This window comes from Maylandia zebra, linkage group LG18 (genome assembly GCF_041146795.1).
Source record: "Maylandia zebra isolate NMK-2024a linkage group LG18, Mzebra_GT3a, whole genome shotgun sequence".
NCBI classification, from domain to species: Eukaryota; Metazoa; Chordata; class Actinopteri; order Cichliformes; family Cichlidae; genus Maylandia; species Maylandia zebra.
This window is the reverse complement of record NC_135184.1, coordinates 25,677,929-25,745,663: the sequence shown is the minus strand read 5'-3', so window position 1 is coordinate 25,745,663 and position 67,735 is coordinate 25,677,929. Positions and strand designations below refer to the sequence as shown.

The 67,735-nt window shown below is 40.9% G+C and overlaps 8 protein-coding genes across 12 annotated transcripts; 3 read left to right on the top strand and 5 right to left on the bottom strand.

The window, feature by feature from the left end:
• The first annotated feature begins 4,906 nt into the window (after positions 1–4,906).
• Positions 4,907–14,932, top strand: sgip1b (SH3GL interacting endocytic adaptor 1b). Its single transcript, XM_076876504.1, has 18 exons — positions 4,907–4,956; positions 5,655–5,698; positions 6,476–6,494; positions 6,880–6,943; positions 7,079–7,149; positions 7,241–7,315; positions 7,404–7,472; positions 7,555–8,301; positions 8,962–9,083; positions 9,201–9,351; positions 9,501–9,557; positions 9,846–9,957; positions 10,185–10,340; positions 10,468–10,600; positions 10,693–10,895; positions 11,201–11,265; positions 11,392–11,556; positions 11,668–14,932. Exons 3-18 carry the CDS (start codon positions 6,476–6,478, stop codon positions 11,688–11,690), a joined length of 2,232 nt encoding a protein of 743 aa, XP_076732619.1. The 5' UTR covers positions 4,907–4,956; positions 5,655–5,698; the 3' UTR covers positions 11,691–14,932.
• A 1,064-nt stretch (positions 14,933–15,996) lies between these two features.
• Positions 15,997–17,433, top strand: dynlt5 (dynein light chain Tctex-type family member 5). Its single transcript, XM_004567133.2, has 5 exons — positions 15,997–16,101; positions 16,236–16,384; positions 16,562–16,653; positions 16,965–17,089; positions 17,165–17,433. Exons 2-5 carry the CDS (start codon positions 16,290–16,292, stop codon positions 17,366–17,368), a joined length of 516 nt encoding a protein of 171 aa, XP_004567190.1. The 5' UTR covers positions 15,997–16,101; positions 16,236–16,289; the 3' UTR covers positions 17,369–17,433.
• A 42-nt stretch (positions 17,434–17,475) lies between these two features.
• Positions 17,476–18,001, bottom strand: LOC101477705 (relaxin-3). Its single transcript, XM_004567134.4, has 2 exons — positions 17,821–18,001; positions 17,476–17,728 (listed from the first exon to the last, which is right to left on the bottom strand). The coding sequence occupies exons 1-2, from the start codon at positions 17,999–18,001 to the stop codon at positions 17,592–17,594; spliced, it is 318 nt and encodes a 105-aa protein (XP_004567191.3). The 3' UTR covers positions 17,476–17,591.
• Positions 18,002–20,453: 2,452 nt separating this feature from the next.
• Positions 20,454–32,364, top strand: mier1b (mesoderm induction early response 1b, transcriptional regulator). Of its 3 annotated transcripts, none has more exons than XM_076876376.1 (13): positions 20,454–20,542; positions 21,368–21,392; positions 22,841–22,989; positions 24,519–24,701; positions 25,563–25,692; positions 25,798–25,865; positions 26,203–26,275; positions 26,399–26,550; positions 26,660–26,741; positions 26,873–26,967; positions 27,348–27,394; positions 27,928–28,055; positions 30,602–32,364. In XM_076876376.1, the coding sequence occupies exons 1-13, from the start codon at positions 20,534–20,536 to the stop codon at positions 30,895–30,897; spliced, it is 1,437 nt and encodes a 478-aa protein (XP_076732491.1). In that variant the 5' UTR covers positions 20,454–20,533; the 3' UTR covers positions 30,898–32,364. The 3 variants fall into 3 exon arrangements, with proteins under 3 accessions (XP_076732491.1, XP_004567188.1, XP_012779001.1); XM_004567131.4 differs by having other exon boundaries at positions 27,267–27,394; XM_012923547.5 differs by lacking the exon at positions 20,454–20,542 and adding an exon at positions 21,147–21,242 and having other exon boundaries at positions 27,267–27,394.
• Positions 32,365–32,438: 74 nt separating this feature from the next.
• LOC101476293 (nucleotide sugar transporter SLC35D2) lies at positions 32,439–36,249 on the bottom strand. Its single transcript, XM_004567128.6, has 13 exons — positions 36,001–36,249; positions 35,568–35,601; positions 35,404–35,490; positions 35,256–35,323; positions 35,099–35,170; positions 34,948–35,016; positions 34,742–34,844; positions 34,564–34,656; positions 34,393–34,460; positions 34,227–34,305; positions 34,061–34,143; positions 32,951–33,003; positions 32,439–32,773 (listed from the first exon to the last, which is right to left on the bottom strand). The coding sequence occupies exons 1-13, from the start codon at positions 36,192–36,194 to the stop codon at positions 32,763–32,765; spliced, it is 1,014 nt and encodes a 337-aa protein (XP_004567185.4). The 5' UTR covers positions 36,195–36,249; the 3' UTR covers positions 32,439–32,762.
• Positions 36,250–37,296: 1,047 nt separating this feature from the next.
• serbp1b (SERPINE1 mRNA binding protein 1b) lies at positions 37,297–45,677 on the bottom strand. 2 transcript variants are annotated; one of them, XM_023155229.3, is made up of 9 exons: positions 45,300–45,677; positions 44,385–44,565; positions 44,063–44,203; positions 43,349–43,420; positions 42,983–43,057; positions 42,562–42,739; positions 41,146–41,211; positions 40,744–40,929; positions 37,297–39,070 (listed from the first exon to the last, which is right to left on the bottom strand). In XM_023155229.3, exons 1-9 carry the CDS (start codon positions 45,553–45,555, stop codon positions 39,011–39,013), a joined length of 1,215 nt encoding a protein of 404 aa, XP_023010997.3. In that variant the 5' UTR covers positions 45,556–45,677; the 3' UTR covers positions 37,297–39,010. The 2 variants fall into 2 exon arrangements, with proteins under 2 accessions (XP_023010997.3, XP_004567184.3); XM_004567127.5 differs by having other exon boundaries at positions 40,744–40,932; positions 45,300–45,675.
• A 2,605-nt stretch (positions 45,678–48,282) lies between these two features.
• On the bottom strand, positions 48,283–53,762 carry LOC101475712 (3-keto-steroid reductase/17-beta-hydroxysteroid dehydrogenase 7). The gene is made up of 9 exons (XM_004567126.6): positions 53,553–53,762; positions 50,877–51,080; positions 50,664–50,756; positions 50,442–50,556; positions 49,482–49,676; positions 49,270–49,374; positions 49,118–49,174; positions 48,925–49,023; positions 48,283–48,781 (listed from the first exon to the last, which is right to left on the bottom strand). Exons 1-9 carry the CDS (start codon positions 53,585–53,587, stop codon positions 48,647–48,649), a joined length of 1,038 nt encoding a protein of 345 aa, XP_004567183.3. The 5' UTR covers positions 53,588–53,762; the 3' UTR covers positions 48,283–48,646.
• Positions 53,763–53,916: 154 nt separating this feature from the next.
• Positions 53,917–63,806, bottom strand: LOC101475412 (discoidin domain-containing receptor 2). Of its 2 annotated transcripts, none has more exons than XM_076876883.1 (17): positions 63,613–63,806; positions 62,756–62,859; positions 61,483–61,585; positions 59,671–59,908; positions 59,172–59,319; positions 58,937–59,039; positions 58,629–58,836; positions 57,917–58,157; positions 57,735–57,800; positions 57,182–57,318; positions 56,505–56,715; positions 56,193–56,416; positions 55,810–55,937; positions 55,504–55,719; positions 55,179–55,413; positions 54,768–54,917; positions 53,917–54,613 (listed from the first exon to the last, which is right to left on the bottom strand). In XM_076876883.1, the coding sequence occupies exons 1-17, from the start codon at positions 63,675–63,677 to the stop codon at positions 54,479–54,481; spliced, it is 2,712 nt and encodes a 903-aa protein (XP_076732998.1). In that variant the 5' UTR covers positions 63,678–63,806; the 3' UTR covers positions 53,917–54,478. The 2 variants fall into 2 exon arrangements, with proteins under 2 accessions (XP_076732998.1, XP_012778987.3); XM_012923533.3 differs by having other exon boundaries at positions 62,756–62,848.
• Between the last annotated feature and the right edge of the window lie 3,929 nt (positions 63,807–67,735).

Here is a 67,735-nt window from a genome sequence, read left to right as displayed (position 1 = left end):
AACCTCCTCTGTGTCACTGGTAACAGCGGCATGCTAGTTGAGCTACACGCAACTGACAACCAAGATAGCTGACTAGCTGTTTGTTTTAGGGATTTACACAAATTATGGATGCCATTCTTCTGTTTATCGAGGTTTGCGTTTATACAAACTGTGTCATAGTCTGAAAGAACTTGACAGTGAATCCAAGGCATCGTTCTTGACAATACTTTGTCTAAAAACATTAGTCAGTTTCCACTGTGAACATTTCTCCTACAGCTTTAGTCTTATCTTCTTTCCTAGATGCAGTTTCCTTTGTTGTAAATAGCTGTGTGTAGATGTCAGTGAGTAGCTTTCTTCTTGAGCTTCCAGCTGTATCATCTGCTAATTAACTGTGTAAAATGTAGAACAACAGTATATAGTAGAGAAGAGACTACAAGCTGCAGAACAGACACTGCAAGGATACCTGAGGTTAAATTTGGTCATATTAAGAAAATGATATAGCTGTAAAAAGGCTGAAAGTCTTGTAGCACATTACCAATAAATGCAAATCCATTTGTATTTCACGTGCAGAGTAAAAAACCCCCAAAATAACTTGAATTTTAATCCTCGATTTTGAAAGTGGAATAATGGCACTATAGGGAAGTTACATAGTTAAATTATCAGCAGTAATGTGAAGAACATGTTATTTGTGAGTAAGTAGGGTGACGTGTGAATCCATCACTTTGGTCCTTGGAAATGTTTTGCAGAATTGTGTCTAAAGATTGTGTGTCTGTGAGTTGGCATGAAGGAGACCCTAACTCAACTATATTTACAGCTAGTATCATTAATTAGTATGATGCCTCTGTTTAATGAGGCTCTCCTCAGGCAAACTCTGTAAATGGGTTACAAAAACAACACAGTCCTGCTGTGACGCACAGTGTGATCTGCATCGCTTTGCAGTCAGTCTGACCAGACCTCTTGTACTCGCTCGGCGTGTGATACGTAGTCGTTCAACAGGTTTGTTACTCATCAGTGTTGGGACTGATCTTTACCAACAATGTCACATGCAGGTTAGGACTGGAGAGAAGAATCGTGGTACAGACCTGTGATTGACTAACAAAGAGACAGGATGCAGGAATAATATTTGCCAGTCGAGCCACTAATACGTCACATCACAGACCCTGTCAGAAGAACGTGAATGCTACTGATTAACATTTATAATATTTGTTAGGATTTAAGTATGAGTGAAGGTAATCACCACATCAGTGACTCTGTATTAATTTAATTTTGAAATGAGTTTCTCCTGTTTTGTGTTTATCTTAACGACACAATATCTGTGACATGAATTAAAAAAGTAAGGCACAAAAAAAAAATTAAAAGCGGTAAGTCTGTTTAGAAAATGTGATCCAGTTTAAAGCACAGCATGCAGATTACACAAAGGGATGATGAGCAGAGCAACACACAAACGGTATCAGCTGCTTCTGAGTGGCACAAAATGTTCATCCTCCCAACTGTTCATCACACGTGTCCCTGTCGCTCTGGATTTGACTATCAACTGCGCTCACTTCTTCTAAAACACAGTTATGCAAACCTGTCGGTTGCTTATTGGGGGGGAAAAGAAAATGCGTGCACACGCACTCAAACTCACACTCAAACACACAGACTTTTTTTTTTTTTTTTTAAAGAAAACTGCTCTTTGTCAGAATTTGTTTAAGGTGTCTTTCAAAGATTTTTAAGTGGAGTGCATTTAACTTTACACTTATTCAGACTTTTTATTTAAGTGAAAAGTTACATGTTATAGTGTAATAGTACGCAAGTCAAAATACATTAAAATACCTAAAGTCACTCATCTTGGTTAACTGCACTTTCTGGAATATAAGTACGTTGAATTATTGAGCCAGAATAAGTGATTCATTACTGTGACTATCACAGTAAGCGCTCTAGACCAGTGATGTTGGACTGGAGCACTTTTGACCCATTAATTCACTCATTAAACAAAAGAGTACTTTATCTTTAATTATACCAGCAAACAGCCTTCATAGATAACACCCAGAGAATTTTTGTTTAGCATGTTAGCTAATTCTCTCCGCTTTGTATTGCTAATTAGAGAATGTTAGTATGCTAACATTTTATGCTTTAATTTGCTAACATGTTAATAGATGTGATGAACTCCAAACATCAGAATGCTAACACTGTAAATGCACGTTAAGCTAAAGTTATTATTAGTCGGGCCTAGGTAGCCTCACGGACCTGTTAGCATGCTAGCATGGCTATAGACTTGATGTAATTTTTAAATCAATACACTCCTGCAGCATGGAGCATCATTAAACAACCTCCAGTTATTTTTATTGTCAGTTGATAATAAGTGCTCCAAATTACATTTGCATACAGCATGTTCTGTGTCCTAATCATTTCAAAAACCTTTGAAAAATCACTATAAGGTGAAACAGAAAAAACGTTTTTCTTTGTGTTTATCGTTCTGATTGCATCGCTGCATGTTGCCAGCCGACAGTGCTGCAGGACTTTTGGCATTCAGTTTGGCTGATGGGACGCTGTACTAGATCCCTGGCTGCTCTGCTCTGAATCGTGCTAATGAAGTGAACACATTGATCAACGGTTGTTCATTTTTTCTTAACAGCCTACATAGTCAGGAAGGGGACACTGCTTCGTTTTATGTGGAGGCTCTCTCCAGATTGCCTGGGGTTTGTTCCAAATCAATACGTTAATTTTTATCTTACTGTAACTTCTCTGTATCCACTAGCCCGTACTCATCCCCAGGCTCTTATACACCCAGCCCATTACTCTTCTTTGTTATTTGCTTTCAAGTGCATTTTAATGTCTAGATAGTTAATTTTATATTTGGCTATAACAACTTAAAATGAGTTCTTAATGATAATGTTCACGCGCTCCTTTCCTGTGTGTGTTTCTATGCTAGGACTGAAAAACCGAACCAGGAAAGCCCTGGGCTTACGAAAGAAAGACAAGGACAAAGAAACAACGTGAGTTTCCTCAGACACTCACTGGTAACAGGAGAAAATCCCTAAAACACTTTGAGAACTCATTGGTTTGAGAATGTGAATGCATAGAGATGTAAAACAACCCAAACTACTGCTATGACACTAATAAAGTTCTTGTTGGATTTATAAAATTATAGGAAATTTTGTGCTATAGGTCTATGCGGTACCTGCAAAAGATACCAAAAATAATCTGAGTACCACAACATGGGTATTTTACATTAAATAATTTAAAACAAGACCCACTTTTTTAAAACCACATACAAATGAAGAAAAATCTACTGGTATACTGGTACCTAATTTTTCCATCTGCTTGTTTTGTCAAACAGGAGCTCACCTGACAAAGAAGGAAGTGGAAGTGGAAAGAAAGGAAGCGTACGTACATACACAATGAAAGTGTTTCCTTTAATTTACCTGGGTTTTTTTGGCCCTCTAAGTGTTTGTGACTGTTTAACAGAGGAAACTATACCTAGGAGATTATAACAGCACAACAGGAAACTACAGCACAGTGACTTTAACAAGATTTAAACGGATTAGTTGGAGGTCTCTTCCTGTTAAAAGGTAGTTTTTCTGCACCGCTGTTTCCAAGTGCTGCTTTTTGGGGATAAAAATTTCATTTGGGTTCTTTCTTTACCTGGACATATAAACACTTTGGGAAGACTGTTAACTGGTGCTATGAATAAAATTACATTTAACTGAACTGGGCCTGCAGCAATAATTTATTCTGATTATGGTACATTAAAAAAAATCTAAAAGTATATTAAAAAAATATAATTTTGATATTAAAAGAATTTTAGTTTAACGTCATAAGCTTTTATCGTTTTGCCTTCTTTATGATCTCCGTTTTGATAGAAAAAGGCCAACGGGGCTCCCAATGGTTTCTATGGGGAGATTGATTGGGACAGATATGTAAGTATCCACAGCCTACACCTGCACATTTTCTCTCTTTGTCTCTCTTTTTGCATGGACTCTGCAGCTCTGGCATTGGAAATACTTGCAGTGCTGTGCTGTGCAATCAGTGTCATGTGACGCTAGGTTTAAAATTACAGAGTAAAGGGTACAAATGTGTGTGAGTTATGGCGGTGCATAATCTGTGAGTCAGCAGGAGCTTCATCTACCAAGTGGAACGTCTCCAGCAAGACATCTGTGAAATCTAATCTGCATTTCTATGCGCTGCTGAAGAGTTTGAGAGTGGCTAGAAACAACCGTCACCATTTCCCTCTCGCTGTCTCTCTTTTGCAGGCCTCTCCTGATGTAGATGAGGAGGGCTTCAGCCTCCGGCCTGGTGACGAGGGTGATGATATCCTTTTAGTCGGAAGGAGAAGTAGCACTCTTAGGAGTCTTCGCCAGCAAAAACTATTGATCTGTTTGGCTTTGTGACTCATTGGTTGAGTGCTTTTCAGCATTAAATAGGCCAAATCCCTGCGTATGTGCACCCCTGCTGCAAGGCAGCCGGACACAGCCACATTAGGTCGAACCGGCTTTACAATTGTCGCTAAACCACAGTTCTCATTAACCACTGACGCTCAGTTCTGCTCCCACAGGTGTCAGCAGTGGGAGTATATGTTTGAACTGGATTCATAGATAGTTGACACTGTGGAGACCTTCCCTGAGCAGGAAGATTTAGTGGAGGTGGAGAAGGAGTGTCAGTTACAGCAGTTGTAATACTGGTAACTGGGACACAGAATGGATATCTCACTCCTGTCCTGCACCGTTGTCCTTGCTTTAAATGCTACAGAAGGTTGAACTATCTGCATTTTTGTACAGCATGTTGTACTTCCTCCTCTTTGCCCTTTACAAGTGTTCACCAGCCTCCAAAGAAAAGCACTTTTTCTCGTCCAGCGACTCAGAGGATGACGAGGACAGCAAAAAAAAGTTCAAAATTAAGATCAAGCCGCTGGTATCAGACAGTGCCAAGTGTGTGCTTCCATCCATGGACGAGCTAAAAGCGTCAGTGGGAGGCCTGGCGCTGTCCCCGTCTCTGGTGAGTGCTGCTGATCTGCAGTCCTGTTCTGCTGCACAGTTGTGAAGAGCACAATAGTCACGCTCAATGCAGTTCATATACTTTACCAGCTGCTAATTTCTCTCAAATCTGTTTGACTCTCTGCCTGCGCTTGTCTTTTCTTCTCACTTATTTGCTGCCCTCTTGTAGAGGAGAAGTCCGGTAAGCCTGTCACACATTTTCACATCTGTATCAGCACCCTGACAGATGGCATGAGATGTGGTGAAAACGCTTGATAACGTGTTCCCTCCTGTCGTAGTGATCTCGTAGACTGTCTTCGCTGGCTTTCGTTTTTTTTTCCTGGATGCACTTTCTTTCCCAACCTCACTGCCTCACAAAAATCACAACTTTCTTTTTCTTCTTGCTTCTGTTCCTTCAGTTTTTTCCTGCTCAGCGACAGCTTTATTTAAACCTTTGTGGCAAAGCGTGTGCGTTACATAATGCAAAGCAAACCTAACACACATACAGTTCCAAACCCGTTGATCTAGAGACCCTGCTGTCTTCGGTGTGAGGCTGTGTGCGTGCTGATTCTAGGTGATGCTCGTATTGTCCGCATAATCTCCAGGGAGTTACGGCTCATGCTGCATTATTGAGGCTTTGCGGTTAAAGTAAAGAGATGCGGTGTGTGTAGTTGTAGTTAGTGTCCATTTGACTGATTTGTCACTCACTCTCTGACCCAGGTCTGTTCTCTCTTCCTTTTTGCTGGTCTCAGAGACACAGTCCGGTAAGTTTTCCCTCTGCTGGCTGTTTTACCACTGATAGCCCCAAATGCAGCTTTCTGATCTCCGCTGCCTTACTCTGTACAATGCAGAAAATAAAGAGAAACATTTTTACCTCAGGCTGTAGTGCTGTTCATCCGTTGTTTAGTTAGCGAGTTGCCTTGTCCACCAGAGATACAGACGGGAGAAATTTCCGCCTTCTCATGAATACGTGACACTTGACTTTTGCCTCTCAAAGCTCCAAAAAATGTACCACAGCTCTGCAGAAGGGGTACGCCATTAATGTTTACACCTTGTCATGCTGTCATGTCAGCATGAGCCTCCCATCACGGGTAGATGCATACTTCCCTCTGCTGACTGACACAGTTAGCATGTGTGCTTCATTCACGAAAAGACTCACAAGAAAGTATGTATATTTTTCTGATGATCATTTCTGGAAGGAGGCATTTCTGCTTTTCAGATGCTTTTTATTTTTCGAATGGAGTTGGTAGTTATGATTTGGCAGCACTAGACAAAGCACAGACTTCTCAAGCTGATGTCTCCAATTCTGTTCAAGTCACACCAAAACTATCAAGACTGATGAAGAGCACTTAAGCCAGAGGAGTAATACACAAATTAGATTTCCTATAATCGTACTGTGTTTTGATATAATAAGAAAGAAGAACATCTTAAAGGACTGAAGATCATGTGTATTTGTATACGGTGTATAATATGATCTGTAGCCTTACTTTTTCTTTTGTTTGGATTTCTTTTTTTTTTCTTTTCTTTTTTTGCACGGGCAGATGAAAAGGAACTTGTCCTGTAAGTACACATCTCTAAAAATCACTTTTTAAAATTCCTCCCGTATTCCTGTACTTGTGCTCATAACCACATTGCTACTGCACGCATATTAAAGAGGATATATTATGCTCGTACCCAGCTATTTGAGGAGCTTTGCATGACTCAGGGTTCAAAATAATCGTTATTTAACTTATTCTAAGCCTCTGTGTAGTCATTTTTTAAATTCTATGTCTGAAACAAGCCTTTTAAGCATCTCTTCCTTTAAACCAACTTTCTTCTGATTGGCTGCCACTTGTGAACAAAAGGTTTAAACAGTTGGTGGATGGGACTTCTCCACTCCTAACCAGAACAACATAACAGTAGTCTCAGCAGAGCAGGAGCTGAGCGTTTGTTATTTTTCTTATAGGTGAGGAGATCGCTAGACCCAGACGCTCAACCCCGATACCGAGTCCTGCCCCAGAGACGCAAAGGTCTGTCATCCTTTTAGCAATGTTGGCAAATTAAACGCTTCTTTCATTAAGATGGTATGCTATTGCTCTGCTTCAGATGTCCCTTGAGCAGCTATGTGTGCTATTTTTTTACTTGTTGCATGTGTTTTTTTGCAGTGACAGGCTGTCACAGAACACTCCTGCCTTCTTTGAGCTGCCTTTAGAGAGAAAATATGCCAGATATGACGGTCAGTCCTCCATTGATCAGACATAACTTTACCCAAATGAATAAACTCCCTTTACAAAGGTGACACTGTTCCCCCCTTTATCCAATGACAGTGGTACCTTCGGATGCGTGGGGAGATTCTAGACCCCGATCAGAATCACAGCTGAGCAGAAGTTTTCCAACAGGGGGTGAGCAAACATGAGTGAACTTTATCTCTGTTGTAATTCGTGTTTCTAAAGAAGTTGTGCTGACCTTGAATTGTTGCACCTGTCGCAGCTCCGCCTCCACTCCCTCCAAAAAACATTCCATCGAGAAGTCACTACGGCTATCCTTCAGAATCTGCTGGTAAATTTATTTTCAAACATCAGTCAAGAATATAGTTAGATCAGTCAGCTGTGATCTCACTTCTCCAATATACTCTTTGCAGCCGATCTACCCAATGGGAGGGCGGCTCGCAGTTCGGCACCAATCTACCTGAATGTCCTCTCCCCAGCCTCTTACCGAGGCTCCCCTGCCCCCGACCTAGACGATGTCTTTGGACCCATGAGTGAGGACACCATGTCTCCCAGATGGGTTACTTTCACTGATGACAGGCCCCCACCGCCCGATGAACCGGCTCCACCTCCGCCACCCGACTCTCCTCCGCCAGACACACCTTCATCCACCCCTTCCACCCCCTGCCTCTCGCCTGGACCACCTCCAAACGAACCCCCACCTTCACCTCCGCCGTTTTCCCCTGGGTCTCCTCCTCGTTTCACTCCGCCAGACTCGCCTCCCTCCATTCTACTCGGACCTCCTCCGCCAGATGAACCAGCCCCTCCTCTGCCCCCAGAATTCTCCCCCTCTAATTCCCCTCCTGGGTGCCCTGAAGAGGATGCTATTGATGAGGAGATGCTGCAGTTTGCAGAGTACTCTTCCTCCCCTGCCCCCATCAGCCCTGTGCCTCCTCTGCCAGCGGAGCGTAGATCCCCTCGTGCTGGAGTCACGTCTCCACTGGTCCTTGGGGGTTTAGGGGGTAAGAGGACTCCAGAAGGTGTAAACCTGAGAGAAGATGTACCAGACTTTGTGGGTTCCCCCAGAGAGCTGACGCCAAGCTTCAGGGGCACGCCACCTCCTCTTCCTCCAACTACCTACAGGTCTATCATGTCTTCCCCGGGACCCTACTCAGGCAGCAGTGAGTACTCTTGTGTTGCTGCAAACACGCACAGTGGCCTCTTCGAGATTCATTTACACCAAGCACGATTAATGTTTTTTATTTAAATTCTGCAGTGTCCTTTAATTTTGTTTGCTTTGAAAAAATTGAGAATGACGAGGCCACCAGCACAGCCACAAAAATAAAAATCACAGAGATGAGCAGGTCAAACTTTAGTGACATCTAGTGTTGTGATTCTGAAATGACAGCGTTTTGTTTGTAGTGCATAACAGGTCTTATCTTTCCAGAAATATAAGGAAATATAATGTTGATATTTTAAAGGGGGACTGCTGAAAATGCTTAAATGGTCTTGTTTAACATATACCATCATTCAATATACCATCATTCAATTGGTGAATACCGAGAACAAGCATCCCACATCAGACCAGTATGAAAATTACAGGATGCTTTCTATCAGCACAGAGATCACAGGACGTCTTCCTACAGATTTTTTTTTCACGTGAATCAGAAGAACACCTACAAAAATCTCAACAGCAATTTTATTTCATGCCAGAACCAACCAGAGTCTCGCACAACAGTTTCTCTCCAAACACAGCTGATAGAAGGGAAGTGCGGCAATAAAAATCTCCGTCACTGTGAACTGAAGGCTGTGCTAACCACAGACACTGGTATGTGCCACAGGCCCCTCATCTCCAGCTCGTCCTACCACACCTCAGTCTCGAGGCAGCCCAGTCCCTCCGCCTCCTCCTCCTCGTCCGTCCTCCCGACCAAAGCTGCCCCCGGGGAAACCGATCACAGACCTGGTATGTGGGAAAAGCCCTTTCTTTTCTTTTACCCTCTCTCTCCCCCCCTCATTTATCTTTTGTTCCTGAGACTGTGTTTTTTCATTCTGAACAAAATAACTTGTGTTACATCTCCAGACCCGGCCATTCAGTCCGCCAGTTTCAAGCAGCCCCCCGCCTTTTGCCCCCCTGGCCCGGGCAGAGAGCTCTTCATCAATCTCCTCCATTACCTCACAGAGTGCAGCGTCCACCCCAACTTTAGGAAGGGACCTCAACTTGTCCACCACAGGTATGCTACCAGCAAGATGGCTGTCATGCTCGTCTCTGCAGCTTAGCTGCGCATCTCAGTCCACATGTTGTCTGTCACTCATCGTGTCCTTGCCTCACAGTCTTGTCCCTCTCCATGATTCTCTCTTCCTGATGTCTCTGCTCACTCAGAGGCCTCGCAGCCTCTGGTATGGTTTGACCACGGCAGGTTTTATTTAGCTTTTGAAGGTGAGTTGAGCTATAGTGCTGCTTTAGTGACACCAGTGCATGCACTGTACGCACCTGCCCCGTTTCTTTACTGGCTGTGTCCACAAGAGTGCTGCCACCCATCCCCATCTCCTGCTCACTTACTTAGAATCCAGATCCATGATCGAGGCTTTGGTTTTGCTTTAATTGTTTTTGAATTATTCTGTCCTCTGTGTGTGAAACCTACTTTCAGGCAAGTAAGATATAACCCAACTACGGTTTTATAAGGAGATGTTATAGCAGTGTCACTTGTGTTTATGTGTGTTTTAGGGTGCTCCAGAGGTCCCAGTCCACTCACCATGGGACCCCAAGACACTCTGCCAGTGGCAGCTGCCTTCACAGAAACCATCAATGCCTACTTTAAAGGCGCTGACCCCAGCAAGTAGGCTTACATTAAAAATGCACTGACATCATGTCAGCATGGATTTATGCTAAAACTGAAACACTGCACTGCTAATAATTGCAGACAGGGGAATGTTTCTAAGGCAGACTGGGCTAGGTTGTTTTAAGCCTAATTAGGTACACAGTTCTTTGTATTCAGGGTTTTTATACTGAGAGGGATCTGTGAGCTTTATATTTTGTTTAGTTTGAGTCCTCTCTCTGCCTCAGATGTGTTGTGAAGATCACAGGGGAGATGGTGCTGTCCTTCCCCGCTGGCATAACCAGGCACTTTGCGAGCCACCCAGCTCAACCTATCCTCACTTTTAGCATCAGCAACTACAACCGACTGGAGCAGGTCCTCCCTAATCCACAGCTGCTGTGCTGGTAAGATGAAGATTACAGACAAACATATACTGGAGCGGACAGTTGCCCATTTTTACAGTCCAAACAAAAGAGATTCATAGTGTTACTTCATGCTGGCTGAATCAAAGATGTTCCTCTCATCCCTTAGTGATTCCACTACAGACAGTGTAGACAGAAAGGAGTTCTGGGTAAATATGCCAAACTTGATTAGCCATCTAAAGAAAGTGGCTGAACAGAAGCCTCAGGCGACATACTACAATGTGGATATGATCAAGTATCAGGTATATAATATCCGTTAATATTCACGGATGTGTTTTTATATTTTTTCTATCTATCCAGTTATCTCACTGTCTTCTTTGTCTTTGCCATTTAGGTCTCAGCAGACGGGATCCAGTCCACTCCTTTGAACCTGGCAGTGAGCTGGCGTGGCGATGGCACCAACATAGACCTTAGAATAGACTACAAATACAACACGGAGGCTCTGGCTGCCCCGGTGCCGCTTCACGACATCAACTTCCTGGTTCCTGTTGATGGAGGCATTGCCAAACTACAGGCCATGATCCCACCTGCCACCTGGTGAGGATTCCTGGTGACAAGGACTCTTAGTATGTGGTCGTATTGAGAGGCTAAGGCCGAGATAGTATTGTAAACTGAGCAAACTGACGTGTATGTTAGTGCATCAACCGTCTACCTTTTACCATCTATTTGTAGAAACTAGGCTATATTATTTTCATACTCTGTATTTATATAAGTGTGTATAAATATTGGCACAGTTGCCTGTGTATTATTGATATGCACTGTATTCATCGTATTATTATATCTGCTCTTTAGAGTACATGTGAGAGAGTAACATGTAACATGGAATTTCTTTCCTCATATAGGAATCCGGAGCAGCAGACAATACAGTGGAAAATCCCAAGCCTGTCTCACAGGTCTGAGAATGGAGGCAAGTATTCATTTTTGCCATGTTCATACTATTTAACATTTTTAATTTCTACTTCATCTTCTTCTTCTTTGGATTTTAAAAGTAAAATCTTTTGGTCCCGTTACACAAATATCACATGTCTGGCAGGAGTAGGGGCTCTCCTGGGCCGGTTCCAGATGATCGAGGGTCCCTGTAAACCCTCCCAGCTGACAGTCCAGTTCACAAGCGAAGGAAGCACTCTGTCAGGCTGTGACATCCAGCTGGTCGGGACTGGCTACCGGCTATCATTGGTCAAGAAGAGATTTGCTGCAGGTCAGTTTAAGCATCAGAAACAGTGGCTGACTGTCTTCAGTCTGTGGTTTGTTAATATAAATGCACACGGACACTTCCCAACTATCTGACATGTCTTATTGTGTTTCACAGGGAAATATTTGGCAGATAATTAGCGGACCTGTTTGCGAACAGAACCAAGAAAATCAATGGCTTTTGACTGTGAAGACTATGGATCATCCCATGTTTAGTGCATTTGAAAATTTATCTTTAGGAGCCATTAGATTTAATGGCTGGAGTTCATTAGAGTAACAGATAACAACACAGAGGTGAAATGTGACATTCTCGGTCAACTGACTGCTGCTGAGTTTATGCAAGTAAATACAAGTCATTAGTTTTGTGCACTTGGAACACTTATGAGCTTATATAGAGTAACGTTTAGGGAAACCCCAAGTCTATGTTCTTGTTAACTTAAAAATAATTGTGGATTTCATACAGTGATCCAGCTTTATTTGTTCTATTTTCCTCTTGTTTCACGGGTTATCACTTCGAATGCACTCTTAAAGATGATGTGAATAATTTGTATGACAAAACAATCTTAAACGAGGTGGAAAAGATGGAAAACGTTTTAACATAGGTTTGCTTTGCAGATGTATTCCAATTAGTTATAGTCACATGGTACTGTCTGATTTGCACTGCCACCTTTAAATCAGATGTTTTTTGTTTATTTTCAACATGTGTGACTGTCGTGATTGTTGTCCAAGCAGAATGTATTCCTCTGTGTGGACAGCTTTGACACCGTCATATCCCTTTTATCTGTCTTATGATTAAAGGTGACAGTTTAAAATGACCTGCAGCACTGGAAGAACATCAGCACTATGAATCCTAAGGTGCTCTTGACATGGAATTATGTTTGCGCCTCAGTCCTGGGAACTTTAGGGAACAATTTGATCATGGGTCATGATCATTTCCTTCTAGCACATAAATTCGATTTTGTAGGGAAACTTGTCACAATAATAATTAGAGCAAATAAAACTGTTTGCTCTATGATTTGTATGCTTGATCCATTTAATCATCATAAGCCCACGGTAACCAAGATCCAAACTTAATGCTATTTTGCTTCCTTAGACTGAATGAACCATTTAGACTTGGTTAGCAAAGTTACATTTTGATTTATAGTCATCGTGAGTGTTTTGGATTATTGGAGCTATATTTGTGGCCATATTTGTATGACAGGGTTGCGGGCTAAGTTCGCTGTAGGTTCACTCAAGTAATATAGAGCAGAGACTTCTAGGACATGATGTGCAACACGGCAGGAGATTTGGCAGATGGCTCAGAGAATGATCAAAAAGACACCCACATGCACGACGGGTCCAGTTCCTATTAACTGAGGTGGTGCCTTGCAGAAAACGAGTGGCATAGTTGGTCCACTGAGGACACCACTGTCATTGGAAATGAAAAGTTTTTTTTACTAAACTGTAAATGTTAAAGGTGGAAATCACCAGACGGTTGGGTGAAAGTCACATATCTGTTGATGTCTTCACAGACAAATTCACATTTGAGCCGATGTGAGTTTACTAACTAACGTTATCTCAGGATGATGGTGGTTGAGCTGAGCGCTTTTGTTCGTAGTATTCAGAGTATTTTCATTCATTTCGTAAAATATCGATATTTGGTGTTTACGTATTGATAAAATACTGCAATAATATGCAGTGTCGGTTTTTTTCCCCACCTCCTAGTTTATGGGGATTGACTCATTTTTGGAGGCAGCCTCGAGTGGACGTTAAAGGAACTGCAGTTTTGGTCATTTCAAAGTCAAACATCAGGCCTCAGTTTGTTGAGTGCAAAAGAGTTTCTTTACAAACCACACTTGATGTGCTGGAAAGACTGTGCTCAGGGCTGAAGCGCATACATAACGCCATACTTTCACACACACAGCCTTTAAACACTACTACTGGAAGCATTTTTACCATTAACGAGTCGTGTTGGCAGAGAGTTAGAGCAGTGTGACCTGGTGCACAACAAACGCATCGAATTACCACTAAAGGGCAAGTGCAATGTTGAGATACATCAAAGGTCTCACATTACAGGACACAGGTGGAGTTTGTGGTGGTGTTTTGTGGGTAGAATTGCATTATACTGAGCTGACGCTTATGTGTGAAGCTGCTACTTTCACTGGGACAGCTTGGGTAATTTATCCAGAAATTATATTAGGAAGTCTAGAGATGCAAGAGTGCCATACACTGAGGAAAAGGACCTTTAAGTTTCCAGAGAAATCTAAAGGGACCAGGGCTATGGATTGTAGGAGTTGCCTTTGATGCTGCTTATAAACTCTGACAATAATCTTTGATGGAGGACATCACAGAGCAATGAAAAGAAGTGTCTATCAAAAAGACAGCACTATTTATTTCCCTGCTTTATTTTCTCCCTTTTCCCACCATGTCGAATAAATGTTTTATCATTTTCTAATAGCAATATTTAAAAGACTTAAGTGTAAAAAGTGTACATAAAAAGCTATGTTTCAAATATTTCTCTGAGCATATGGACGTGTCTGTGATCGTCTCTTGGTTTCTTGATGTCAGCGCTCATAATGCATTTGGTTCTGCGTAACGACACACAACACTCTCTTCATCTAACGTAGGTTTCTTGTAACAAAAAAACAAAGAGAAAAAAAAGAAAGAAAAGGTGTTGATGAATAACTCCAAACAGTGGCGCATGAAATCTGCACCTGTCCATCGCCGGTCTTATCAATGCAATACCACTTTATCCATTTCAGTGAGGTCATGATGTGTGTGTTGTTGTATCAGTGTGCTTTGAGAAGAGACTCCTTTGCCTTCACTTGCGCCTCCATTCTCTATTTTGCTGGTGATGCACCTTCAGAAACTCATTGTCAATCAAATCTGGCATGCGTTCAATGACGTACCCATCCCATGCATCCGATATAGGTGTTTGACATCCTCCTGTGTTTGACTTGCACACAAAAGCACACCTTCAATTTTCTTCATGAAACAAATTGTTGCTTCATGTCACATGTGTGTGTTTCACTTTTTTACAGAGCGTTTCCATGTGTTGACTCACACTTTGGACTCGGGCGAAATTCAGTTCCTTAGAAAAAGAAACATGGCTTTTTTTTGGTTGAGTAAGAACGACTTTTGTTTTTCTTCTGTTGAATATGCTTATATTTTTCTTTGCCTTATTTTTGAGTGTACACTAATATTCCAAAACCAGAGGTTTTCTGTAAGTTTATTTTTTCTACAACTTTTTTGGCTGTATGTATTCTTTCACTGCATTAGGATCAGAATATGCAAACATTTCATGTAAATTTCCCATCCAAAGATTTTGAGAGAAAATATATGAAAAAAAAAGTCATTATAATGTAATACCTGTTTTACTTGGTAATAAAGAAGAGGAAATAAGAGTCATTTATCTCCTTCTCATTTGTTCAAAGATGTAAAAATATAACACCTACAGGCACATAACCCGTAACATTAAATGTACAACCTGGCGCTTCAGCGACACTGTAAATTATTGTCTGTCATAACTTAATAGTGAGGTCAAATAGGCTGAAAACCATCATCATCAGTCATCATGTTATATAAATAAACACTCCCAAGCAACTACAAAAACAGTCCTTAGTGGGATTATGGGAATTTTTTTACCCCGTCATGGTCTTATTCCTGCACATGACGACAGTTTATGAAGCAGGATGAAGGATGAAAAAGAGAATGAGCTGCTTAGTTAGTTAAAAATAAACTGTATTATAAGAATATACATAGATATAGATAAAAAGCTTAATTTACTCATATCCAGTTATTTACAAATCATTATCTTTTAATTTAATAGTTATCTTAATTTGATTTAATTATCTTTTAATATTTCTTTCATCTATTCCATATTCTTTTTAAAAATGTATTTAATACACTCTTATCCTATCTTAGAAGAGTGTTTTCCCCCACATATGTTTCTTTTAAGGATGCATTCAAGGATATAATTTTTCCACAGCAGCTATTTGCCGTAAAACACAGGTGTTGCTAATCACATAAATTAAGGATCTGTGCATAAACTGGCCAGAGCATGAATATTATATATTTTTTTATTGTGTTATATGATATTATTAGATTATTTGTAGCTCCTGTGTTTATCTTTTTCATGTCAGTATAACGTTTGTGAAAAAGGTATATTGTTGCCACCTCTGTAACTGTTATTATAATTATTGGCCTCCTTTAATAAAATGTGGGGTATCAAGCAAGAAATATTCAGAAATGGTACTTTTTACTGACATGAGCCTAAAGTGCTTTACAGGAAATAGTTTACCACAACACAACGTTAAAAAGGGAAGAAGATGGGAGATGAAAAGGGTACACAACTTTGCCTTTAACGTAAGGTAAGGTGAGCCTTAAAATTATATCTACTGTAAAATGTAATTAACTCAGCCTCTCGTTTCCAAGCTTGTCTCGGTCGTTCACCTCGCGAGACTTTAACAAGCACTTCACCGGAAACCCCTCCCACAGCTTAATGGACCGTTTCCATAACAACACCAAGCCATACCAGACGACTGGTTCGGCTTAGTTCAAGGCTGGTAAACTGGTAATTTGGCTCAGTATTCTAATTTTATCATCTGTAATCGATTTTGTAATTAAAAACTCTACTTTTCAAACTCGGTCTAGTGACTCTGAACGCAAATGACACATTTATGAGCGTATTGTTTTGTACTTTGTTAGGGTCTACGTGCGACATTCAGGTCATTCAGAACCCAAAAATAAGGAGAAGTGGGGATGTCCGATAAAGAAAAACAGCAAAGGAAAGAGAAGAGGGTAGTCAAGGTGCCTTCTAACGGGAGAGGCAAAGACACAACTGGCAGGACTAAGGAGTGAGTAGACTAAGATAATATGGGCCAGTGTCCATCTTTTAGCTTTTTAGCTTCCTGGTAGGTTATGAATGATTTTCAAAACAGCATTCCCAGTGCAGCATGTTTGGTTGTGAAACTGCTGGTCAGTCCACATGGCATCTGTCCTGGTATTCTCTTCAGCATGATTATGTCTTTCAGCTCTATAAGCACTGTGTCATACATTGATGAACTGGGCCACCATGATGACAATGCTCGCCTTGCTCCAACAATGGAGAACACCTACCAGATGGGTGAGTTAGCCTTTTTAATTGCCTACAAAACTGGGGCTGAGTTATAGGTTCTAGGCATCACAGAACTGACAAATAAACTGAATATATTTTGTTTGATCATTTTAAGCAGAAAAGTAAAAATTCAGCCTCACGGTGGTAAAGAGTGGCCTACTGTTTTGTGTAGGATATAAATTGAGATGGACAAAAATATGAATTTTTCTTCTGTTCACATGCATCCATCATGTTTTTACCCCACCATCAAAACTACTAGACAAATATAAAATGGGATTTTTGTTAGTAATAAATGTTTTCTGGCTTTTTTCGCACCACAGGACCTTACAAACGCTTCCCTGCCAACGCGGCCACAGACATACTTAAAGACGTCCTTACCAGTTACCTCCAAGAGGAGAAATATGAAGTAGAGTGGTCTCAAAAAATGACCAAAACATTGTGCGAGGTAAATGAAGAATAGATGCAACTCTTTCTAAACATGTTTAAATTTCTCCATTATTCAGACTGACTCTTCTTCCAGGTAATAAGAGCCCGCGTGAAGGAACTAATGATCCCCAGATACAAAATTGTCATCCTGGTCCACATCGGCCAGCTCACCGGGCAATGCATGCAGATCAGCAGCCGCTGTCTCTGGGACACGTCTAATGACACTTTCGCCTCGCACTTCTTCAAGAACAGTTCTCTGTTTGGCGTGGCGAGTGTTTATGCTGTTTACTTTGAGTGAATTCTCTCTTTCTGTGCTCTGTTTTTGAGTAGTTGTAAAGAAATTTAAAACAAATCTTAACCCAACCTCACAGTGTGCTTTTTTTTTTTTACATTTTATTTATTTTTTTACATTTTTGCACTCAGAAATGATGTCATCCTTACAGTGTTCTGTACAACAGAGATTATGCCAAATTAGGAGTAACTGTGACAGACTGAGAACTTCCTTGAGATGTTCCTCTGCTCTAGCAGAGCATGGACAGGTCGCTTTTTTGACAACCCTGTTGGCAGCACGTTCTCATCAAGGCTGCGTTTTGGTCCCGCAATTGACGTTCCATTACTGACACATCTATCCACTTTAGGAGGTTTGCCTCTCTGTTGACTGCCAAAGAGGTAAAAATATTTGTTTACTAGAAGTCTCTAATTTAGGTTAGATAAATTTAAAAAGGAAAATAGAGGTGAGTCCATACTGACCTTCTGGGAAAGTATCCTCTTCTCCCATAAATCTTCTCCACCTGGATCCTCCGCAGTTGAACACCACTGCCCTTAGAAAAGCTCGACCGCACAGCTTCAGTGTGTTGGCGCTCTCCTGTGTCTGAACCTGCGCCGCACACAACATGCACAGCAGCACGATGACCAACGGTAGGGATCTCATGTTGATGTTTCTCAGGACACGTCCCGATCGGGTCTTATATCGCACAGCCTTCCTCAGGTGTTTCCTGAGTAAATGCATTATCTATGCATTATCATTGGTGATCATCGTGTGCTTTTTAACAGCGGATGTAAATCTGCCAATTTGGGATATGTGTGGGAATCTAAGTCACTGCAAAGATCGCTGATTGACTGCATTTTGGTAAATGTTAAAGGGAAAGAATTGCTCTTTTATGTACGAACTGCAGGGTTTTTATTGCCGTGGATTCAGCAAAGTATTTCATAATGGATCTCTTGAGATATGCGCCCTACGAGATAAAGAGGTGATTGCTCTCTGCATAGCAACGAAGAAGCACACACGGCCGCTATCACTGGCATAAATCAGTGATTCCACGGAAAGACAGTTGCTATTACCGGTACACTTGTTAAATCGAACCTATGTTCTGGGTTAGAGTTGTCATTGCTTGCCCGTCTTTATATGTCAACAGTGGAGGGGTGGTGTTATAAATCGATGTTTTATAGCCTGGTTCAGTTGGAAAAAGTGTAAAATTCGTTTGTTCTTTATGACATTTAAGGTTATTCATAACATCTGCTATGTTTCTCAGGGTTTTATGGGGAGTTTACACATACAGCACTCCTGTAAACTGTGACACATTCACAAATGTTATTTTAATATTACTGTAGCGGACACAGGTATTTCTTTTTAAAATACAGGGGATTTCTTTCTATAAATATAAGTGGGTTTCTTGTTTGCATAGTAATTTCTCTTGTGTCTTCAGAGAAGAACCCACAAAAGAAAAAGTTAAACAGATTTCACATACACCTTGTAATAATTATCTGATTTAGCAAATTAATATAACAAGACTGAATTCCAGTGGTACATATGTACTGTGTCTATATGCAGTTTGTTACTAGCAGCATTTTGCAAAAAACTGTCCCTATTTCCTTAGCTGAATCAACAGAAAATAAAAAAGATAACATACTTTGGCAGACATAAAGTTGTATTTTTCCACCAGCAAGGTGTTTACTAAAGAACTATTAAATGCAAACTTTGCATATCTCTTCATAGTGTGTTGTGTGTCCTTAAGTTTTTGTGGAAACTGGACAAGTGGAGGACAAAAGAAGAATCCGGCCTGAAAAAGTGTCTCCAGCAAATGAACGGTATCTGAAAGTCATGTCCTTAAGAAATAGGAAAAAATCCAGCAAAGACTTCACACAGGATCCTAGAGATATATCTGGCACTACAGTTGATCCACCTACTGTTCACTGAAGCCTCATCTGAAATGGTCTCAGTGGAAGGGTGGCTGCCAAGAAGCCATTCTTAAGGAAAGGAATCAAGGAGAAAGGGCTGAGGTATGCCAGATCACACAATAACTGGACTGAAAATCAGTGACTACAGGTCTGATAGAGTGATGAATTCAAATTTGAATTTTACAGTTCAAATCAATGTCAGTATATACAGAGAAAGTCAGGGGACAGGTGCAACAGTGAGTGTCACAGCCATCTGTAAAGCAGAGTGGGGGCACTGTCATGAATTGGGGCTGAAATTCAACCATTGGTGTCAAAATTGATGTAATTATGAAAAAAAAAGTGCCATCTGATTTTGTACCAACATGCAAGAGCATATGGACAGCATTTGATTCATGTTGATTCCAAACTCACTGCCAATTCAGTAAAAGCATACCTAAATAGAAAAAAAAAACACACAGTACAAAAGTTATCAGTCAGTCAGTCATCGAATGGCCTCCCATGGTCCCAGACCTCAACATTACTGAAGCAGTGTGGGATCATCTTGACAGAGAACAGAACAAAAGGCAACCAACATCCAAAGAACAGCTTTGAATGTTCCTCAAGAAGCCTGGAGAACTATTCCTGAAGACTACTTCAATAAGTTACATTCCCTAAGAGAGTTCATGCTGTGTTGAAGAATAAAGGTGGTCATATAATTTTTTTCAGTTTATTCCAAAAGCTTTTCCACAATTTGATAATATCTCCTGCAAAACTTTAGAACTGTATCTGAGCTCTGGTGGACAGCCTAGGTCCAAACCAGTTAGAACCTCCACACCAGGACACTGGCTGCACACCTTCTTTGTCACATACATCGCCATCACCTTTAGCCTCTGTGTCTGTATTCTCCCTGATAAGAACATAAAACCACTATCAGAAGAAGAAACATGTGACAGTGGAGACATTACAGAAAACATTTGAAAACAATATTTTTAATTTACATTTAAAAGCTGGCTCCATGGTATAGTGGTATTTGATGCCTATGGAAGCCTTTATGAATAAGTGAGAAGCTGAAAGTAATTTTAAATATAAAAGGCTTTATAAATTTAAATGTTCCGAATTAAATAAAACACAATGAAAAATTTCCGTTACAAAACTAATTATTTTTGCGTTAAGCTTGCTGTTATAGGAGTACATTACTACATCACTGCTTGCGGTCACTCAGTTTTTCTATGGAGACGTAGGTGGGCGGGGCTCCACATACGGGAACTACCGCTGACCCCCGACTTGACCCTGTAGGATTGCGAACATGGCGGAGGTAAGAAAGTGAAATAAATATTCGGAAAAAATAAATTTATACTACGGGATAGTTACTTCAGTCGAATATTCACACTGTTTGTGTGTTGTAGTTTAAGTGTACGAAATTAACTGTGGGATGTTTTCGCTGCTAAATAATGAGCATTTCTCGACTCAGGCATGTTTATTAAACTTCGGGTTTAGCTAACATTAGCGACGCTAGCCCCGTTTGGAGGTAGCAGCAGCGTTAGCGATGTTACTCCGCGGTTTTCTTCGAAAATACTTAACTGTGTATGATATTTTTATTCAGCCGTGTGGCGGATTTTTATGCTTGGAGATATTTTATGGGTTATTTTTAATCGTTATTTGTTGCCTGTTGATACCAAGCCTAACTTGGACGCGTTAGCATAAATATCTAAAGGAGAATTAACTAGCTTGGAACTTCTCTTGTAAGTTAGCGAGCTGAGAAAATTAACCTAGTAAGCACTTGGCTGTTGGCGCTAAGTTTGGGTGATTGCCGGTGATATACACGGCGCTGTACCTGTGACATTTCAATCAGCGAGTTGCTAAATAAATGTCCCCACAGGAACCGGTGACAGTATTCTTTGTTTCAGTTTGTGTTGAACTGCAGTCAGCTTTAGGACAGGGTCGGGCGCGCTTTTCCCCAGCTCCCGTTTACAGTCCTCTGTCAAAGGAACTAGAATATGTCAAGTTAATCAGGAGTGAGCTTTTTTTATGTTGTTGTTGTCCATCTAATGACGTATTGCATCTGATGCAGTTTTTTTAAATAGTATTTAAAAAATAAATAAATTATATTTTAATTTGTTGCTCTTTTTCTGTTTTTCAGCCCTCCCTCGGGAATTCGAGCCCAGGTAATTTACATGCAGTTGGAGGCTTTCTGTAGTTGTTTGGTCGAAAGACACTGATTTGAAATCTTTTGTCTATCAGACACGGATTCATTTTGATTTTGACATTGATCGATATTAATCGTGTTCTGTGGTTTGTTTGTTTTAAAAAATATGATTAGTTTGAAACGGAAAATAAATGTATCAAGTTTTTAGACTTATGGAACTCTCTATGTTTAAGACAACACTGTTTTTTCTTGTACTTATTTTGAAGTGAGAAATTAATATTACAAAATACTAATTTAAAAAATAAGTCCGTACTTCTTAATCGGTACATTTTGCTATTATTAGTATTTTTTTAAGCATTGTACTCACCACACCAGCTACCTTCATCATCTGAAAATTTCTGTGATCTTGACATCACTGTCACAGTGTTTGTATATTACGATATTAAATAACAATGTTAGACTAAATAAGATTTCTGATGTGGCATCTCATGTAATGTGGTCGTTTCAGTTCTGCACGCACACACCCTGGAGATTATCAACAATAGCACCTTCAGTAAAAGGCTGATTGCATCAATGTGCAAGTCTGAGCCCTTTTATAACAGTTACTATAAGAATGTTTAATGCATAATAGTAATAATGATTTTATTGATATGTTTGCATATTTGAACATGTTAGCTGGCAGTTTTATTTATATATTATCAACTGATTTATTTAGGAGTTAATATTTTGCTGGTTGGGATATGTGGTGTTATGATTGTGTTGAAACTTCTATGGCAGTGTAATTTTGTGTAGAGGATTCATAAAGGATCTCTGTCTGATAAGAAATTGCAGTGCAGCCAGTGTAAAAAGTTTAAAAAAAACCCCATGAAGTTGAAGTTAAACTGTCAGCCAGCACTGTGAAAAAGGCTTCATCATCATCCTCCATGTGTTCAGCTTCTTATATGTTAAAGACAGATCTGCTAATGTTAGCTGAAGCTCCTTTGGTGAATCAAGCACAATATAGTCTTCAGCTTTTAGATATATTTTGCCTTTGACCGGGTGTTTTCTCAGATGAGATGTGTTACTGTGGCCAGCTTTGCATTTTGCACTACAGATGTAGCAAAGAGCAGAGCAGTGGCTAAAATTAGGCACTGATTGATTTAGTGCTGTCCGTACTACAGTCCTCTGCAGTACTGAAGTAAAAAGTCCTTAGTTTAGTGCACAGTACTTCAAGTAATCCTATGTGGGTATTCAGTTTGTAAGTAGTTCAACATTTATATAATTTAGAATATAATATTTAACAAATTAAACCATAAAGTAACATTTCAGCTGCCCACACTCATACAGTATATGTGAAGATATGCAAATAAAAATACTGAGTGATTCTTTAGAGCTTTACAATTTGTTGCAATTTCCTTAAATGAAGATTAAATTCTGTCATATTTTCCTTCTAAATTTCCATTGCCTCTTTCATGCTTCCTTTCATAGGAGGTTCAGCAGGTTCCGATGACCATGATTTTGACCCATCAGCTGAAATGCTTGTCCATGACTTTGACGATGAGCGCACCCTGGAGGAGGAGGAAATGATGGAGGCATCAGATGAGACCAATGCCAATGAGATTGAAGATCTTACACGGGTTTGTGTCAGGAGATCATATTTGGTTTGGTCAGGCCCATGGGGTAAATAAAACACTAGTGTAGTTCAATGTTTATTTTCACAGTCTGTAAGGGAATAATCCTGAGTTTCAAATAGTGTTTGAAAACACTATTTTTTTGGGGGTGGTGGTGGTAATGGATTGACCCAGCCAGAACAATAGTGTAGCTCTACAGCAGGCAGTACAGAGAGAGACAGAGTTGAATGGTTTAGTTGTAAATACCACCATACTGAGTGAATGGATAACAGCTGGCTAGCTGAAGGTACACTAGTGTTAAAACATAATGTTTTCCAGTTACTTTTTTACTTTTGTTTAACTTTGTTTAATTCTGCTAACTTATTCAATGGCTCCACGGTGTAGTGGTTAACACAGCTGCCTTACACATGAAAGATCCCTAGGTTGTTTCTGGGAGGAGACACAAATCCAGGCTCAGGGAATTGTAACGTAAATGTGCTTCTGGTATTTAAGCCGGACTAATTATATCTTTATGTATTAGCCGTTTTCAGACATATTGGCATTTTTAATGGCCGACAAAACAAATATGCCTCAACCGTGTTCTGACTGTTGATGTTGTATAGTTTATCCATCAGATGCAACTTCTTGGTTGGCAGCACCTGTTTGGAATGCCATAAATATAAAAACATCTGAGCAGAGTCAGGCAGAGCAATAAAGAGTAATCCACACCTCTAACAGTAAAACAATCTTATTTTTAAGCTGTGTTGTCTTCTAAGGACTAATAAATACATATAACTTGTGTTAGGGAAATCTACCTGTTTCGTATTTCTGAAAGAAAAAATAATCAGCTGCTATATTAGATTTTTTTAAAATCCTAAAATAACATCTTGCATTGGGTTGGTTTCTACCTAATCCTGGTCCCAAGCCTGGATAAATGGGAAGCTTGTTTCCAGAAGGGCATCTGCCATATGCCAAATTAAACATCCACCAGTGTGACTCAATGGGAAATAGGAGCAGACCACAAAATTTCACTTTCCATTTAAGTTAATTCATGGTGGAATAATTAAACAACAACCGTGTGGTAGTGGTTGTAGGGAGAGTTGCACTCTAAGCTCCATTTTGCACTACTTTGTATTTTGGTCAGTAGATGCCACAGTCTGTGGAACCTCACCTGCACTGACTGACTACACAGAATAGATAATGAATAACTGGGTAGTGGGAAATGCAGCACAGGTCCCCGATAATTTGATTATTTTTCATTTCTAGTTGAAGAAATTGTAACTGTTGTTATTCCATGTTTTTCACAGCATAGCTTGCTCAGGGCTGAAATGTTTATTCTGTATAATTGAACTTCAATTTCTGTTTATGTCTCACTGTGTAAGTATGTAGACATTTTAAGACAAGTTCATGCAGCAATGATTTTCATTGTATTGGTTTGAACCTAACAGTTTGAACCTTTAAAGTCTATTTTGTTCAGTTTTTTCAAAGAAAAATCAAACTTTAAATGTATTTAAATGTAACACCCAAGCATCAGTAAACCAATCTGCTTTTAATAGGAGGGAGAGATGCCTATTGATGAGCTGCTGAGTCTGTATGGTTATGGGGGCGACAGATCACCAGCAGATGAGGATGAGGAGGAAGAGGAAGAACCAGAAGAAGAGGAGGATGATGAGGAAGAGGATGAGGAACTTGACAATGATGAAAGCAGCAGAAGCACGGGCGAGCTGAAAAGAAATGAGGTATGTTTTGGAGGGCTTGTGTGTCATTCCCCTCTGTGCCTACAACTGTATGTACATCTTGTGAGTCTTTCCTCTGAACAGAATGTTAAAGGTCTATCCTTTAAGCTTGGGTCCTCTACCAGAGGCCTGGGGGCACAAGAGTCCTGCGTAGTATCTTAGCTGCCGGCGTGGACACCTAAGTTTGGGAATAACATGAGAATGAGGCAACATAAGATTTTTAAATTCATACCATAAGTGCATCTACGAAAAATCTCAGTTGAATTAGAATCCTGGTGACCTCAAGGTCAAGATCAGAAGTAAACTTTTCTGAAACTTACGTACAGATTTATACCATAGGTGCTGGAGGCTGAGGAATGGCTCTGGGGGCTGCTGGTAAATTTTTTTTACCTCACAGAGTGTGGCTAGCACTACTATAATGGAAGGCTCCTTTGCCACCAGGCAGCATAGCCATCAGTCTTCGATGATGCTTCATTGGGCCAATAGAATCTACTGTGAAGCAAATCGCCCAACTCTGGTGGGCAGTATTGCTTTGTGATGGGGGCGTTGTTGCCACTCTGTTTCTCTGTACTATTGAGTAAGTGAGGACTAAGGGTGTGGTCTGTGTAAAAGAAGGGATAAAAACAATATAATGAGACATTCATGCAAATCAGCCATTATCTTTCACTTACGTGATATTGTCAGGTAAAGTTGTGGTTATAAAATCACACAAACATGCGGGGGCTTTGAGTTCTGTTAGAGAAAGAAGCACCCACACAGAGCTACACATGCATGCTGGATTTTTGTCAAGAGTGGCAGATGATTTTTGAAATTGTTTAAACTTTTCTAACTTTTTGTGATTTGCTTTGTTTGTTTGTTTTTCAGAGTGAGGATGTGAAGAACTCATTGGAACAGGCAGGTGAGACCCAGGCAGCCTCAGAGGGTCGCACGCGCTCAGTCAGGTCACTCGGCACAGCAGAACTTATTCGCCCTCAGAAACTCAAGTACTTTGAAAGTATGTGTTGTACTGCTAATACATTTTTCTTATCTTCCTTCTTTTTACTTGTGTTGTTTTATATTTGTAAACAGCTGGATAAGTAAATATCACATTATGTCTCAGGCAATAATGATGCCGAGGAGGAGTCAGATGAAGATGAAGATTATGTTCCGTCTGAAGACTGGAAAAAGGTAAAGCAAAAAAGACATGTGCACCATCAGATGAAGCTGAATTCATTTGGCCGTCTCTGTGATGAGCTGCTGACTTACAATGTCACCACTGCAGAATTATGAGTTTGTTGTTAGCTTAATACTGAATACTATATGTTATTTATGTATCTATTTTAACTGTAAAAAAACAGCGATTTAGGCTATGTGATTGATAAATTTTATATGTATGTGTAAACATTTAATAAAATAAATACAAATATTTGCCATAAAAGAAATCCAGATCTTTTTCTGTGCTCTTAGTACACTTCTGAAATAATCATGGGGCTACACTCAGTGTGAATGATGTTTTTCCCAATAGGAGATTATGGTGGGTTCCATGTATCAGGCAGAAACTCCTGTGGGTCTGTGCAAATACAAAGACAATGAGAAAGGTAAGTTGGGTTTTTGTGTATTTACACCATAACCTTTCTCAGCCTTCCTGGATCCAGATAAACTGAGGAGGCTTAAAAATGTTGATGTCTTGCCCTTCGTTTCATTTGAACCTGTACTTTCAGTTTACGAAAACGACGACCAGCTGTTGTGGAACCCCGAGTGTCTTCCTGAAGGCAAAGTTGTGGAGTTCTTGACAGAGGCTTCCAGGCGGACGGGAGAGGAGAAAGGAGTGGATGCAATCCCAGAGGGATCCCATATCAAAGATAATGAACAGGTGACAGCAGCTCTTCTGTAGCTTGAATCAAATCACACAAAGCAGATCACGTGCTGTTATGTATAACTGTCGTCTAATCTAAACCTGCTTGTCCGTATCCTGCTGGTAGGCATTGTATGAACTGGTGAAATGTGACTTTGACACAGAGGAAGCTTTAAGAAGACTTAGATTTAATGTAAAAGCAGCCAGAGGTAAGCAACCTATGCTCACAGATGTTCTTCACATTTTGTTCTTGTCTATGTAGCCCTCTGCATTTTGAATTTTCTTTTAAAAAACAGTTGAATTCAAATGAAACATTAACACTTATGACTCTCTGTAACAGAGGAGCTCTCTGTCTGGACTGAAGAAGAATGTAGAAATTTTGAACAAGGACTGAAAGCTTATGGGAAAGACTTTCATTTAATACAGGCCAACAAGGTGAGAGAAAAACACATTAGTTAGAGATTTCTGCTTCTAACATGGCGCTAACATGAGATGTTTACTGTCAGGTGTTTTCTGGATACTTAGGGTTGGAATCTGCTTCATTTGAACCTTTTTGCTTTTTGAGACCAGTAAAATTGATTTGTTAAGATTTTAAAATGTCTGCAAATCATTTGACTTTTGTCCAGTTGCTAAGCTCTTATTTGATTTGTCTCTTACTTGAATCTGTCCTGAAACTGTGTCTTCAGGTGATGGTAATAATGGTCATTTCATGTCTGCTGAATTAAATCTTTCAGGTGAGAACTAGGTCTGTAGGAGAATGTGTGGCCTTTTATTACATGTGGAAGAAGTCTGAGCGTTATGATTTCTTTGCACAGCAAACCAGACTTGGGAAAAGGAAATACAACCTTCACCCCGGTGTCACGTAAGTTAACTTTTAAAAAAGTGTATGCAATTTTGAAGAACATTGCTCATAGAAAATTAGTAATGGAAGAATGTGCAACCTCCACCGACTGTGAGGTTGCTTATGTAAAAATCTTCTTTTTTAAGTATTAAGAGCTTTGCAAATGCTTGGTTAAATTCCCTTTGTCACCAGTGATGGCCACATTATTATAAAATAGTCTGCTGAGGCAGCGTACCTGAAACTGGTTGTTGATCTTCTGTTGTGCCTTGTCTGCTGCTTCCTTCTGTTCCTTAGTGGTCATCAGTTGTTCTCATTTTCTGGCTTGAACATCTCTCGGAGTTGTCTCTTCTTTACGGTTAGTTCAGTGGACTGGCAGAAAGAATCAAACCCGGTTTATAGAAGCCATCGCATAAGTGAAGCTATAGATTTAATGTCGTAGAAACCACCCACAGTCACTGTCAGACTGGGGAGGGACACCTGACCACACAGACTGCTAAACCATATGAACAGTTTAGGTTGTGTAACAGACTGTGTGCATTGCTTTCTGTCATCAGTGACTATATGGACAGATTACTGGATGAGACGGAGAGTGCGACATCCAGCAGGGCAGCATCGCCTCCTCCCACCACCTCCAACAGCAGCGCCAGCCACTCGGAGAGAGAAGACAGCAGCAGTCAGAATGGTGAGCTGATACACATGATGAGTGCACCACGTTTATCCTAAAATATAACCAGCCTTTCATTTAATGAGAGTTTTGGGTAAATGACAAGAATTTAAGACAAACTATGATCCTGTGCTTGAAAACTGACTCAAAGTTACTCTAATCATCACTTAAATATTCAATACAGTCATTCATATGCAGTGATGGGAATAACGGAGACTAACGGCGTTACTTTTTCAGTAACGAGTAATCTAACTAATTACTATTCCTATCGTTACAACGCGTTACAGTTACTAACAAGAAAATGCGGTCCGTTACTATTTTTCAACAAACAGACGGTTGAAGCTGTGTTCAGCTTACCGCATCTTCTATCAGTTGCACGCAAGTAGCTGACTATGTAAGTAATCTGGATGCTACAGCTTTAAGCAGCTGCGCGCTCCCGCGGACGGTAACCACGATCACTGTCTAGCACAACACCTGGAGCTGAGGGGGCAAAACAATGGCATGAGTGCTGCTGTTTGATTGAGGAAGAATAAAGGAGTCGTGGTAAGCCAATCACATGACCACTTAAAGACAAAGCAACAAGGTGATATATACCAGTTTATAATTGTGTTGATAGGCCACGTAAAACCAGAGTCATGATAAACAATATATATGCGGCGTTTTTTCCTCAATAGTTTCGTCACGTTTACTGTCTAAGGACAGCGCAGCAAGCACGCTCCGCTTATGAGCAAAAAATTAAAAAAACAAAACAAAACGGGAAGTTTTAGGAGTGACGGCGAGAGAAAAAGAGAGAGAGCGAGTTTTGAGATGTGAGAGATTTGTGACGTTTAGCGTGTTTTGGGTGTGTAGTTAATGTGTTGTCTTGTGTAGTTAGTGTGTAGTGTTGTGGATAGTTTTGTGTTGTGTGTCAGAACAATGAGGCGACTGCTGTCTTCAGGTAGAAAAAGGAGTGATACACCTGCTGCTGTCAGACCTGCAGGTATCAGGCTGTGATGTTCTCCTTTATAGTGGACAGAAATTATTGTTTGGAGTGGCACAAATGGTAATTTGTGTGGCATCTTATTGAATGCAGAACTGCTGATTGTTCTGTAAATAGTTTGAAATGGTTATTTAAAAAAGGACGATAAAAGGTAAATGGATGCAAATAACTTTGTTTTTTGCAAAACTTGTGCGTAGGATTTTAAAATTGACAATTTATATTTGCATTTAAAGTTATGAAATATGATTCATTAAACATGTTTGTGGTTGTTACAGTGAACTTTTTCTACTCTGATTTTATGTTTTTTGTGCTGAAAAGAATGATACCAAACAAGGCAAAGTAAATCGTTTTTAAAGGTAAAATGTGGAGGGAAAATCAAAAGTAGTTAAAAATGGCCAATTATACCCTGGACCCCAGAGGGTTAAACGTTTTTTTGTGTGTTTTTTTTAAAAGTAGCGCAGTAGTTACTTTGCAAGTACTTAATTACTTTTAGAATGTTGTAACTCAGTTACTAACTCAGTTACTTTTTTGAAGAAGTAACTATAATTAATTACTTTTTCAAAGTAACTTGCCCAACACTGTTCATATGTAGTTTACATAGACCACTTTTGTCCCCCTCACACCTCTATTCTGCTGCATGATTGGGTGCAGCAATCATCAAGGACAGAAAGAATGTTTTTTAAATCACTTTCCTGTTGTTTCAGATAGAGACCATGAAAAAACAAAACAGTTAACGGATACAGACATCAGATAAATAGTATGACAGTAAAACAATTATAAGCTACTTGAATTTTAAAATCACCAGTCATTTCAAACAATATGACCATTTAAAATTTTTAGATTTGTAATTTCAGTTTTTGCTAGTTTCTTTCTATCTCCTTCATCTGTCTCCTCCACTTCCACTCTCGCCTCACCGTCTCCATCTCATTCTCTTCCTCCTAAACTGAAGTTAGAGTTCTAAAAGAAGTAATCCTACATGAATTAGTTATCGTCAGCAGATCAGCCACATAACCCTCCCGTCTCCGGACAGCTGACAAGAGATGGCTAAATAGCAACATAACATTCAGCTAATATTAGACTTCACCGGCCTAAAACTCTTTAAGTACTTATAAACAGCTTGATTACCTTCTCACATCACAAGAGTTTATTTGCTAAGTGTGAGATCCACTTCAAAAAAGTGTCAGAAACACCTGTGAATGGCAGCAAACTGGAGCTTTTCCAGTGGCAGTCTCCCACTGAAAACGCTACATCCAGATTTACCTACCTGGATGATTGAGAATTCATCAAGACGTTCCTCTGAGTAGATACACTTGTTTGTTTACTCATAGATGCCATGGTTTATCGCATCTACATAATGTTTAGTAGGTTTTTCACTGTGTTTTAGGATTATTACATGTCCAAAATGGCTGACAAGTAATGTGCCATGATCACGTCTGTAAATACTCTGCATGAAGGTTGCACTTCCTGTAAATGGTGGAATCTCAGGAACCTGATCGAAAACATCCGACAACACCTGAATGGCTTTTTTTTCTTTTCTTAAACTTGTTAAATATGTCTAACCCCGTGTTTCATCTTTCTTCGTTAGGTGTTGCAAGCCACACGGTGGATGGTGCTCAGTTGCCACCAGCAAACCAAGTCAAATCTGAGGGCGTTCAGTCCAACGGTCCGTCCCATCCGCCAGAAGCTCCGCCTCCACCTTCAGACAACAACTCCAACGGCTGCAGCCAGCCCACTGCACCCACCCTCGACAGAAATGGCTCCCTGGAGCCTCTGCTAGACCACAGGGACACAGCACCCGACAGGCCGGCCAAGAGGTGCAGGACGGAGGCAGAGCCCGTGTGCCAAAGCGAAGTGGAACCATCCAGAACGCAGGAGAATTGATGGCTTCACAGCTGGGCAGCGTTGACTAACAGACACTGACTTGGGGGTGAAAAATGTTTGTACTTCTCCAGTGATGGGTAGATTTAGTGGGGCAGAGGATGAGGAAAATGAACCCTACTGACCCATGAGCATAGCATCTCCTGACAGAGAGAGACAGACTGGCTTTGAGGTCAAAGGTCACTGAAAATCACATCTTGAAGAACAGCCAACCGAGGTCCTCCAGGAGGGGTGGCAGTTACCCCCCCACCCGACGTCCTTCCATCCCATCAACCCCCCCAAGCTCATCCCAAAGTATCATAGCTAGATAACGTCCATCAAAACATCCCCAGCCTCCCTTTTTGGAGCCTGACAAAATTTTGCCAAGAATTCCCTTTTTCTATTTGTTCTTAAAGATAATAAATCACCTTCGATATTTTTTTACACAAGATATTTATATTTTTTAACAAAAGTAAATAAATCCTAGTCTAATGATGGGTGATTGCCATTGAAGCCATTTGCTTGCTGTTATAAGGATTTGATGAAACAGGACATGTCTAAGTGATTACATGCTTACGCTAGAATAAAGATGCTTAGTAAAAACAAGAGGAATAGGCTGGTGCTGTAGCTAGTTCTCACTTTAGTTGCACTTTGATTGTATGTTTCCCATCTCTATCAATGAGATGTGGCGTCAGAACCCAGCAGAAGTCCATGTTCACTCCTTCACTTCTTTCTCTGGCTGTTTGTTTCAGATAAATAAACCAGAGGGTGACTCCTCCTGCAGGTTTGTTTGTGTAAAGCAGCTGACATCAGTGATGTCCTGTATTATAAGTCACCATGTAGAAGATCTCTGTATTTTTGAATTTTCATAGTCGGTGCATTGCTCAACACTTTGTTTTTACTAGTCAGAATGTGATTTTTCATGTAAAGTTTGTATAGATTTCTTACCTCGAGCGGTTTTATAACTGTTTGTCTGTATTTTCTGGTCTTCCTTGTAGGCTGTGCTTTTTGTTGGAAAACTGTTCCTACTTTTGTTTCTCCAAAACGGTTATAATAATAAAAAACAAAGTAGCCATTCCTCTTTCCTTCTGTTTGGCAGTGCTTCCCTTTTCTGTGCGATGTTGATTCAGAGAGTTCGTTGCAAAAAAAGCTCCTCCTTGTGTGCAGCTTTGAATATGCAGATTCTTTTTAAAACCAGAGCTTAGTTTCTGTCATTCCTCAGTAATTGGCTTCCACACAGCAGATTTCCAGGAGTAAAAGTGACCTGGCTGATGTGAAGGTGTCACCTGAAAGAACCTAATGTTTTGGTACAGTAGCTGTTCAGCGTAACGATTAAATGTTTTATTTTATATTCCATCATTGAACGTGCATTCAGAAGATAAGAGGAGTTTGTCTCAAATAATGTTAATGGGTTTTTTTGTTTGGACAATATTGTCTTTTATTTCTATGTAAATGATGGCGTGAATAAAAATAAAGTGTATTCCAAGGCTGGCTATGACTTGAATAATACTGACATTTCATTTAATTACTGTGCTAAATAGAGTCAATAACAGAATAACAACAGCTTCATTAGAAAATTATTTATGATGTACAGTTAATTCCGAGTTATGTATTGAAACAGAACTGGAAAATAGATATTTAATTTGGAAATGAATGAAAATGAACAATTATAAAAATTAAGTTCATATAGTCTTTTGGTTGCTCCTTTCAGGGATCACCACAGCAGATTGTCCTCTCTCATGGCTGAACAACCTTCTCTGTGTGTCCTCTTTCACTACATCCACGAGTCTTCTGTGTTTGCCACCACTCAAAAACATTTCCACATAGAAGACGACAAACAAAAATTTTGCTGAAGTTCTTCCGTCCCAGGCGGGGTTTCACTCTTTGGTTTATGCCTTTTCTGTTAAAATTTAAAAAGCAGTTAACTTCAGAGACTCGTCCACTTTGTGTAGGATCCTCTGAACTCGTACAGTGAAAAACAATATAGTTTTTCACAGTGTAAAAACTATATTGTTAAATTCCAAACATCGATAAGGTGAAACCTTGTGTGGTTTTGACTCATTTTAACGGTTCTTACTTGATTGCTCCTGTGTGAAGGTGATATAGGAGTACACCAAGCTCCCAGCAATGCTGTGGGAAACAAAGATGAGAAAATGTGCTCCTGTATTTATTTTTTTTAATCGAGTATTGGACTTTTTTCTATCACAGACATTCTAAAACATGGGCAGAGCTTCCAGTTTGGAAAAATGAAGTAAAGGTGGAAGTGGCTTAAACCTGTATTCTATCTGAATGCCACCTAACAGCTTTCTTCCTTGACCACTCTAATAAACACTTTCCTGATGAGTTTATGGCTCAGTCGCTGGGTCATACTAAAGTGGGGAAAAAATAAAGTCTGTTTTATAAATATTGGTCATAACATGTTGTTAAAAATTAGGATATGAAATTAGGACAGTTTCTAACAGGATTATCTGTGGTGACAAATCGTTTATTCAGTTGATTTTATTTATATAAATATAACTGGTTTCACGGTGCACCCGCCCCACATCATGACACCAAAAAGCATTCACCTTCGAAGTCAAACTTGTGCTTTTTGATTGTGGTGGTAAGCTACAACTTGTACTTTTTGGGCAAATCTGTATCTGTTTTCGATTTGTGTCATCATTTTCTCAAGTTTCACTAACACTTGGCAGTTAGTTGGAAAGTGTCTGCTGACAAGTTGACAAACTATTCCAAACTACTGGCGATCTACTGGCTATCAAAGCAATCACAAGGAGGTTTTTGGTGCAGCACCCTCTTTGCAACTGATTTCATTGGCAACAGCCAGCAGTCTTCAGAAACTAATTGCCAGCTAGCTGGGGACTACACCGGGACACAGTTTTTAGGGGTTTGCCATCCAATCTCTAGCCCTCTTAGCCTTTGAGAATGAAGTCTGAGCTCCTTCCTCCACCCATGTCTGCTATGCTTCTGCAAGCCACTTTGCAACCCTCTTCAGCTCCTCTCTTTGCTGCATCTGAATGAATCAATGCCCTATCTGGTGTTCAGTGAAGTTTACTGCCAATCTCCTCTCATACGCTTTCCACTTATGTCTGGACACACAAGGAAGCCCCAGAACAAAAATATCTCGATCATCTTTGAACTGCACTGGTCCTAAATCAGCTCAACAGTTCAGCTGTTCAATCTGTCTTACCTGATGTTCAGACCTATAAAGTTAGTCCAGGTGAATATGTAGTCCCCTCCAAACACCATTCCAATGTATGTCACGAGGATATTCTGTGGATGTCGCAGGGAAAGTCACTGCACATGTACGCACTACACATCAAACTGTGAGCGTGAGCCAGCCTGAGATGACTCACCTTAATACAGCCAATGATGGAGGTGGTGAGTGCGGAGTTGTACTGTGTGCACAGCATGATGGAGTACATCAAAATAAATCTGTGCAATGAAGCGAAGCAGAGTTAGACGAAAAGACCAAAGTGGGCAATCATGGAATAAACAATGACGATTAGGCGTCTACTTTACCCCATGACACAGGAGAGCACAAACTGCACAGCAAACATGCGATCAGACCAACCATTATACTCCAGCCCCTGTACCCGAACACCCACGCACACGCACACACACACATAGCACTGATTATCTGAGCTCTCTGACTCTTAAGTCTTACAAACCAATCAGTGTTTGAAAACTTACCATTTGCAAGTCCCCTGAGTAGTAAGCGTACGCCAGAGTGGGGAAAATCATTATCAAAGCATTGTAATAAAGAAGACCATATTTGCCCAGCTCCTGTGTGGATGGGAGAAGATGACCCTTTAAAGTCTTCATGACAAACAGCCAGTGTATATACTGTGTGACCTGCTGCTCTGCTCACCTTGGAGTCCAGCTTCTGCTTCACATATGCCCCACTGGCTGCTGTCAGAACATTATTCAGCATTATGAATACGTATCCTTCCAGATCAAAAGCTAAGTCGGCGCTACAAAGCAAAAAACGCCACAGAACGTGGCAAAAAAATCACACACGTGCCTCTTCATAAAGCCCGAAGCGGATGGCGGTGTCTGTGTATGTGACCGTCTCACCTGGCCGCGATGAAAGCACCAAAGATCATGGTGAACACCGTCATTTTAATGGAGGTAGAAAAGGTCTTTCTGTGAGGAAAGTAGACGGGTGGCAGTGTTAAAATCAGTTATTTATGCAGAAAATCTGAGAGAGAGAAAAATATTTTCTTACTTTAGCAAGAATCCCTCAAACACCATGGTAAGAAAAATACTGAACCTCCTCAGCACAGTAAACATGGGTAAACTGAGGCAGAAAAATACAAGCTGTTAAGTTTGGCAAGTCACATTTGGGACGCTGCGTCTCGTGTCATGTTCTATGAAGTTCTCACTTGAGGCGCTGGGTCCCAAACAGTCCTGATATTTGATTCCCGACATACAACAGTGGCAGCGGGAACATCTGGAAAGACAGGGTATGTGTGAAATGCGATGACCAGTTCTTCATCTTTTGATTTTCAGCTTTATAAATCCCCACCTCACCTTGCGTGGAATACTCGAATCCAAATCTGGAAATGAGATAACTCCCAACATCTTCCCAATCCTCAGAACTACAACCGTAGCCAGCATCTGCAAAGGAAAGGGGGGCACGGCACATCAGACGGTGCTACCACATAAACAGAAAACAGCTTTAAAGAGATGCTTACTTGGCCAATTCCAACGCATGTTGATGACGGGAATCTGTAAAACAAGACGACACAACTCAGTCATATGAATGATGCTTTACCTGACATTCCATTACAGACGATATGAGGATGAGAAGCTTCATTTCCTGGAAGTTGTCCACTTTTTTGGAGGACTTTCTGGTTTTCATCTTGTTTATGCCCAACTCTGACCCTCACACATATTGAGATTCATAAGAGGTTTGATGTGTTACGCATTTGTAGTGGGGCAAAGGTTACGTCAAAGGTGCGTGTCCTGTGGTACCTAAAGTTTCACCTGGACCCATTTCTCTGACAGTTTTCAGATGTCCAGCTTCGTTTATCTGACACCCCTTCTTCTTCTTCTTATTGATAACGGTGTAAAATTGGTCAAACGTGCCCCACCAATCAGCAGCTAACTTAGACTTTGCACCTTTACCTGAAGTTTGTGAGGACGCTTTTGTTGACGACGACGATGACAAACGAGCTGACTCCGTAAAAGACCGCCGCTAACAGCTTCAGCAGCACCGCTGAGGTGTCCCCGGATGTTTGTCTTTCGGTTGTGGAGGATGTTCCCTCAGACGACAAGCTCTTTTGGCCGGGCTCACCCCGACGTTTGACGTGCGCCGCCATCAGAGGGGTCGACAAAGTTTGTTTAAAAAAAAAAAAAAAGGAACTCCAATAGGTCTTCCCGCGCATGCGTGACAGACTGTGCTCGGTAATCCCGTCGGCGAAGAAGGAAATGGAAAGGAGGGAAACATCCCAATGTTTAAGACTCTTTGAAAAATGTTTTAATTCAGCTATGTCTATCTTAATTGATCTAAATAAAAGCTGGTTTAACTTCTATGTGCAAGCATGACTTCCACAAAATAGCGTCTTAATTTTATGCTGTAGTAACACACCTAGCTACAACCAAAAAAGCTAACCACCTTCATAACCACTGAAATAACCAGGATTTGTTAAAGTGCCAGCCACACGGGCAAGAAAAATGACAGTAAACCCTTCTTTTTCGCCTCAGGTGTGTAGTATCAGGCTACTTGTTTTGCTGCTTTCCCCTAATCCTTGTAATCCCTACAAGTTTGACTTTTTAAACGACTTTCTTTCACTCCAGCCTAGACGGGCCCTGAATAAACCACAACCTCATGTTTGCAACATGGAAGGTTTTCTGTCATGAAGTAATTTCCAGAATTTATGTATGTTTGAGACCTAATATGTTTACTTTAAATGGTAAACAGACTGTAGTGAATAGGATTTATGAAGGGGTTATATATAAGATAATTACCTGTTTTGCAAGTATCTTTATGACTGCGTTGCGTTCTCATCCTTTTTGGTCCCTTAAAAGTATCTCTATAACATCTATAATATCCATTTGTTACAGTGTTGCTGCTCTCTTTGGCCTGATCTCTTTTTAAAAAAAGGCATTTTTAACAGTAATGAAATGTTTTACCCGGATAAATGAAGGATATATACAACAGTCACTTTGCCAAAAACTGATTTCAGCTTCTACCTTGAGACAGGAGTGTTATTGCCAGCTCAAAATGACTCCATATTATCCATGACAGATATGTCTGACAGATTACAGGATAACAAGTCATTTACAACAGTTTAAATTCCCATAAAAACAACATCCTGTTTCTTTCAATCTAGCCTAAATGAGGAACTGGCACTGAATAAACTACCGAAAACAGCACATCTGTGAATGCATTTAAAGGAGCCACTGACAGAGCAGACGTAACACCTCTAAAGCATTTTTATTAGAACAGGGATGTTTGCAGAGAAAGTTTTAATGTCATGTGGCTCAAACGGTCCTACGAGGAAAACTGCTCCAGCCTGTTGTATCAGCGCGTCGCCAGCAAGTCTTTGCAGAGCGCGACAAGTAAAGCTTTAAAAATTCACTCCATCAGGTCTTCGGTGTGACACCCCCACCCCACCCCAGCCTGCACCCACCCCAACCCACACACCTGCTTTTATTAAAAGAAAAAAAAAAAAACCTAAAATGCTTGCTGGAAAATGCTGAGACAGGCAGCTGAGAGCACCTTTAACTCACATTTTACATTCTGTAGCTTGTTCCACAATGACCGCTGACATTTCTTTCAGACAAATTATGCATCGATGCTTGTTCACAGATTAAAATAAAAATAAGATTACAAAAAAATCCAAAAACAAAATAAAACACCAAATATGGTTTAAAGTAAAAGGGAAGAAAAACAATCTTCGGAGGAATTGGTGCTAATAAAACCAAGTGCTTTGAGATCTGAAAGACAGTACAGATACTCTAAAAGAGCGAGATATGTTCATGGTCTAGCTACGCTATCATTCTCACCTACATTTCAACAATCACTTCATAAAAGACATTAAGAACTACTTCAGGCGACAACTTGCACTCTCCTGTTTGAGAACGCCAAGTTCAGCAGAGAAAATGCTTCAATCCTAAGCAACTAGCTGTCAAAAATCACACGCACGCTCTCACGCTTTGCTGCAAACAACACACACTCACACAAACACACGCCCGCACGCATATTCTTAACAAAACAAAAAACAAAAACAATATTTGCTTAGTGGTCCTGAAATTACAAGTTGTATAGCCTGTATGACCTAAGAGGACCAGCCTAAAGATACATTGGGCCCCGGTACACCCTTGGAAAAAAGAAATATAAGTGGGTAGCACTTCTGGATCAGGGGATGTGAAACACTACTAACCACTGGTCCACCAAAAAAGAGGCAAACTATCAAAACAAAACAAAAAACAATAAGAGGCATCAACTTTCACTGCACGACAAGCAGAAAAATACCAAGCTTTAGTAGAAGTCACATTTAACCTGGTTACCCATCCTCAACTTGTGCCTCACAAAGGGATGGATAGTCAGGATCCAAGTAATTACACTTTAAATGCATGTTAAGCCGTACTTCAGACATCTAGTACAAGTACAAGGTTCTAATGTAGTGTAGTGCTACCACATCAGCGTGTATTACTGGGAGGGCCAAAAAATACACTCCAGTACAAAGCCTTTTCTAAAGTTGACCCCATAATACTGAGCTGAAGTCGTTACAGGGAGAAGAGGAATACACACACTTCAATCTAATTGCAGAAATGCAGAAATTCAAGCAGCACAAAAAATATCAATGAAGTATGCGTAATCTCTGGGGGAAAAAAAGAAAAGAAAAAAAGTATGAAAACATCCCTGCTTTCATGTTCCTAAATACAAAACTTCAGTGTAACAAGAGGTCCTTTTCTGCCCTTTTTTTTGTCTTTTAGTCTCCTTTAAAACAGGTAAAATTTAAGTCCTTGGGTGATGTGAGTGGGGTATGGGATGACAGTCTTCTTGTGTCATTTATTTTTTTTCCTCTGTTTTTCTTATATACTTGAAGATGTGGTAAGCATGCAAGCCTCGTAGAGGAGGGGCCCGGAAGGGCTGATGGGTGGGCTGGTGGTGAAAGAGGGAGCCTTTTTAGGCCAGGGCCGGGAAGGCCTCAGGATCATCCACATTGGGGACTGACACTCCACTAGCCTGGTGGGAACAAGCACACAAGAACCAGGACAACGTTAGGACGGCTTGAAATGAAGCTGGTTTACATGCAGTTCCTCCACTGGCCACTTGAGGCTGGCTCCAAAAGGGAGTCAATCCTTATACTCGCATGTTAAAATGCAGAACTTCACTGAAGAAAAGCATTTACAGCCTGCTACAAAAACAGTTTCATCTCTGTAACCAATAACCCCCATCATTACTCCTTCTATAACATACCCATTAAAGCTGTTAAAATACTCATAAATAATGCAGTTTTAGGGCCACTTTGAGTGACAGGCAGATGCCTACACAGGTGTCTGTGGCTACTATTATACCTGGGAGGCTTCACCTCTATTAATTGAAGTCACTGAACTGTATCACTGTGTGTCTGTAGGGCTCGGGCCTACAGACACACCGTACTTTTGATTGTACGGTTAACAATCAAAAGTCCAAGGATGCTGATCTGGTGTGTGAATCTATCAAGTTTGTAAGTGTTAGCTGGAAAAACAACAGCGCGTATTATCTCTCAATCAAACTAAACAACAGCAAAAAGATCTCACCTTGCATAATGCAAAATTTTAGGTTTTAAAAAATGGAACGACCCAACCCAGAGACAAGTTGGGTGGAGTAGCTACATCGTTTAATCTACGAATTCTGGGCTGTGGGTTGGTGATAGCTGAGGCACATGGTGTATAAAAAGTCAGCAATGTCCTGCAGACTCAATAACCGTGTGACCTTCACAACATGCGTTTCTATGGATGAGCAGCTGACGTAGGTGTAAAGTGAAGGAGGCAGTGCTCCTATCAATGGAGTGTATGTAAATTGTCTTTATATGCGGTCAGCTGTAGTGCTGAATCCATCAGTCACCTCTGTAGCTCCCTTCAGTTACAGGGAGCTTGTTAGTATCTTAAAGCTTACTTTTGATTTTCGGGCTCAAAAGTAAGTTTTTCACGTTACAAGAGGCTTTTGACACTTCTGCTGGGACTGTACCTGGATTTGTACATATTATAAACATGTATATTTATGATTTTGTCTGCATAGAGGAAAATATTTGGAACTCCTCTAAGACATTTTATCCATAGCATAACATTTTTTTCAGCTTTTAACCAGTTTTGTTAATTAATTCAAGCATAATCCACATTTCTGCTCAAATAGTCAAAAACAAACAAGAAACAGTATAGATGTGTCAAAGAGGATAACACTGACTTATTGTCTTTACTAAGCTAGTAAATACATGGACATTAAATGAAGTTCTAACAACTATAGCGTATATTTAGATGTACACATACACACACTCTGTGATACAGACTGGGTGTAGCTTTGCCAAAAAATATCTTAGACTGACTAACATTCGCCTGAAACCCATTATTAATATGAATGTCAAATTTATTGACAATGAAAAAAAAGAAAAGAAAGGAAAAAGCAGGTGCTTTATTCAAATTTAGACACCAGTATTTAGGACAATTCCCTGCTTGACTAACATGAGGTCAGTAACGGAGTTTTGCGTGGTGGAGCATGTGTTCAGTGCTCTGTTATTACAGGGTCTTAGTGATCCACAGCAGGTTTTTCCAACTCAGTGATTTTACAGCCGGTTCGGTCAGAGAGCCAACTCTTTTGTGCAGAACACTAAACCTTTGTTGTCGGCAGTGATGGCAGCTGGGTTTTTTTGCCATTACCTTTTCGGAACGTCCTCCCCCGCGTGCCGTCCTGCTGCCTCCCCCGCCGCGGCCTCCCCTCCCACCACGTGCGCCCCCACGCCCGCGACCGGGGCGGCCAAGGTCTCCGAAGTTGATCTCCAGCTGAGATGTGATGTCGTTGGCTGGTTTGCGGAAATGGTGGTCACTGGACTCGTCAGCGGCGGCCTGCTGATAAAGAACCGTAGATGGCCATCACGCTAGATGTCAACTGTGCTCGGATCAGAAATGCAGCGTTCCATCAGTGAGCTCTGCTTCTTACCATGCCTTCAGCTTTAATGTCTTCTCAGTATTTTAAAAAGGTATCGCCACTGAGTCGCAGCTAACACTGAACATTTGCATGGGCTGAGTGAATGAAAAAACAAGTGTGAGTAATGCAGGTACCTTGTGGTAGAGATTGTGCGATTCTGCTTCTGTCTCTGCGGTGTCGATCAAAGCCCCAACAGGTCTCTGGAAATTGAACAAACCACAGTTATTTTTAGACAGCAGAGTGACCACCAACCAAACAGCCTGAGCATGTTTACCTGACACTAACCACGCACATCACAGCAAGCCTGTCACGATTGCCTATTTAAATGCAGTTACTTACAAGGATACATGCTGTCCACTTTAAACATGGTTAAGGAAAACAAACCTAAATAGCTATATCAGCTGTGACCTGTCAGTGTCTATAGCCAGATTTCTGTCTCTCTCTCTCTCTCTCTCACACACACACACACACACACACACACACACACACACACACACACACACACACACACACACACACACACACAGCTGTGTTTGCTTCGGATTACTCCTCACCCCCTACCCAACCCTGTGGCTTGTCACTGCAGGGCAACCTGCACGTGGCGAATAAAGCCTTGATTGATTGATTGACTTCAAAGTAAACAACTGGAATAATCAAAATAAACTTAAAATCATCAGCGTGCAAGTCTAAGCCTGACTAGATCTGATGCAGAACAGTTAATTACTGAATGACTGTTCAGAATGTATTGATGTACAACTGTAGCCTCAACAGATGTACGACAGAAAATGTAACCAATCATGGTGGAAAGTAAGACAAATGACAGCCAGGATGATTGTGCGTGACTCTGATGGAGAAAATAACCTGTTTTATGCAGGTGGCGTCAGAGCACCACGTAACCACACTTTGCACATGCATGTGGACATCAACCTGCATGTAATGAAGGCTGCACTTGCCAAGCTAATCTAATAATGTGTGTGCAACGCTACACATTTCAGAAAAGCAACTTTGAGACACATCCACACTAACTAGCTGAAGCTCCACACAAGACCTTCTTATAGCAGCCGTCCTTGGCTTTTCACGTTTCTCGTTTGTACAATCTCACCACATCTCATCGGCTTTACTGCTGGTGATGCACGGTGGTTAGTAACCTGCGTTGTTTAAAGACAGTTGGCAAGGAGCTTCTACCTGCATCACCGCCCAAGCTGACAGTACTAGGGTATTACATCCTATGAAGCACCAGTAAAAACCAAGGGAAAACAGTCTATATAATGGGGTTTGCAGACAAAAAAAAAAAAGTCTCTTTACTTTGTAATAACTTAATGACTGTTTCAACATGCACATGCCCAAAAGCAATATGTTCCAGTTATTATATAAACTGATTAACAGTTTCCAATGGCTTTTAAATATATGCGCAATAGTTTTTGACTTGTAAATTAGTCCCCAGGAACATCCCAAGTGTAGATGGCAAAGGTCTTTTTCAGGGAGCCAAAGGACTAAAACTTAAAGGTCTAAGCTGCGGGCGAGAAAAGCTTTCAGCACACCACACTCACGTCTTCGCTCTTGGACTTGTGCAGCACGTATCCTTTCTTCCACTGGCTGTCGGCTCCCTCGTTGGGCTTGCGGATGTTGAACTCCACCTTGGTGCGCTCCTTGTCCTGCATGGCCTTCCACTCGTCCAGGGTCATCTCTTTGGGGCCTTCATTTTTCACCTCTTCGACCTCGTTCTCTCTGCAATGCCAGGAACACACAACACTGTAGGAACTCGCCAATCCTCTTACCTCTATACATGCCCTCTAATCCTGAGGCCAAAAGGTCAGAGGCAGCGTTTAACAAAATCGCCCTTGTTGCGTCACAACAGCAGTGCAAACGCTAACGGAAACGCAATGTGACAACTTATTAACTTTGCACACGGGGATCCTTTTTCATCCAAACATCCAACATCCATCCAACACAAGGACACAGGATTCTCACTTGTTCTCGGAGCCAGCAGGCGCGTTTTCCTCGCCCTCTGGGGTCGTCTCAGGGGGAGCGGTTTGTTCAGCCTCACTGGGAACAAAGATGCACAACCTCTGTATGAGTAATGGTAAGCGTCCTCTAGCTGAAACATTAACTGTCTGAGCCTCTTCATAAAGGAAACAGCGACACTTCAAGCTTAAAGCGAACAGGGAAACATCCCAAGACATCCTTAAACTGCAGCATCCTGTGATATGACAAAACCAGAAGCACTTCAAAAGAGAGAGAGTGCACACAGTCTGTAAAAATATCACATGCGCCTCATTATCCTGCTGACAGCGGCGCTCCGACAAACAGGCCATGTGTCTGTTTGGGGAAACTCACCTCACTTCGTCCTTCACGTTGCCCCAGTTGTGCGAGCCGCTTCCGCCGCGCTTCTCCTCGCTCTTCGGAGTGCTGCAGCGAAAACAGAAAGGGAAGACGGCCAACGGTGTATGAGTTCTCTTAAATTCTCTCGGACCACAGTGAGGGGCTCTTCTCATTAAGGGAAGTGCTGATTACAGCCTGAGACAACATAAAGAACCACTTTCTTGAGATGCTGTTCCCCCTGGACTCTCACAGAACCCATATAGTCAGGAGCTGCTGGGTCTAGGACTCTAGTAGAGCAGCTTTGCATGATTTACAGATCAAAATAATCTCTTTTTGTAATCTTATACAGGGCCTTGGTAAAGCCCTTCAGTTGATTATCCAATCAAAACTATATTTTAGCCCCTTCCCCCTTTAAACTAGCTTTCTTCTGATTGGCTGCCCCTCATAAACAGAATGAGTGAACAGCAGTGTGCCTGACACAACCTATGTTTCTGACATCATACACAGCAAAGACTGGAAAAAATAAGCGCTTGTTTATTTATCTTTGAGCTCAGAGATTACCGGCGTGTATGCTGATCTCATTATTAGAAACTGTACGCATATTTAGTATAAACATCTATTGTTGTAACAGTATTTACATGACAAAATAGGAAAATAATATAAAGCATAATAGCTTTCATGCACTGGTAGGCGATTTCTACTCATGACCTCAGCTCAGCGCATACTTACGATTTGTCGTTGCTGCTGTGTCTGTCGAAGTCTCGTTTGCCACGGGAGTCAAAGCCGTCGCCTCGGCCCATGCCCCGCCCTCTTCCACCACGCCCGCCCCGGCCGCCACCACGCCCTCTCGGGGGCCTGTCTCCAGAAGGCCTGGTGCACAGAAACAGATGCAATTTAAAACACGAGGATGAACGTGATGTTAAGAGAAACATGCACTCCAACAACAGTTGCAAGCTCTCAAACCCTGCACACGTCTTGTCAATGCGCCTACATCTGCACCAGCCGGCATGTTTTAAATAAGCCCTCCATCCCTCTCATCATTGCTGCTCACTTTTCCACAGTAAACTCTCCAGCCCCCTCGGGTTTGTCCTCAGCAGGTTTCTCAAAGCGGCGCTCGCGGGGTGGTCTTCGGTCCGGCCTCTTGTCTCCAGGTCGCCCTTCACCCTGCACACCCTGGTGCTGGGAACCAGACTGGCCCTGCTGGTCTGCTCTTCTTCCCACCCGCCTGATACCTGCAAATCAAAGGAGCACAAGCTGAATTTATGCTCAGCTGTGTTGTTTAGATTTTAGACCGTGTGTGTGTGTGTGTGTGTGTGTGTGTGTGTGTGTGGGAAAATGCTAAACAAAACGAGAAAACAACAAATGCATCACCTGATGTGTGGTCTCCCATCATCTCCTTTCAGCAGTACACACAATGAGAACTTAATGTAACTGCACTGAAGATGGCTCTATTTACTTGCTTTGGATGAATTCAATTAAGACCAATACACTAATAAGATTAGTTGGGGATAATAACAAGAGCAGCGCTCTGTCTAGTCTTCCCAGCACAGGTGATGCCTTTTCCTTTCTCCCTACATTTGCTTTGCAAAGTCAGAAGCTGCTAATAGAGCTGTATCCTCCACACAGAAACCCAACACTGCACCTTCCTGTCAAACGCTAGCAGAAACCATTTCTGCAACACAGGCTCGCCAGTCTGCACCTCGCTGCTGGCTTTAACCCGCTCTGGTTCGGTACGTGTTCAAGTCCAGCTACGTTCCGTCTGCGAGGCTTTATTTTTAGTCTGTCCTCTAATAACAGCAGCACAGGGTCCATATTGACCTCACGCTGTGTCTCGCTCAGCCGAGTCGAGCTAACGTGGCTAACGGGAGCTGCACATGACAGTTGCTACGAAAAGCAAAAATAAACATGCATCGCTCATTAGCGAGAGAAGCAGGTGCATTGTTTCCCTTCCTTTCTTTTTCATTACCTTCTTTCTTCAGGGGGACTGGCGCCTGGGTCTCCTCCTTTTTGTCCAGCAGAGGGTTCTTTCTGTCCTTCTGTGACTCCTTCTTCGGCTGCTTAGCGGCTTGAGCCGCGGTCTTGGTGGAAGCAGCGGCGGCCCCCTCCTTCTTCTTGTTTTCGGCAGCCTTCAGGATCTCGAAAGGGTCGGACTCATCGTCCAATAACTGGTCGAACCGGTTGGTCACGACACAGCCGAAGCCTTCTTGCAGTTGTCCGGGCATGATGGCGCCCCTTCAACGGGATTCACCTCCGATTCTACGAGGCTTGATGCGACCAGTTCGCTGGATGCTGCCACAAGATGGCTGGGAAAGCTGCCCCTTCTCTTCCGGTGCGAGCATCATCCGGGACATCGTGCAGCGCACACCAATGTGTGCACGCGTCGGCTGCAATGTTTTTATTTACATTACGTAACGCTACGCTCATGTCCTCCGCGAGTAATCCGCATTTCTGAGAAGGTGTCACATGCATAGAAGTTACAGGTACTGATGAAAGTAACTTTATAACTGCAGACTTCATGCAGAATAAACACAAGGCCTAAACTGTGCCCACTTATACCTGGATACATCTGTATGTGCAGCTACACCTCATCCTGATGCTTCTGACAGGCACATCATCAGATTAAGTCGGATTTGCCAGTTTATAAATAATAATAATAAAAGGGTGGTGTGGGTAGGGCCAACAGGGACATGCTGAGTAACATATTCAGCAGAATCAGCTCTTTAGGTTCACCGAGAAAGCTGTCACACGGGTTGAACAAAAATATCGAGGAAATATCTCCAGGTATTAAATGTTGGCCCAGTTTTTTTTGTTGTTGTTGTTTTTTAAAGTGTGCTGAGGTTTGTCCTGGAGTGTCTCAAATGGACAGGAAGTTGACTGTGTTCACTTGGATTTAGGTTTTCAATTTTTGTATTTTATCCTTCTGCAGTCTCAAAGTGAAGCTGTCCAGATGAAGAGTCGGCTTTCTGCCATTTCATTTTTGTAATAACAAGAGAAAACTGGTACAGTGTGCCACTGGATTTACACTTACAGTCTGCAGATTCTCCATTAAACATTTAATAGGTTTGATAAAATATCGTTTTAGAGGGACATTTCTGCATAACTGTAAAGCTGGGCTTTGTCTCTGAAATGTGTCCGGAGTTCAAGGCATGATAATGTGAAAAAATGTACTTTTAATTTGCTTACTACACTACTTCCACTACTTTCCTGTAATTTACAAGAAGAGCTTGAAACCAAAAGGAGACATGCATCGCACGTGGTCAGCGCAGCTTTACTTAAGGCAAAACTTCAGAGGGATATACGATGAAGGATAAAAAATAAAGTCGCCAAAATATATCGATACTTGAACCAATTCACCACTCTGCATTGTGTCTGACAAATATGACAGTGTACAGAAGTGCACCTGTGTGACGAAGTAATAACTTTTATTCAAGGCGTGCTATTATTAGCAAATGAAATTCTATTTGAATTGACATCCATCATTTCTTTATATTTTACTTGGAAAATTAAATGAATTTATTTAATCACAGGAATGGTTGACTCAAGGTTCTTTATATTTTAAGACCCAACAACAATACAGAGAAAACCCCAATAATCAGACCACCACCTATGAGCAAGCACTTGGCGACAGTGGGAAGGAAAAACTCAATTTTAACATGAAGAACCAGGCAGCCATCAGCTTTAACCAGTTGGGGGAAAATAGGTACAGCAATTCATTGAAACGTGCAAACACACATGTAAATAAGAGGCGAAATGAGCTGAAAGTTAATATTTGGAATGACCCCATTACATAGTAGCACATAGTAGTGGTGTGGCATTTAATATGTCACACCGCTTTTTGAATGTGTAATGTATTTAATATGTAACTTTTTACCTATATGCACTGTTAGGCACTGTTGTATTCTTCAGGTCATTTAAAAGTCTATTCATCACCAAAACTGGCACAGAAGATTTAGTTATTTGAACATTTTTTTAGATTTTGGACTCCAGTACTTTATAAAATTTACACATATACATTTTTTACAAATAAAAATGGAAACAAAAAAAGAGAAAAATCATTGGATAATGGACAGGACTAAACATCCTTTCCTACTAGTCGCCTAACAAAGAAAAAATATACTTGGTTGTATTTTGTATATTCCCTCAGAAAATGTTGGATTGACTTTTTGTTTTTAGTTTAGTAAATGCAAGAGTCGATATCTGAGGCGACTGAAAGATAACAAAATCTAACAGTGGGGTGTGATGCTGTGGATATATGGTAATGAAATAAATAAGCAAAAAAAATGCTGATACTGGTCTAAAGCAGCTGATTTATTTACTTGCACACTTATTCGTCCTATTGCAAACTATAAGTTTTTCCATTTATTTACTTGACAATCCTTCCATAATTTATTATTTGTATGGAAACGATCTCCAGATCACACAGAGCTGATGGTTAGTCAGTGGCCTCAGGGCATTAACAAAGACCTAATTAACTTTGTGGGGCAGGAAACATGATGCAGCTATCAGGTGAAAACACAGCAGGGTCCACTTTACAACAGGAAAGCGCTTTCTTGTTACTGATCTCACGTGAACTTGTTGACCCTCAATGAACTTCCACTGTTTGTTTAAAAACAGTGATTCTTGTGAATCTGAGTTCAGAAACCGTGACAGGCTCAGCTCATGAAACATAAAATCTCTTCATTATTTTAACAAAGTTTCAAGAAATGCAAAGCGTGTTTCTATTATTAACATGTTGAAATATGAAACAATGTGAGTAATGTGAGGAGGTTTGTAGAGAGCTCAAAGTAGCTTATCAAAAAGGCCCTTCCTGCCCACACAGTTATTTAAATTAGACCTCTCAGTGTGATGTGCTTCAAGTTCACGGTATGATTGGAAAGTCTTTAGAGCAGTGTTAACAGAGGACTGAGGGAATATCGGTGGACTTTAAAAAAAAGAAAGGAACAGTTGCATTTCCTTCATAACTGATTTGTTTAATTACATAAAAACAACCAAGCTAAGCTTTGTCTGACCTGGTGGAGAGGTGCAGCTTGATCAAAGAAAGAAGCCATTAGCTGTTGAGACAGAGCTTTCTTTAACATTTTGACTCAGGGAAAATCTTCCCATGGGGTCCCCTCAGAAGTAGTCAGAGTGAACATAATCACTTATATAAACCAAAGCTTTGACCTTGGCTGAGGTAGAACAAGCGTGATCATTTCACCCTCTGTTCAGTGGTCCACCTGGGAAGGATGGGATGAATAAGGGCAGTGACACTGGTTCAGATTTCACAGGATCCATTTCAAGAGAGCAAAACCTTCCGGTACAAAAGAATCACTTTTACTCTATCTCATTGAGATACCGCTGATGAGCTTCATTGTCAGCATTTCTCTCACACAGTTTCCTTCTGACCCCTTTCTCAAGTTCAAGAAGTTTTGAAAAGAGGACGTCAGCCGTTTCACCATCAATATCCATCTGAGACGTGAACACAAAGCAGAGAAAACCTGAATTAAGTTAAAAGCAACACATCACACAAATACCATCTGCTACTCTAAAAAACGCTCTGTAACACAGGCCTGAGCACTTTCTCTGTGGAATACAGGGCTCTCGTTACTCACCTGTCGTGGCTTGGTGTAGTTTGTCCCAAGCCCTGATGTTAAACTATGATACTTTGCTCTGGGATCCAGAGATTCTGGCTTTTGCAGAAACAGCCAGTGCTGTGAGCAGAAACACCAGGCCATGAATCTGGGTTCACAGAGCCTTTACAGTGCAAATATTCAAATGATTGTAATAATTTTCAAATGGAAATACCAGTGCCTCTGCTCCATTGTACGGTGTAAGGGTGAAAGTGTTGGTGAAGATCCTAATCTGTTTTGCACAATTAGAAAATACATGAACGTGAGTCTTTTCATACGTAACTGTGGTCACGTTAAAAGATAAAAATAAAATAAGTTACCACTTACCAACCACATGATGGGCATGATTAGAGTCCAGAAGGAGGAGGGGAGGATACCATAGGTCAAATTAGTCATCACCAGTCCTGGGCAGACTACTGAGGAGAACAGACCCTGTCACAAGACAGAAAGAATTTATAAATCACAGTGACCTCGTAAGAGTTTCACAAAGCTTGCAGTGATAGTTACCGCACTGACATCAGAGTACGTGACAGACAAACCTGGCCGTTCATGCGCCTGTTAAGAGCCACGCTGAGCATGTCTGAAGCGTATTTGGAGGAGCTGTAGGGCTCCGTCCCTTTTCTGTGCTGAATGTCATCCATGCTGAAGGCAGACCGGCGGGCATTACTCGAAGAGGTCCACACTACCCTGGACGTATGACCTGTCTGACACAGCAGAGGCTCCAGCTCCCGGATCTGGAAAACCAGGAGAGAATTATATCAGGTCCAAGGTGGAAGTGCACAGTAAGGAGTGATGTAGGAGGGGTGCATGAATCACTGATTTAAGCAGGCCAGCATAAGAATATATGGATCAGCCTGAGGCAGGCATTAATAATTCACTGTGTTAGCCAAATCAAATATTCATTTTATAAAATTTTGTAAGAGAATAAAAAGCAAAAGATATTTTATCTTTAAAATTATTATTTTATTTTTAGCAATCTATGATGGATGCTTCACTACTACATGGTGATCCTACAATCCTAATGACACATTTATTATGCTAATTAAATAATAATTTATAATAATTCAAACATCAGGAACAAAACTTGCAAGAAAGAACAAGTTCAAAACATTAAAAACTACATCACACTTATTGGCCACTTTATTAGAGACACCCGCTCAACTGCATGTTTGCCCAAATATCATATTAACCAATCCCATAGAATCACCTCAATGCATTACAAATTTGGTCAAAACAACCTGCTGAAGACAGATATTCAAAGCTTTAATAGGTGCCTTTTGGTTTGGAGAGACAAAAACTGGGTTAAACAAACATATTGTTTACATTGCTGCACTAAGCAATGCAACTAAGAGCAACACAAACAGCAACAAAGTTTGTAGCTGACTTTCTGTGTCAAACACATCCGCATATTAAAGTCAGTATCCTGAAGTTTATTTATGCTACTGTAGGTTAAAAGACATATGTATGTATGTGTGTGTGTGTGTGTGTTTGTGGTGTACCAGGACAAAATGACCAAACAGGTTAGTGGCAAAAACTTCCTGTAGGCCATCTGAGTTGAGGTGGTCTTGTTGAGTCAAGAGACCCTCTGCTGTTGCAAACATGTTGATGACATTTCTGCAGTGGGGAAGGTACACTCTTATAGAGCAGCAAAGACAGCTTGAATGTATCCAATATCAAACAAAACAAAACAAAGAAATCATAAACTGGCTTTAGAAATGTACCTGGAAAATAAACCCTTAAAAAAAGCTCTGATGTCCACTTGTGGATTGGGCATAATTCCAGCATTTAGATAGAGAAAGTCAATTCTGTTGTATCTGGAAACACACGAATGTGTATTAAAGGTTAAGCTATCAGTTCCTTATTTGTAGTTCATATCACAAAGAGAACAATCACCAGTGTGATGACGTCAGCACGCGGCATCAAACATCTCTCACCTGGACTTGACCACCTTAGCAGCGTCGAGCACCGACTCCACAGAGCCCACGTCGAGCTGTAGTAAGTCCACATGGGCACCGGCGTGAGAGGTGAGGAGGGCGCTGCGGGCGGCCTCTGCCCGCTGCATGTTCCTGCAGGCCAGACACAGCCGGAGCTGTGTGTCCTCAGTGAGAAGCCTTTCACACAAAGCCAAGCCGATGCCGCTGCAGACAGATGGCAGACAAACACAGCCGTGCACTCGTATTAACAAACTTTCCCTGAACAACTGAGAGATTACCTCACAGATGAAGTAAAGCAAACTGTAAACATAGTCTGGAGTCACGTTATTGGAGAAGAGATAATGAAAAAGGATTTTCAAGTGACGTGAAGCTTCCATTTTCATGTACTGTTAATTATGGTCTTTGTTTCCGAAGTGATATTTAGTGGATAAGTTAACTAGTGTGTGGAACGTGAGGGGGGGAAAAGGAACATATACAAGTGTTCTGTTTCGTCTCTTTTATAGCTGTATGTTAAGTAAAGGGTTACAGGAAGCAGTTATTATATCTCGACATAAAGCTGTAAACCTGAAGAAACAGCTAGTCTCACAGGGAAGCAGACTTATTTCCACTAGTAATCTATTCTTGAGCTTTAGACTCTAATGCTGAATGATGTTATCCTAAAGGTTTCCCTTTATAAATACAGTCTAGCAATTGCATAAGTATACTTTAGACATCAATACTATACAACTACAGTTGTAAGCAAGCAAATGTGGGGTGATTTTGACAGTTTCCTCACATGCAGTCAACCAGTATGGAGAATCTGGACATCATCGAAAGAATTATACCCCCCGGGACTCGCTTTTAGAGCCCATATAAGTAACATATACAACTAGACAACAACTGTTTGGAAGAGCATCTACATGGATCGATGAAGTCAGAATACTGTAAAGAAACCACTACTGAGGAAGACCAATATGAAGAGAACTGGTTTGGCTATGAGACAAAAGAATAGCCACAGCGGACTGACTGTGGTGAACAGTCAGTACGCTGTTCACCACAGTCGTGGTGCTGAGCTGGGTTTCCACATCCATTTACTCAGGAGGATGGTGTCAAAGTTTGTGAAAGGAGTTTGATGCGAGTCGATAAGTCTGTGAAGGTCACTTCTGTCTGATGATGGTGATACTGAGGTGTGTGGTTGAGGATATACTGACCTTTCTGTCAGTAAGAGCTGAGTTTTTGGTGACGTTAGCTGCTGTTAGACTCTGTTAGTTGTTGTTAGCTGGCGTTAGTGTTGGACTTAGTAAGTAGTAAGTAAAATTTATTTATATAGCGCTTTTCACAGATAAAAAAAATCACAAAGTGCTTTACAACACAGAAAATGGAAATATAAAACAATATAACAGTAAATAAAACAGCAAATAAAACAATGTAATATAATAAAACTATAAAAACAGCATAAGAGGAAATTAATCAAATGCTTTTCTAAATAAAAATGTCTTCAGCTGTTTTTTAAAAGAGTCAATGGAGTCCGTGCAGCATAGAGACAGTGGAAGAGAATTCCACAAATGTGGTGCCACCGTCTGAAAGGCCCGATCACCACGAGTTTTAAAACGAGTGCGTGGTACCACCAGCAGTCTCTGATCTAATGACCTTAAAGCTCGAGAAGATGAATGTGGTTTCAGCAGGTCAGACAAATATTGAGGAGCTTGACCATGTAGGGCCCTAAAGGTTAGAACTAAAATTTTAAAATGAAACCTAAAACTTACAGGCAACCAGTGAAGGGAGGCTAAAACTGGAGTAATATGATACTTGGTAATAATCTATCATATCAAGTGAGAATGTAATCAAACTGGTTATCAGAGGAAAAGTGTGATTTTTAGGACACTTGAGGCCAACATTAGCTGCTCCGGGGACAGGATAGTCGCATGTCTGATCGGCTGATAATAAGAAACTGTGACAATATCGGGAATAAATGAGCATGTTTACACATGTTTCCGTGTTTAAGAGCCCTGACTTCAGTTCGGGAGATGAGGCTTCAGGTGAGGATGATGTTTTTGTCAGATGCTGGTCGCCTTGTTTGTTTCCTTCATGTCTCTGCTTCTTTGGTTAGGAAAACCCCTTTGCAGACGATAAAACATATGTATCATCCCTTATATCTTGAGTTTGAAGGTACAGACACAAATTGAAATTTCCCTTCACGGCATGCAAATTCCTACGAGACCGCTTCAGAGTGGTCAGCCACTGTATTCAATATGACATTCCAAGTTCATGAGAACGCATCAATTTGCCGAAAGATGCAAAAGATGAATCAATGCATATTCATGAGTACGACATTCTTTTTTAGTTTTAACTTGTGACACACATACATTACATTTGAATATATGTGCTAGTGAAACATTATTACAGAGTAAGAAAGACAGCTTATGAAAGATTTAGAGGCCTTTAATCTCTCGCTGTATGAACCTACAGTATGTCTTTTACTAAGACGCACTGATACAGTTCATAGGTGGTACTTTGTAGTGTAACTAACTATTGCAATAACCTCCATTACCGAAAACAGGTTATACTTGAACAAGTCCAACATGTTTTTTGAAACTCATTGTTTAAAATGAAGAGTAGAAGTCCCGAACAGCATCTTCTAGCTAACAGCACCCGGTGTCCGTATGAACCGTTATAAAACAGTTTTAGCGGACTTACCTGTTGGCACCCGTTACGATGACGACTTTTTCCATGCCTGAGCGGAATGAGCAGCGGCTGTAGAGGAAGCAGACACCGGGGGCAAATTTTCAAACCTGCTGTATTCACCGGGGACGTTCAGCCCCTCGTCCGATGCCGTTGAAAACAGTCAGCCTATTGCTTAGGCAGCTGCGTGGTGTGATTGGATGTCAACAAACAGCTGGCCAATCAGATTTCACTACAGAGAGCGAGGTGGTCCAAAACGATTAAAGAGCGCAACGGTTGAAAGTACAGCCGTGTTAGCAACCCCAGCAGGCTAAAAAGTATCAAACTTATCGTATATTAAAAACCAAAGATACAAACGAAGGTTAATAATAGCATTTCTTCTTTATTTACAGGTATCCTTGGTCCAACAGGCGTTAAAACGTTGTTCTTTGCTATTTCCCCCACTATGTACAATAAATTCATTTCTGAAAAAGGACATAAACATGTTTATAAAAAATCTACATCAGCTTCTGCATACGAAAGCACAATCTCATCAGGAAAACGTTTTCCCTCATGACAAAATTCAAATATAAAAGACAAAAACACAAAACAGTGCTCACATAATAAATGTGCAATAGGATTAGATATATGATGGAAAAGAAAAGGGAGGGGGGATATTATTGCATAAATAGACAGCATAACAAATCATAAGAAAATAATAAATACACAGAGGTCTGAATGCACTGTACGAATAGAACTATCTGCATTATATCTACAATAGGAGGCTATATTTAAGTGTAGTCTGTACCTTCACATATCTCTCCATTTAGAGCATAATTTTTGAGAAGCAGGCATTGACAAAAAAGTGAATATTTTATGGGTCTGACTCCAAATAAATGAATCTAAACCAAAGGAAGCAACCGAGACCCTGCACAGCACAGTGGAACGATACATCTCCTCTGCTACGCCAGGCTCTCTAACAGCTGAGAGTGTATCTCCTGAAAGCTCGGCCGCTGCTTGGCGTTTCTCCTCCAGCAGCTTAGCATGAGATCCTTGTAAATTCTGTCAGGACAACAGGGAGGCTTCGGCAGGTACACCTGGTAGGATGAAGCACAATACTCTCAATACAGTATTATGAGTATTATAAGTGTTACAAGACACATCTACATACATATCTGAGAACTATTACATCCTAAAATCCTCCACAGTGGCACTCAGGAGGACTGTCAGGTACAGTGGTGTGAAGCTCACCTGTTTGCCCTGTTCCCTGAAGAACTCTCCTGTGTTTTCAATGACCTGCTCGTCAGAGAGCTGGGAGTACGGCTGCTCCTTACACAGAGTGAGAATTTCCCACAGAGTCACCCCGAAGGCCCACACGTCACTAGCCATAGTGAACTTACCCTGAGGAAAAAAAAGATCATAGACAGATTGGTATAAATTTAAAGCTTAAAAATTCTAAATTAAAATGTATAAAATATTTAAAATTGATCTGCTGTCACCTCTGTATAGAACTTATACTAACCTTTTAAATATATGTGGATTAGCAATAATCGTAGAACAATAAAAAACCCAATAAAACTGTAGTGGAATGTCAGATTTCCCTTAGTCTATAAATAACGGATAAATGGAGGCGATAATGTCCCAAATCCATAGATTACTCACTAGTAGGATGCTCTCCCATGACATCCAGCGAATGGGCAGTACAGCTCGGCCCTGGATCCGGTAGTAGCCCCCTCTATAAAGGTTCCGACTCATGCCGAAATCAGCGATCTTTATGGTGTATTTCTTACCCACCAGGCAGTTGCGGGTTGCCAGATCACGGTGGACAAAGTTAAGAGAGGACAAATACTTCATACCAGATGCAATCTGCACTGCCATGCCGATCAGCGTGGTGTAACTAAGAGAGAGAAAATAAATAGTGTGAGCTAAGTGGCTCTTTGTGTCATTTCCCTGATGATCATTTCAATTACATGTGAATTACACCTACCTGACCATGGTCTTCCCCTCCGTCTCCTCTTGTTCGATCTCATCTTCATCAGCGGCCTTTAGTCTGAGATTGCAGAGGAACTGGTTTAGGTCACCATTTTCCATGTACTCAGTGATCATGCACAGAGGATCTGTGTCCACACACACTGCCAGCAGACGGACGATGTTGGGGTCCCTCAGACGAGACATGATTCGGATCTCCTTCAGGAAGTCATTCCTGCAGAACGACAGGGTCACGTAATCTACAACTTGACTGGCAACTGAATGAAAAGCCGTACCAGTACATCTCTGTAAAAGTTTCTTTTACCTTGCGTTCTTGTTGGCATCTTCCCGCAGTGTTTTAACAGCAACAAGCAGAGGGGACTCATTGTTTCCCTCTATGGACAAATCCTCACCCAAAAAGTCCTGCATGCCCTCTGCCTCGCACAAGTGGACCTGTTTAGAGGAGCACTTTGTCAGTTCATCATCCACTTGGCATCCCTCGAAACCATCTGTTTAATACCACTAAGTGTTTCCTATCTGGCAGCATGTAGTGATTTCATAGTCTGCTGCTTTTACCAGGCAGCAAGCGCTGTCATTGAATTTTATAAATGATAGCTATAAAGTTACAACAGCATAATGGCGGCGAAGAGAAAATGAGTTTAAAGCCCTTAAAGCATCTCCAGCAAACATTAGAGCTACTGGGCATACTTCTCCAAACTGGCCCTCTCCCAGTTTCTCCTTGAAGGTGAGCTTCTGTCTGGGGAACTCCCTCATGGATGAATCTGTGCCAGCAAAGAAATTCATGTTGACAGCTGTGATGGAGTAGATGCTGTTGTCCGAAGACTCCTGCAGACTGATGATATCTGCCTCAGCATAGTGGGGGGCACCATCGGAGCCTCCGGCTGCAAAGGCTCTGCAGGGGGTACTCGATTCTTATTTGGAAAAGAAAAGACGGAGGATGGGACGTGTCGCTGTAGCTGACCTCCAAAGATGTTCACTTATTTCCTTTAGACAGCTTACCGAGGCGTTCAGTGGACTGAGAAAACTCGGGCAGTTTCCGGATGAGACGTGAGGGCTCCTGGTAGTCGGCACAGAGGGGGAAGATTCTTTCATAGGTGGAGTTGGAGGTCGAGCCACTCTCACTGGAGAGAGACGAGTGGTGGAAGGAGAAGGCCCGTGTCTGGATGGCGAGACGAGCCGTGAGCTCGTCATCCAGCATGCGACGAGATGCCTGAAGATGCAAGAGAGAAGCAGTTGGTATCTGCGGTGTTTTTACAACGTGAAAGTCTTGAGAGGTTTTGCAGGACATCAGTGTTGTCATGTGATGATATAAGAAGAAACTGACATGGAGGGAAAGGAAAGCTCTGGTGCTTTTGATAATGACGTCTTTTTTTCATATAATATCTGAAGCCAAAAAACCCCCAAAGAAACCCAAAAGAACGTAGCAGTAAAAATGCTGATTTGAGTATAGATCACCTTATCGCCTTCTTGAGTCTACTTCTTGTTTACCTTTGTTCTATATTTTTAAAATTTGGGAACAAATTTAAGTTTGCCAACTAATTATGAATGATGTTTTTGTGCATCCAGGGTTCAGTGCACACGTCACACCATATGATCAGTTGTGGATGTTGAATCATTACTGTAAGTTCAAATAACTAAAATTGATTAAATGATTTTAAAATAAATTTTTTTCTCACCTTCTCCAGCATCTTTTGCCAGACCTGTCGCCACAGGATAATGACAATGATAGCCAATAGGATGGCTATAATGGCCACCAAACAGCCAATCAGGATCCTTGTATTGCTGTCATCCACTTTATGTGTAGGATCATCCCCTAACAAACCACATTAGAGTTGGATGTTGACATGAATTTAATGTAATTCATTACAGATCAAATTCTAAAATAATTAAATTTTTTTCAAACATAATGCTTTTGTTTCATTATATTTTATAAGAAACCGGCCATTTATTCTAACAATAATCAGTAATTCTTGCTATTATCAGCAGGGGGCAGTGTTGAGCCAGGAGAAATTTAGGTCATGCAACCTTTTAAAGCATTAGAAGTCCAACCACATCTAAAATAAGGTGCATTACACGATCAAGGAAATATAAAAACAGATTTTTACATGAAATCAAAATCAAACAGTAACAACACATTCATGTCTTCTTCTATCTCATATTTTACCCTATAATCAAAAATGAAAACAGTGACTTAAATAAGAAAATATCAGAAGATGTTTGGCTGCTCACCTGGTAATATTTTTGTCGGGTGTCCATGCTTGCGAGGAGCCATTGATGTATTGTACACTGCTGAGCCTGTAATTGAAAGAAATAAAGGTGGTGGGACACGGCACATGCTCCCTTTAGATTATTGAATTAAAGTCTCTAAAGCAAAGGCTACACCTGATCTTTGCTTTTCTTTTTCTTTTTACCTGACTGGAAGGCCACCTCACTGAACAGCATCCAAAGGTCACTGAAGTGGAAGCGGCATTTAATGGTGCTGGCTGTGCGGTCCCCGAGGGGCACCGTGATAAAACGAGCGCTTTGGCTCACACGATCAACAGCAGGCCTGAAGGTCACCGGGTCTGCCTCCCACTCTGATCCTGACCGAAAGTAACAAGTAACCTGCCTGAACATCCTCACCCCTCGGCTAAACATGTTGTTGCAGTGAACCTGCGAAGGTGAGATGTGGAAGTATAAGAAAAGCATGATTAAAGTACTTAAATAGTCTGTTATTATTCTGCAGCCCTTACCGACCTGGCAGTTCTCTCTGTCTCTCTCTTTTTTTTTACTTAAAAGTGCTCAAAATAGTCAGAGCCCGACTGAGATGATGGTGCAGGAGAAGGTGTAGCCATGACTAATCTGTCTAGCTGTGCAGTAGCAGAAATATCATTCATCTTACATCTCTGATCTCTTGCCACGGCACTTATCCACGAAGATCAGGCTAATTATACAGAAAATGTAATTTTTTTTCTTCCTCCAGCAAGGCTGTCCTGTTCTTTTTTTAATGCCCCAATAAATTTTACAGCAGCTGTAGAAGGTGGGTGCTTGCCCAGCATAGTGCAGAATAGCTCAATTCAGCAAAGTGTTAGCTCTACAATTTCATCCCGCTCGCTTAAAATACCCCCTGCGCTGACTTCTTACCTTCATGGACGAGAAGTTTCGCACATGGTCGAACTCAAAGATCATCTCCACGTAACCTCTGGGGAAGCTCCTGTTGTTCCACCCTACATAGTCATAGCCAGGCCAAAAGTTGTAGCTGTGGCTGTGGAGAAAGTCGTCCAGACCCCAGGTGCCATCGGTCAGCTGGCCGAGCCCTTTCGTCAGCCTTGAGGAAGGATTTATGGTTGAGCTGAAGACAGAAATAGGGTTTTTTTAAGGTTTGCACATATGCACATTTTTAAAATGCACAAATGTTGTTTTAGTTCAAAGAAAGTTTGTTAAACTCAGACCTTTCAGCTGATGCTCCATCGTACACAGAGTCATTGAAGAAGACATCCAGGCCTCTGTAGATCATTTGGTGTCCATCTGGAATGCTGTAGGACATCAGGCCATCTAAAGCAGGCAGGTCAAAGAGAACACACAGCTGATTCAGTGTTTGCTCACATCATATTACTATATAAAGTGTAATGTAAAATATATCGTTTGGTTGAAGTTTCATGTTCCACTCTGAGTGTCATGACTAACCGAGCCATTCACAGCCGTAGAGCTCCACTCTCATACACACGATCATGGAGTGGTCGGTCACGGGCATAAAGCGGACAAAACGGGCAATGATGGGAGGCTCCAGGTCCTTCAGGACCACGTCATATGCATTACTGTTGCCTTCGATGATCTGGCAGAGGTGAGGAAAGATGTCTCATTTCCCACAAATACTCAAGTTGTTCGTGTTTCCCCATTTATAATAGTAAACAAGCACCTTTTACAATGCTTTTGAAACATGTTGCTAGCATTCAGTTAGAAGTGAACATTTGAAATATTAAAAACAAATGCTCATATATAGTATTTGATCTGTTAACATTTGATAAAAGATAAGATTTAAATGATTTTCAAATATACACAGTAGCTCAATTTTTCACTATCATGGACAATGTTAAACAAATTAAGATGATAAATAGCAGATTAGTATTACGTGTACACCTTATTTGAATCAGAAGAACACATCTTTACGTCTTTACACGCTCACCTGCCTTCCCTTTCTGTCATGCCAGCCCACCCAGCTGCTGCCGTCACGGCTGTACTTGATCCTGTATCGCTGGGCAAACTCATTACCCATGCCGTCGGCGTGCCGACCTTGGGTGCCCACGAGCGTGATGAAGTGCAGCGAGCGCAGGTCCACCTGGAGATACTCTTTGAGGCCGTCCGGCTCTGACATGATGTCAGGACACCAAGCCCCGTCACCGTCTCCGTTGTCAAAGTCAAGTCTGACGGTGAGCAGGAAAATAAATGGAAGAGTCGGTACCGGAAACCGAGGTCACAGAGTTCAGGTACACAAACACAGGGGAAAAGACATAAAGCGAGGAAAAATGTTACAAGATACGAACAGAGGAAAAAGCAGTGAGGAATAATGAAATTATATCCTATGTACCTGATTTTTCCTGTCTGAAAGAAATCATGTTTGCACACTTCCTGTTATTCCATGTTACCACTGAACACATTGTTAAAAGGCTCTAATTAGTTCACCAGTACATGATAGATAGACTAATCAGCCATAATTACTTTGTAGGGATTGTGATGCATTAGGCAGCAAATGAAGACTCAGTTGAAACTCATATTTTGGAAGCAGGAAAAGGGATCTAGGTGATATTGGATTGTAGCTTTGCCAGAACAAATACTCATACGCAGTGTTTCCGTATGCTTTGGTTTGGCAGCTGGTGAACCTGCAACAGAGCCTTGGATCCCCAGGGTTATACTTTAGGATCAAAGGCTGGTGTCAGTAATAGCAATAGAGCTACTGCAGTGCTGGCAACGATTGAACTACGTCGCAGACCATAAGCCACAGATCAGCCAGAGTACCCATGTAGACCCTACAACAGACAGTGAGTGCCAGAATCGGGCCATGAAGCAACCTGGAAAGAGAACTCATCTAATGAATGATGTTTTATTTTACATCACGCGGAAAGCCACGTGCATGCGTGTGTGTTGTTTACCAAGGGAAGAGATGGAAGCAGGGTACACTATGGGGACGGAGCCAGCCAGTGAAGCCAGCAAAGTTTTGCCATGAAACCTTGGGCCCCTGCGTTGATCTGGATGTTGCTTTCACACGTGAGATGCACGCTCATTCACTGCAGTGGCATTCGCTCATTTCCAAACAACATTGGAAAAAAAAATACTCAGCAGGGATTTGAAGAACATGGCGAAGAGTGTGGACTTCAAATCCCCTTGATCTCATTTCAAATAGATGTGATGAAGAATCAAATCTCAATGGAGACTTGATTTAAACCACTTAAAGAATCTGCTGCGAATAGACTGGAGCCTGATCCCACAGCACACCTCACACCAGGTCAGTACTACTACTACTGCTAATAATAGTGGTTGATTGCAGCATGCTACTTAAACATGCTTGCTGAAAGATGAAAGTATATTTTCTTAGGCTGAGTGAGATCATCTTATGAGAAAGAAAGTATTCTAAATATGTGCTATAACACTATTTACCCCTTACCCTCAACACAAGCCTGTTTGTGTCACTGCTCAGGAGCTTTGGAACGTTAAAAGATGAACTTCCATCATGAAATATATCAGCAATTCAACAAATACAAATCCATCTGGTGAATAACTTTAAATGTTTTGAGTAAAAGATAAACCAATTTAAAACAAAACTTGCTATGTTGGTTCAGACACAAAGTCTACAGTGCTTTTTTACTAAAAGAAAGCAGCAGTTAAGTTTAGGAAATTTCTTCAAATTTAAAGAAACTGAGTTTAGGGATTATCCCTGACAAACTATAATCTCTACATCTAATGAGAGGAAGGAAAGTGGAGTATAAGAGCACAAACATGCCTTCCAAATCTTGCAGCGGTGGACTCAGACCAGTGGCTGGAAGCAGAGATGTCCTCATCCTGAATCTGCCCACCGGTCATACCAAGAGGATAGCGGCACATTTCTACAAGCACACGAAGCACACATACACATAAATGTCTGATGTGTTCTTTCATATGTGCGATATGGTTAAAGTCTTTCCACATATGAGGGTAATATAAGGTTACTTTTACATAAAATCAATTTTAAAGCATTTTCTGGACTTTGAGTAGTTGACTGTAAGGTGGTCACAGCTCATCCCTTCCCCCTCTAGCCCTCTTCCTGCAGCCCTGCAAAGGCCTCTAAAGCCAAACAGAAGCGTCACTGTGTAGGTGCCAGTCTAAGCAAAATGAGAAGGGAGTGGTATTAGAGCTGCCCACTCTTCATTTTTCATCTTTTAAAATCATTTCTAGCATGAGAAACGCTTGAGTTTGAAAAGCCTGACTCCCTTTGTTCTTATGTTGTGCGTGTGGCGACGGGTTGACAAGCAGTGAAAAGAGATTACAGTCCTGCGTTGATACAAGTAAGACGCCATAACTGTAGAGTCAGTTGAGGGAGCAGAGTGACATTGTTTACTTCCCACCATCTCGACTTATATTTGAGTTTTAGTTAGAGCTCCGGCGAAATCCCTCACTCGGATTTTTAGAGAGCGGGCAAACAAGCGAGCCTTTGACTGTGAAAATATTCTAGGGAGGAAAGTGAAATGAGTTCATATGTGTAAGGGAGTGTGTTAGTAGGTGTGTGTGTGTGTGTGTGTGTGTGTGTGCGTGTGTGTGTGTGTGTATGTGTGTGTGTGCATCACCTACAACTACGCCTACAAATTTTCTAACTTTTTTTTTCCACGAATTCTCCCCCTTGCCTGTGAAAGGTCTGCCTGTTTTGAAGATGTTTGCTTTCTTGACCAACAGCTAAACCGTACACACACACACACACACACACACACACACACACACACACACACACACACACACACACACACGCTTGCCTTCTGAGCCCACCCACCTCAACCTGCTTCCCTCCTCTCCATCTTGTCAACATGCTTGTCCCTCAGGAATATGAAATAGTTATTTTAAGCTTGAATATAACATATCCATACATCTGACTCTTACACTGCTTTGATCACACAATGAAGAAAATTAAAAAAGCACTCTGATTGGCTCATGCAGTCATGGCCACTGTTTCCAACTTAACTTAATAAAGAGAAAGAGCGGGTATTTGTCAGCGTAGTGCCAGCGGGGTAAAGATAAACGTCTACCTGGGTTGACTTGAGATCTCACAGTGACAGCCTGCAGGAGAACGAAGGCGATCAATTTAACCTCCATGATCTTCAGTTTCATCTCACGGACGCCTGAAAGGAAGCTTGTGAAATCAGATAAACCAGTGTAAATTACTGTGTTACTTTTTCAAATATCCTCTCTGCAAATTCTCCTCAGAAAAGTCTTGTAATTACATTTTGGATGTTTGGGATGAATTCAAAGGTTTCATTTACCACAACAGCATGTGCACAGAGATGCACGGTGGCATAATTTGCAACTCTGCCGTTACAAATTGCTCTATAATAGGAGACTATTAAAAGCCACAGCAACAAATGCCCACACAGACCTCTCTGTAACCCAGAGTCCTGCTCTTTCCCACGACAGTACGTAGTGCCTGTATTTTATTTAGCCTGTATGGACCACGTGAAGACGCGTGTCAGTGTCTGCTCAGAAAGTGCACTTACTGTCACTGATGTGAAGCGTTAACCAAAATCTTTACAGTGGCAAAAATGCAGCAGGGCTTCTTTCAGACATAAATGTGAAGGGAAATGTAAAAAAACTGAATTTAACACACTGCGTAACACCAATGAAGTGAATCCCTGAGAGCCCTCATTCCAGTAGAGGCGTTTTTATAATCAGTGAGTAACTTTACAGTAACTGATTCCTTACTGAGTATCAGCCAGTTGCTACTTTTACTTGAACATAAGATTAATTAGTGAATGTCTTCCTTCATGTTGTCTCTCACTAAACTTAGGCAAGCTGACACTAAATTCCCTCAATGTCTACGTGGACATTTGAGTTAATAGCCACATATGTAAAAAAAGAAAAAAAAGAAAAAAATATACGTTTGACTTACTTTTGAACTTCAAAACAAACCGTTTTTCTCGGGAAATATTCCACATCTGTTGTGCGCCGATGCATTCAGGACCACAAGTTTGTGACCTCTGCCTCTGAAGGACTTCTTTCTGGAATAGCAAAGAGAGGGGAAAGGAGAGAGAGGAGAGGAAGAGACGCAGAAGGAAAGAGAGAGCGAGCGGAAACGAAGGCTGATGTAAGAGTCCTACTGGCCCGAGAAAAGAAAGAGAGAAAATAACACGCTTTGGGATTTTGAGGTGAGGCCAAAATCCCAGAATTCCACCTGATCCACAAATGGCTTCAATTATGGTGTATAGAGGCAGCTGAGAGCTGCAGTGGCAGCTTTCACCAAGAGCTGCTGACAGAAACAGGCTGGTGGTCATTTTCATGTGAAGATAAACTAGAACTGAAGGAGACGTGATGTTTGAGTAGGAAAAAAAACCCCTCAAACTGCTCTTACATTTAAATGGACCATGCTCTGTGTGTGTGTGTGCGTGCACGCACGTGTGTGTACTTACAGGTAAGGATTAGAAATTGGCCTTCTTTGCTAACAGTTTCATATGAAAGCCCAGAAGCATCCAGATAAACTTTTGTTGCTGTTGCATTCGTTATGCTCAGCTATTGCAAGTTTAGCATTGCTTTTTACATGTTTTATCTTCAGTTGCAACAGCCAGGCATAAAGCTCCTATTTAAAAATGTTTGGAAAGCCAACCAGCTCTGGGTTTACATTCATGTTTAGCATATGCTATCATTTAGGGGTTTTATGCTGAGCTAAAGTACTTTGATATTGATTTTTAACTAGGATTTCTTGCAGCTTAATTTGGCCTGTGCAAAGCAGTCATCAGCATAAAAACATCACTTATGTTGAAAAACTCAAGCAAACAAATTAACTCCATAAATCACTGTGTGACTATTATGCACAGAATATAATTAAAACTAGACCACAAAAACAGAACAATCAGAATCGTTCCTGTATTCAGCACTGCTTAAAACATATTCAGAATTTGGGTAATTTAGCCTGGTAGGCTGACATATCTTAAAATAAGATATATTTTGGTCTTTTATTCTACCTTTGACAAGCTAGAGATGTGAACGCTCTCTATCCGAGCTCCAATTTTAGTTTTTGGCTGGACGTCATTGTTTCCTCATCTCTTACTGAACATTTCTTTCTCACCACGTGGAGCGAGATTTTTAATAGACGCTCCTATGGTATAGATTTCATTACATCGCCTCATTCTTGTGTTCTGTACTTTACCTGAGTATTTTTTTTTACTCGATACATTTTTAAACAGCTATCTGTACTTTCAATTTCTTACATTTTCAAAACAGGTTTGTTACTTTCAATTTAACACATTTGAGGGGAGTTATCATTTCATGCCACTGCGAGCCTTCAAACAGCATTAAAGCAACATTAAATTGTAACACATGAAAGGCAATCCTAATAGTGTATCAATCACATACAAAGAGATGAAAGCACCAAAACCATATGATGTATGGCATCACGCAGTCATGAGTTAAAGTGTGCCAGCTTTTTTTTTTTAATTTTTAAATAAATGTACTGAAGTAGCAGCGACTCAGTGGATTCCAGCATGTAAATGTGGTCAAGATGTTCAGCTGAGCATCATAACCGAGAAAAAGTTGACTTATAAGTCACTTTTAACATGTCGTGGTTGTTGGTCCCAGACAACTTTTACTGTTACCACTAGGTGGCACTATAACAATTGCCTGAATCATGAAATAATTGCTAGAAAATGTTTTTTGAAAATAGTGTTTAGTGAACCTCCTGGCGAATAAAAAAAATAAAAAAGAATCAAATATTTACATGCACATATACGTTTTAAGTTGTATCATATTTCCCTTTTCACACATACTTGTCCTTGTATATATATGTATATATATATATATATATATATATATATATATATATATATATATATATATATATATATATATATATGTTTATTTTAATATTTATCTATCAATATCTTTGTTTCTAGACTTCATTTTATATGAGTGTTTGATGTTTGCTGTATATTAGTTGCTATGACAACTCAATTTCCCTATGGGATTAGTAAAGTCTCTCTGATTCTGATTTCCTAAATCAGGCTTTTTTGGGGGGGAATATATTCCTTAAAAGTGTACTATGCAATTTATTTCAGTTTTTTGGTGGGAAAGAAAAATCACACTGATGACGTAGAAGCCTCAAAAACTCATGTATGAAATATGATGCACTAGAGAAGTTTGATCCAGACTGGATAGTGTATGTGTGAAAGATAGCAAATTAAAATTTCATGGCAAATGATCAAAATGATCCTGCGGACACACGCTTCAGTGAAACCTCAAAAGCTTTGCAATTTATATTCACCAGCGTCTTTGGTTTAGATTGAAATGTGAAGTTGATTTGATAAAATCCCAAGGATTTTGAAAAGGTATAACATCAGCAAATCTCCAAAATGGCACAGTAAAGTAAAAATGGTGGACTTCCTGTCATGTTTGGATCATAGGTCTCATTGACCTTTCGTACATCGTGGGTTGTTGGACCTCTGTAAGAAATTTCATTCAAATAGCTCAGTCTGTGTGCTGGTTCATACTTTCATAGGTGACGCTGTGGAGCCATTTCGTCCTCTCCATACGTGAATTTTCACCAAGCCTGACATGTGGGCAAAATTTCATGCGCTTTCAAGTGTCTTCAGACCCTCAAAAAGGCGATTCATTTGACCAAGTAATGATAATAAGGGGAGCAGATACAATTTGGCCTTCACACTTTTAGTGCTCGGGCCCTAAAAAACCCTCACAGGGTTATGATCTTAGTAACTAGTTGCTAGCTCCATCAAGTATATCTCACGTGTTCCTTTCATGAGTCAAAGCACATTGTTCTGTTTGACAGGCTTTCAGTGTGGAACTTGACCATGATGGGGTCACAGGGCTTGAGCTATTCTTCAGGAAGCGAGTGAGAGAGGGAATAAAAGATGGAAACACTGCCGACTGCCTCAGGTATCCATGGATACATGACGCACAGCGATGGCTCATGGAGCTACTCACATCTGTAGGAGGGCACAAATATCACCCAAATGGTGCATTTAATCGGAACGAATAATGATGCACTGGAAAAAAACAGGTGAGGAATATTTGTACATTATCTTTTCTGATTCTGGTTCTTAGTGATGAGCTAAGGTATCGCAGGTTTTTGAGCTACATGCTAACATGCTCAAAACTCATTTTAAAAGCTCAACTGTTTTCCGTTGATACACTTATTTCACATCACAACAGAGAAACGTGGCAATGCAAAGATTCACTGCATGTGGTTGGAGTACTAGAACAAATTGTAAACATTAAGCAGGTAATGTATACATTTCAGCCACTGGAACAAAAACTGTACACAAAAGATGCTTTTGGAGCTGAAAAGAGAAACCAGTGCAAAAAAGCCTTAAATTCACATTCCTAATAACATCCAACAGGGTGAACTCTGAAAGAAGTGCAAAAAAACGTCCTTTCTCTTATAAATGTGAGAAAATGACGTCACTATTTAATACTAAACAGTCACAGTAAATAGATGCTAAAGCAGCATTAGGGTGAGGCTACCCTGTGATTGGCAAGTAAAAACTTTTGGTTCTCCCTCAGATCTACCTCTTGCTTCTGGTTGGCTGATTAAAGTACAACAAAGCTGGCCCAAATGTCTGACTACAAGTCCAAAAACAAGTAGACTGTGACCTCAAGGGACGAATGCTCTGGAGGAATTTTTATTGCTCAGTATTCTTCCTGTGGGGAGCATAAATGTAGTGAAATTCGTGGCAGTCCATCCAGCAACATTTAACTCACAAACTACAAAATAAAAGTGAGTCTAACTTGCAAAACTTTCTGTTGCTTACTAAATTCAGAGTCACAGGGGTGGAAAGCCTATCTCAGCCATTATGGGGTGAGAGCCTGGATGGATTACCAATCAGTAGTTGTCAATATCGAGGAAACGTGAATTCCTATAACAAATTATGGCGTTCAGTTTTTGAAACTCTCAGATATTTCACTGAATGCGTTAAAGCTTTGTTGGCAGTGTTATTGAGATACTTCAATCTGGGCTCATATTTTCATTCCAGTCTGTCTCAAAAGACCAAAACTAAAGGATAAAT

What these genes read in the sequence shown, in the direction of transcription:
- sgip1b (XM_076876504.1), top strand. An exon ending in CAGAAGTTTTCCAACAGGGG is followed by an intron (nt 7,316 to 7,403) that starts GTGAGCAAACAT and finishes CACCTGTCGCAG; the next exon opens with CTCCGCCTCCACTCCCTCCA. An exon ending in ATGATCCCACCTGCCACCTG is followed by an intron (nt 10,896 to 11,200) that starts GTGAGGATTCCT and finishes TTCCTCATATAG; the next exon opens with GAATCCGGAGCAGCAGACAA.
- dynlt5 (XM_004567133.2), top strand. Translation starts at nt 16,290, where the DNA reads ATGTCCGATAAAGAAAAACAGCAAAGGAAAGAGAAGAGGGTAGTCAAG. An exon ending in ACAACTGGCAGGACTAAGGA is followed by an intron (nt 16,385 to 16,561) that starts GTGAGTAGACTA and finishes TATGTCTTTCAG; the next exon opens with CTCTATAAGCACTGTGTCAT. An exon ending in GGAGAACACCTACCAGATGG is followed by an intron (nt 16,654 to 16,964) that starts GTGAGTTAGCCT and finishes TTCGCACCACAG; the next exon opens with GACCTTACAAACGCTTCCCT.
- LOC101477705 (XM_004567134.4), bottom strand. Translation starts at nt 18,001, where the DNA reads ATGAGATCCCTACCGTTGGTCATCGTGCTGCTGTGCATGTTGTGTGCG. An exon ending in AGAGGATACTTTCCCAGAAG is followed by an intron (nt 17,729 to 17,820) that starts GTCAGTATGGAC and finishes CCTCTTTGGCAG; the next exon opens with TCAACAGAGAGGCAAACCTC.
- mier1b (XM_004567131.4), top strand. An exon ending in AGATTGAAGATCTTACACGG is followed by an intron (nt 22,990 to 24,518) that starts GTTTGTGTCAGG and finishes TGCTTTTAATAG; the next exon opens with GAGGGAGAGATGCCTATTGA. An exon ending in AACCTTCACCCCGGTGTCAC is followed by an intron (nt 27,395 to 27,927) that starts GTAAGTTAACTT and finishes TTCTGTCATCAG; the next exon opens with TGACTATATGGACAGATTAC.
- LOC101476293 (XM_004567128.6), bottom strand. Translation starts at nt 36,194, where the DNA reads ATGGCGGCGCACGTCAAACGTCGGGGTGAGCCCGGCCAAAAGAGCTTG. An exon ending in AGCGTCCTCACAAACTTCAG is followed by an intron (nt 35,602 to 36,000) that starts GTAAAGGTGCAA and finishes CTTGTTTTACAG; the next exon opens with ATTCCCGTCATCAACATGCG. An exon ending in AGCAGAAGCTGGACTCCAAG is followed by an intron (nt 34,657 to 34,741) that starts GTGAGCAGAGCA and finishes CCATCCACACAG; the next exon opens with GAGCTGGGCAAATATGGTCT.
- serbp1b (XM_004567127.5), bottom strand. Translation starts at nt 45,555, where the DNA reads ATGCCCGGACAACTGCAAGAAGGCTTCGGCTGTGTCGTGACCAACCGG. An exon ending in CCTGCTGGCTCCGAGAACAA is followed by an intron (nt 42,740 to 42,982) that starts GTGAGAATCCTG and finishes CTGGCATTGCAG; the next exon opens with AGAGAACGAGGTCGAAGAGG. An exon ending in GGGGAGGACGTTCCGAAAAG is followed by an intron (nt 39,071 to 40,743) that starts GTAATGGCAAAA and finishes TGTTCCCACCAG; the next exon opens with GCTAGTGGAGTGTCAGTCCC.
- LOC101475712 (XM_004567126.6), bottom strand. Translation starts at nt 53,587, where the DNA reads ATGGAAAAAGTCGTCATCGTAACGGGTGCCAACAG. An exon ending in ATCGTAACGGGTGCCAACAG is followed by an intron (nt 51,081 to 53,552) that starts GTAAGTCCGCTA and finishes ATCTGTCTGCAG; the next exon opens with CGGCATCGGCTTGGCTTTGT. An exon ending in ACAGGCGCATGAACGGCCAG is followed by an intron (nt 49,375 to 49,481) that starts GTTTGTCTGTCA and finishes GTCTTGTGACAG; the next exon opens with GGTCTGTTCTCCTCAGTAGT.
- LOC101475412 (XM_076876883.1), bottom strand. Translation starts at nt 63,677, where the DNA reads ATGCATCGGCGCACAACAGATGTGGAATATTTCCCGAGAAAAACGGTT. An exon ending in CTACGGCTGTGAATGGCTCG is followed by an intron (nt 59,040 to 59,171) that starts GTTAGTCATGAC and finishes TGCCTGCTTTAG; the next exon opens with ATGGCCTGATGTCCTACAGC. An exon ending in TGAGGTGGCCTTCCAGTCAG is followed by an intron (nt 57,801 to 57,916) that starts GTAAAAAGAAAA and finishes TTTCAATTACAG; the next exon opens with GCTCAGCAGTGTACAATACA.